Genomic DNA, 72089 nt, shown 5'->3' with positions numbered 1-72089 from the left:
CTTGACGTCAGCAATGCATGGCGCCAACACATGTATCTCCTTTCCGGGGCAGGAGCCAACTGTCTGCTAGCCATCACTGACCTTCTATGTCAGAGGGGGGCATGTCTGCCACATATTGTCAACAATGAGATGTGAATTTGAAGTCATTAACCATCAGTGTCACTGGGCCCCACCAGCCTCCCACCACGCAACTTACCCTACTGAGTGCTACTGGCACTCTACAACAGCGAATCCTGTCAGTGTTCAGAACACATGTGAATAACCTACTGCTCCTCTAAGCGTTTTGATATTAATGATTGTGTGCTGCAGGAGAAATACTTTAAACTGCCCTTTGTGTCATGGGTCTAGCATCTGTGGTGCACAGTAGTGTTTTAAATCACCTGGGAGTTTAAATTTTTGTCATTATTAGTGGTGACAACTTTTCTCTTCTGTCAGTATTAGCACACAGCAGGGCTGTCACTTCATTTCCATTTTTGCCTTATGATGCTTTCTCCTGAACAGTAGGCTTATGTTTTTGATATAAAAAAGCACAGTGCCATCAGCATTGAAAATGTTTCTAGGTTTTTATTTGTCATCAGAAGTGGCAAAATATATTTAGTCCAATGTTCAATACTTTTTGCATCTACTGCCTCACTTATATTTTGGTATGGGAGATTATGGAATTTTTCTTTCTTTTTCCTCCCACCTCCAAGTGATTGTGCCAGTCATTCAATGTGCTGAAATCTTCAGTACCGAACTTCAGGGTAATTTCTTGGAATTCATGAGCTGTCGAATTTTTGCTGGGGGTCTGAACACTGATGAAATGTTATATCTCTTCAGGAGCTGGCTAATCTTTCCTGACACTGTACCACAGAAAGGCAAAAACACAAGTTTCTTGCTTTCTTATTCGATGGTGTTCTCTTCTCTGTTGGTGTGTTTCTTGTGTGTCACATCAGATATAGCCTGTGACACCCGTTCGTGGCTGTACCCATTTTCGCAGAAGACTTTTCGGAGGTGGCTCAGTTCTAGTGGCAGACTTTCAGCGTCTGAGACGACTTTAGCACGATGGACGAGGGTATTCAGAACGCCACGTTCTTGTGCCGGGTGGTGGTGGCTGAGAGTGTGCAGATACCGATCTGTGTGCGTCAGTTTCCTGTAGCCACTGTGGCTGAGGTGCCCATTGGTTTTCCTCCGAACGAGGACGTCAAGGAAGGGCAATGCACCATCTCTCCCGACTTCCATCATAAACCTGATGTGGCCGTGAATAATGTTCACGTGTTTTAAGAATTCTCCCACTTAAAAGTGTCATCGACGTAATGATAAAAGCAACTCGTCTTAGCTGGAGCTGTGTCCAAGGCGATGTCTTCAAATATTTCCATAAAACGGTTGGCTATGGATGGAGCTAATGGGCTTCCCATAGCCACGCTGTCCAACTGGTCGAAATACTGGCCGCCATATAGGAAATATGATGATATCAACATGTGCTTAAACAGTCCCACAATTGTGCTATCAAATAACTGGAAGAGGAGATCTATACAGACTTTGACCAGAACACGTGTAAATAGGGAGACCACATTAAAACTAACCATTATATCTCCTTGACTGGTAAGTTTGCCTTTTTGTGGTACAGTATCGGGAAATATTAGCTGGCTCCTGAAGAGATATAACATTTCAAAAGTGTTCAGGCCACCAGCAAAAATTTGGCAACTCATGAGGCCTGTGAAGGACGATCTAGGGCTTAGAACGCCTGGAGTATACACGATACCATGTGGGTGTGGCTGTTGCTACTTCGGCCAAACAGTACGCACTGTGGAGCAACGCCGGACGGAACACGAGAGGTGCCTATGCCTACACTATCCAGAAAAATCAGCCGTGGCAGAACACGCCTTAGAAAATGGACACCGAATTCTACTCGACGAAACATCTGTTGTTATGAGGACGGAGGGATTTTGGGATAGCGTCATAAAAGAAGCTATTGAAATGAAAACCTCTGAAAACATCATCAACAACGACAGCGGTTTGCAGCTCAGCACAGCCTGGGACCTGGCCATCGCGAGGTTAAAACTGACGCAATGGACGCTGGATGAAAATATTACCATATATGGCGAGGAAGACAGCACTAGTGACGTCACAGCCAGCAGTGCGGCTATATAACGACTCGTAGAATTTGCTTGTAATCTAGTCATGGCAAAAAAGTGATCACATAGTATGTTTCAAATAAAAGTGAATCTTCCTGGGATCTGACACAACTATCGATGGAATACTGAAGAAATTAAACAACTTTCAATCAGATTTTTTGAAGGAATTAAAGAAGCAACATAGTTACAATCCAACAAAAAATTGTAGCTTTCACTTTCTCTAAGTCTTCAAAATTGCATGGAATGTTAGAACTGAAAGAGTGGGGGAAAAACGGAATATAGCCGATACACCTTTGGTACAATTAACTGTATGGATTCTGATTTAGAGGGATAACTATGAAGATACAGTGAAGATGTGTAGGCCACTTTAAACACTGAGGCTTGAGTATTCTTCTTTTTTAATGAAAAAGGCCCTCAGGTTTCAGCATTCTCGAATGCCTCCTTATTTTTCATGAAATAAACTTTCATAATTCGATTTAAGAAATAACTGCCCTGAAGATTGCAATCACGCCGAAATAAGCCTATGGTAATAAAAATATAATCGAACACAGCAGCGTCTTGGTCTCGTACCATAATATATAATGTCCTTGTATGACATATACGATTCAGTGATGAGAACAGATGAGAACAAAATGTGAAATATGAGCATAGAAACATTTACTCAGACAAAATTAATTTAAAATGTTATATAAAAAAACAAAATAAATATGCTTTCATTTAGATAAATAAGTTGGCTAAATAAGATTTATATGTGAGTGTCCCTGATTGTATTAAACAACAGATTACATATAAGAAGTTAAAATTAAAATAAGGAAATGGACTCACGCGTATTTTGATTGGGAAGGCGTAGTCTGGTTCAGAACTGTGGCCTGTCCTAAGCAGAGCCATAGTAAGGAAAGTATCACACACTAACACTTCACTTCTCACCACAATAACCACGTGGAGTCCTCCACAGCAGCCTGTTGTGCAGGGAATGTGGGATGGTGTAGGCGTGTTCTTGTCTGCTGAGAAAGGTTTGACCAGTGGCAAGGGCCACCAGTCTGATGTCCCTCAGTAGCGGGTGGATGAAACAGCATCAGTGAGCAGCTCCAGACATCCTTCAGGATGGGCAAGGTCATCGTGTATTGGACCAAGAGGCTTCTGATACTGAGTGAAAGCTTACTATGCAAGTAAAGCTTTGCTGGGCAGAATCGCGGGCATTATTCTTGGCTCTTAGTGTCTTTGAGGATCGCCATATTCAGATATTTTCCGCAGGACTAACTATGCGATGTCGGAAGACACTTAGAATGGTCTTTCTCAGACTGAGCACACGACAGTTTGTCAGTTTTGTTGGAGTGACCCCATAGATGACCGTCAAACGAAGAAGCACAGTAGATCGATCCACATGTGGGCAATTGATCCGTGCTACTGTGACTTGGAGAGCAGAAAATATATATAAAGCTGTGCAGTCCTCAAAAGCATAGTATGAATCTGCCTTGTGCATGCAGTCCACCCAACTGTGCGAGTTGCAAGAACTATAAAGGTACTAGAGCTAGTGCCCAACATTAGCATGGCATTATAAGCATTCGTTTCATCGCTTCATGCTGCCATTGCCCTGGATGAGTCTCTCTCACCTCACTGGAGCCTCCCCAGTCACATGTCTGCCCGCATGCCAGACTGTCCGCCACAATGGCCTAGGTGAGTAAGGCAGTTGCAGCTCCAGGGTGCTTCTCCTTGTCCTAGCTGAACTGGTGATGTGTGGCTCAGATAAGCTGCCCTGCCCACTCTCGCTTCCGCTCGGTTTCCAGGGGCCGCTAATCCCTCCAGGGGGAAAGTGGTGTGGTGAGTCGCCAGTCACCTGCTGGGCTGCCAGTCCTGCCTCTGTTCCCCAAGGCCCGTCTTTCGTAGCCGACGTGCTTCTGAAGGGACCCCGCAGACTACGCGGTTGCCTGCTGCTGTACTCTACCTGCTTAATAGTACAACGGTTCACCGTCGGTTTCTCTCCCCAACACTTTTACTGTACATTATATTCATACAAAATAACTTCATTAATACAAATAAAACAACACAGTACAAAATTATCGATAATTTAAAATGTTTACAATTAACATGTAATTGAACAAACGATTACAAAGATATTGCATCATCTATCTTAATTTCGTGATCGATCATGTCTCAATTTTGAATTGAAACTAACTGAACCTACTGGGCCTACTGATCCCTAATACACAAAATCTTATGCAATGACAAACAGAAAGCATGCTCAAGAAGACTAAATAGGAAATGATCCATAAGTCACCATTAAATAGTTAGATATTACCTCTAATTACATTTTATCTACCGTAAAAAGAGGTAATTTGCTACCATTAAACCAACTAACTACAGGTTGTGGTGGTAATTCTCTGATGTCACAGTCTTGGAGGTCTTCTGTTCCTGTGAAATGCTAGGAACATGGGCACACAAACACAATCAAAACAAGAATAAATGATAAATGGCGAAAACATTTGATATCGCAGTAGTAAAGCAAAATGAAACAAGAACCTTTGCTTAATCTATCTATACCCTAGTTACCAATAGGCCTACGGTTGTCCCCAATCCTGCCTTGGTGAGTTGAGCTGATAGGGCCCTGCTGCATCTTCCGTCTTCCCAAGGCACTCAGTCGATCCCTTTCGTTCAGTTCTTCGACAATACACTGGTTCCCCTGCAACTCATACAATCGACGTTAACTGGAAGCAGGTCTATAGGTTGTACATATTAAGATGTAACATTGCCATCACAATTCTACATACGCAGGTGAAATACTGTAAAATATGAACATGCTGTTCTGTGTGCCTGACATTCGACCAAATCCATAATCCTGAACTTGATGAGGAGTTGCTATCGTATTGCTTACCATTCCTCGCAATACGAGTTGAGCACTCAAGTGCATGGACTTGACATTCTCTGTCGTGAATAACTCGCTACGCCCTAAAGACGTACCCAACAATAATTGCATGGATGGGCATGGTGACCACCTTAACACCAAATGCCTGGAAGCCCAAAACTCTCAAAAGTATGGCGCTATGGCGTGTCTAAAATTCTAATAAATATGATGTAATGCAGCTATGGTGTGCCAAAAACACCAATGATAAAAACAAACAGTGGCGCAACACTCATACGACATGCCCAAAAACTCCTTCAGTACGCATACAGCAAGGTCCTCCCCAACATCGATACATTCGTAGACGTGGTCAAAAATCGAGATAGAGGAGGATATAGTTTGAGCCCCTATTGCCTAGGAAGGTTCGTGATTCTTCCACACGGCAGAAAGTTGGACACAACAATTGACGAGCGACACATTGACATTTCATCAATATAAGAATAGAGGAGGTTCTCCCATGATAATGTATTGTGCACGATTACTACATGAGTTACCCTAGTACACGTCAAAACATATACAGTATATAATTACACTTCTTCTTAGCTATTTCCAATGGACATACTTGGCGTAAGTTGCTAACTTAATTCTTCATTTCCTCTATCCGAGAGTAAGTGCGACTTTACCGCGAGCTGTATCAGATTGAGCCATGCGTCCATCTCTTACTGGACTCACATTTCACTATCGACAGTTAGGATTAGACGGACACACTTCGACCTGCTCATCCCCGTCATGATCTGGGTTTTTTTCTCTCTCCAATTCCTATCGCATTGACAGTCATTGTTCTGTCTTTGCCAGTTTCCCTGACGTCTCGAGTTTTGTCCTCTGTAATCTTGTCTACCAAAGGCCCATCGCAGTCATTCCTTTTGTCACTGTTGTTACTTTGCGCCCGGAAGTTGCTATTGAAGTAATAGTTCTGGCCCCTGTTTCGATCATGAACTGCTTGTTTTTAAAAAATGAGTTCCAGCTCACAGAGGAGGCTCTTGAACTCTTCTGTACTAGTGTCACATTTTACAATGCATGCATGTTTTAGTTGCTGGGCATCTTAGAGAAGCAAAATTTTATAAGTTCGCTCTCACTGTGTGATGCTTTTAGAAACTGATTTTCCTATTAGGCCCTCGAATAGCTTTGTAGGGCTTTTATATCCAGATGCTTTTAATGTCTGGACTCAAAATAATCTGTTAGTTAATGCCACCTCGCATTTCCCAAGACCAATGGGTCCTGAGAAACGTGTTTGCAAATTCCTTATACGATGGCACATCGCCGCTACCCAGTACATTTTTTCTGCCGTCGTGCCCTCTATACGTCCACAAATGAATTCCAGTTTCGTCTGTAAGCATGAGTGAATTGCGATAACCAAATTCTGAGGCAGGGCAAATCTCTATTTTCCCCTAAATTTTGATACGTCAGTACAGATAAGAAGTGTTTGAAGTCAAATTCCGGTCCCCTTGTCGTGTCTGTGTCACACATTCTTGTTTGTTCTATCTGCGTTGATATTTTGGGATGAGATGTGTGACCAGAGAGCCCTGCACTACAGTGATATTGGAGTCCTGTATTCGCCATCCTAAGTGGGCTGCAATTATGTGTGGCACTGATGTCTGTATTGGTGCACATGCCCTGCTCTCAGCTCCATCGCACTGATGCAGCACACAGTGAGTTCATTACATAATTCTGTGTTCCGTTTCCGTTACATCAGAATGTTATCTGCTCACAGGTACATGTTGTTCTTGTTCTGCTGTGTGTTGTTCTTGATTTCAATTCTTTGTGTAGCGTTTGCGACTGCGTTTTGTCGTTGAGCTCTAAGTGATGCAGTTGTTACTGTGAAGGAATAAGAGTCACTCTCTCACTATTCTCCATATTTAAGGATACAATTTAATATCGATTTTTCATCCAATACACCATGTTTGTGAGATGACAGTAAGTTATCAGCATGAGCAGGCGTTGATGGAAGTGTGTACATTGTTAATGCATCAGGATCTTTAGGGTGGCTCTCCTTCGAATAGTATTTTTCTGGAGTTGAGAACAAGCATGTAATTTGGCCATATAACAGTAAATCTTGCAGTGGACGTTTGGGGCTTGAAAGCCATGTGCAGCTGTTAGGGAAAGAAACATCTCAAAGCACGTACTGGGGACAGAATGCTCTGGGCTCAGGAATTTCTGCCATGGTGTGGAAAAACTGCGTTTGGTCGAAGAGGCGGAAAAACGGCCTACCTGGACCTACCCGTTAGCAGGGGTCTGGGGCCTGAGAGAAATTTAAGTCACCCAGTTAAGGCGTTGCGACAGCGTCGTAAACGCACTTTGTGAACGGGGATGGTGACCATAAAAGTTCGCGAGTTTCCATGTTCACCATGAACTGGGCACTATCGAGGGAGCCATCAGGTGGTGTCCCTTCAGCCTGCACAGTTTTTATTTTTTTGGGGGGGCGGGGGGGGGGGGGACCTCAGGCCTTCAAAACAACTTTAGAAGGAATGCATCAGTTATGATGGCTCTGAAATGATCTATGTTGGGACACAAAAGCACATCTCTTAGTTCAGTTGGGGCCTCTTGTCGGTCATGCAGTAACATTCAGATCATCCAGATAATGACCTCCATGGTAAATGTGTTGTTCACTTTAGAGCTATATAGAAACTGAAAATAACACGCTACCTAAAGTGGCCGTTGAAAAACATCGATTTAGGTTGACTGATGATTAGAGCAGACGAGTTAGAGGATAGACGTGGAGCTCTTGGAGTCTTGTGATTGGCACAAAACCCTTGTGGGAGTGATTGTGGGAGTGCTTTTGTGGAGTTTACTGCGGTTTGATGCGAAGGGAGGGGAGGAGAAACTTGGTCTTCTGATTGAGACCCAGATTGGAGTATTCTTGTGTATTCTTGACCAACTTTTAATCAATGAACTTGTGCCATAACTTTTATAATAGAACAATCCTGTGTTGATATGTTAATCACCTATCAACAACTGACAAAACTAATGATGGGGCCACCATTTCATTGATACTATTTCAGCAATCAAGTTCATTTAAATTCTTATAACAGAGTTAGCCCCTAATGCAGGCTATCAACAACGTCGACTAGTTAAAGTGATTGCTATCAGAGCGGTAACTCAGAGTCACCTGTCATCTTCCAAAACATACCACAAGTCCATTGTAGTCTTGCAGCTGAATTAAATGGAGAAGAGAGGCTACAAAAGGTTTGTAACCTGTCAAACAGCCATATGGTTCATGCTACCCTTGCTAATTATTTCCTTTCTTGTTCCATTCACAAACAGAGTGAGGACTGCTCATATACTTCCGTACGAGACCAGATTTCATTTTCTTGTCTTCATTGTCTTTACGCGAGATGTATGTTGGTGGCAATTGAATTGTTCTCCAGTCTGTCACAAATGCTGGTTCTCTAAACATTCTCAACACTGTTTTGCAAGAAGAACGCTGTCATTCCTCCAGAGATTCTCATTTGAGTTCATGAAATGTTTCTGTAGTATTCATGTGTTGATTGAAGTTACTGATAAAAAAATCGAGCACCACGCCCCTAAATAGATTTGATGTCTTTTTTGAATACGACCAGGTGGAGATCCCAAACAACCAAGCAGTATTCAAGAATGCATCATGTAAGTATTTCGCACAAGTATTCTGTACACGATCTCCTATATACATAGCTACACTTACCTAGACTTTCCCCAATAGACCAAAGCCTACATTTGTCTTCATTCCATTTCATATTGCTTTGCAACACTGCACCTACATACTTAATGAACGTTACTGTGCCATGCAGGACATCAGTAATACTGTATTCGAACATTACAACATTGTTTAGTCTACTCGTCGGCACTAAGTTACATTTTTCCATATTTAGAGCAATCTGTTATTCATCACATCAAGCAGAAAATCTGTTCGTCATTCTATATAATCCAGCAGTCACTCAGTGACGACATTTTCCCTTACATTACAGCATCATCCGCAAACAGTTGCAGACTGATGCTCACCGTGTCTATAAGATTTTATATATATACGAGGTGTGGCTAGAAAAAAACCGGACTAGTACTGGTGAAACAATAAAACGAATGCAATAAGGCTGAAAGTCGCGTGGCCTGTCACGTGACTCTCGCTCCGCCTACTGCTCGAGTTTCATCTGCCTCCTGCACTCAGTCTGCCCGTGGCGTCTGTTTTAAGTAGTTGACGTTTTGTCTGTGCGTCGGAAAATGTTGAGTGTACAGAAAGAACAGCGTGTTAACATCAAATTTTGTTTCAAACTAGGGAAATCTGCAAGTGAAACGTTTGTAATGTTACAACAAGTGTACGGCGATGATTGTTTATCGCGAACACAAGTGTTTGAGTGGTTTAAACGATTTAAAGATGGCCGCGAAGACACCAGTGATGACACTCGCACTGGCAGACCATTGTCAGCAAAAACTGATGCAAACATTGAAAAAATCGGTAAACTTGTTCGACACTTTCCTTGTCAACTCCTGTTAACTCAAGACACTGCTCTGATTGTTAAACGGCGATCTTGTCGAACAAGTTTACCGATTTTTTCAATGTTTGCATCAGTTTTTGCTGACAATGGTCTGCCAGTGCGAGTGTCATCACTGGTGTCTTCGCGGCCATCTTTAAATCGTTTAAACCACTCAAACACTTGTGTTCGCGATAAACAATCATCGCCGTACACTTGTTGTAACATTACAAACGTTTCACTTGCAGATTTCCCTAGTTTGAAACAAAATTTGATGTTAACACGCTGTTCTTTCTGTACACTCAACATTTTCCGACGCACAGACAAAACGTCAACTACTTAAAACAGATGCCACGGGCAGACTGAGTGCAGGAGGCAGATGAAACTCGAGCAGTAGGCGGAGCGAGAGTCACGTGACAGGCCACGCGACTTTCAGCCTTATTGCATTCGTTTTATTGTTTCACCAGTACTAGTCCGTTTTTTTTCTAGCCACACCTCGTATGTGGTGTAAAAGAGAGGACCTCTCATATTTCCCTGGGGCACTCCTGACGATACCCTTGCCCTGCTGAACACTTACCGTCGAGGACAATGAGCTGGATTCTAATACTTAGAAAGTTTTCGAGCCACTCAGATTAGATTAGATTAGATTAGTTTTTCGTTCCATAGATCCGTGCTGAGGAGATCCTCGTTGATGTGGAACATGTCTTTTTCTTTTTTTTTTTTTTTAAGCTGAAATAACAATACTAATAGTATGAATATATACAATACATCATTTGTCTCTATTAAAAAATTCGTCAATGGAGTAGAAGGAGTTGGCCACTAGTAAGTCTTTCAGGCTCCTTTTAAACTGATCTTTATTTGTAACTAAATTTTTCATGTTTGCTGGCAAATTATTGAAGATGAGTGTTCCTGAGTAGTGGACCCCTTTTTGAATTAAAGTAAGTGCTTTTAAGTCCTTGTGCAGATCATTTTTGTTCCTGGTATTGTATGTATGAACTGAGCTGTTTGTTGGAAAAAGAGATATATTATTTAGGACAAATTTCATTAAGGAGTAAATATACTGAGAGGCAGTAGTTAGTATACCCAGTTCTTTGAAGAGGTTTCTACAGGACGTCCGTGAATTTACTCCACAAATAATACGTATTACACGCTTTTGGACTCTGAAAACTTTTGTTTGACTTGAAGAGTTACCCCAAAATATTATACCATATGACATTATGGAATGAAAGTAGGCAAAGTATGCAAGCTTTTTCATTTTTATGTCACCTATGCCTGCTAACACTCGAATTGCAAATACAGATTTGTTAAGGCGTTTCTGCAGTTCTGTGGTGCGCTCTTCCCAACTGAAATATGTGGGAACCTATTCTGCATGTTCGCATCTTTATTGAGGGCATGCAAAGTGGCACTTTGTCGAATGGTGCAAAAGAATACAAATAGCTGAAGCGTTAAGCACTTCTCAGGGTGCCTCAGTTACGTTTTCAGACCTTTAATGCAATTACTGCTGCCTAATATATTTAACATATGTGTTTAATGGCTATTTCTGTTTTACTTTTCTATATTATGTATTTGCATTCATTTAGATTTTATATGCTATGTGCTGTTTTATATGCTATGTACTGTTGATACAGATTACCACGTGTCATAAAATTTAGCAGCTAGCAACCGTCACAGTAAGTAGTGACTCTACTACTACTGAGTCTCGCAAGTACGTTTAACAGTTGCGCTGATTATATTTGAAATAATAGTATTTACTTATTTTGTTCATCTTCTTGCTTTCATTTGACTGCCTCTTATACATGAAGAATTATGATGAAGCTTTGAGCAAGACGTTTGCGACGTTTGTTCAGCGCTGACCAACACGAAATGGGAAAATCATTGCAAAAAGCTTGGAACGTTAAAAAAAACTGATTTTGGGCGCCGAAGTATTTTTGAGGACACCAGGAACGGAAAAGCAACCGTAATAGAGGGCATAAGCAGTTTGTCCTCCTTTCTTAATACAGCTAGCTTGAAAGCCAACGAAGATCCATCAAGTCACAAATCTGGTACCTGGTCATGGTCCTCATGACATGTGTAAAGGAACTAACCACCCTATTATGAAACAGCTTCAAACTTCTGATTATTTTAAAATGAGTTAATGTGTTAAATGTTTGACCTTAAGCATACAAACGAGAAAAAATTTAGAAAAGGTTTGAAATTATGTTCAACGTTTCCAGAACGAGGTTTTCACTCTGTAGGGGAGTCTGCGCTGATATGAAACATCCTGGCAGATTAAAAATATGCTGGCTGTGCAATTTGAGGGTAAGAGCTCTATTAACTGAGCTACCACAACACAGCTCAGAACACTTCTTTAAAGCTGTAGTCCACCAGTACCTGATCTGCTACCGTCCTGCATTATTTACAGAACTAGCACCCCTGAAAAAAGAATACTGTGGAGGCGTGGCTTAGTCACAGTCTAGAGGATGTTTCAATAATGCATTTTTCTGTCGGTAGTGGAGTATGCACTGCTATGAAACTTGAACTTCATCGTCATTTGGCGTTGTTGCACCACGTAGATGCTGCCCTCTGTTGTAAAACATGCCTATGAAAACGGAACTCTACTATCTGGCTAGAAGCCAATGTGGTGTTAACTGGTCACCGAGTCATTTTTTGTCGCCAGAATAGCAGAGCTCGATGAGACAAATCCAGAGATATACTTTTTTGTGCATCTAGCAAGCAAGAACGGAGTGAAAATGCATTGAAAATTGGTATATTTTGTGCTGTTGTTGCGGCTTTTGGATGACCGTCTACCTGGGAGTTGACGCCATTCTCCAAAGAAACTTGCACTGCCGTATTAAAGTGCAATATCATGGTCGTGCATCACACTTTACTACGTTTTAAATATGTTTCTTATCTTAGAAAACGTTTCATCAGTAGAATGTCATTCAGCAGGCATTAGTTAGTTAGCTAGTTACGTATGCCATTGATCAATCTCACGGTAACCGTTATGATGTGGAACGTGTCAAGTGCTTGAGAAACGCACACTTGAATGAAGGTTTCTTTTTATTTTTTAAAATTTTTTAAAGGCTTCATATTTTTATTACTTATCCCATTCCCTTAAATGGCACAAAATGCATATATTATACCTAGAGATTTTTTAAATTCCTATTCAAGAATTCATCTATGGTATAGGAGTTGTCAAGGAGATATGATTTCAATTTATTTTTAAAACTATTACTGCTGTCTATCAAACATTTTATTTCATCTTTTAATTTACCGAAAAGTTGTTCAGCAACATATTTTACCCTTTTCTGTGCCAAAGGTAGGTTAAGTAGAGAATAACGTAAGTCTTCTAGTGTTATACTCATGAATGTGACTGTTGTGTTTAAACTGGTCCTTGTTGTTGATAACAAATTTCATTGCTGAGTAAATATACTTGAGGCTGCTGTAAGAATTCCTAAACTTTTAAAGAGATGCCAACAAGATGATCGAGTATGAGCCCCACACGTTATTCTAATCAATTTCTTTTGAGCAGTGAATTCTTTTTGCGTAAGTGTTGAGTTACCCCAAAATATTATTCCATTGAGATCAGAGAGTGAAAGTATGCAAAGTATGTTTGCTTGATAATTTCTATATCCTCAAAATTAGCAATTATTCTGGTTGCAAAAGTTGCTGAACCTCGTCGCTTTAGGAGATCCAAAATAGGAATTTTCCAATTAAGATTCTCATCTGTTTTTACACCCAAAAGCTTAGTATGCTCTACCCTGGATACTGACTTCTGTTAATGTGTTGTATTTATTGAAGGAACTGTACCTCCCACAGCAGAAAATTCAATGTACTGTGTTTTTTTCAAAGTTCAGCAAGCCTATTCGCAGGAAACCAGTCTATAGCTTTTCCAAAGGCGTTATTTGTATCATTTTCTATTGGAGTTTCTTTTACTCGATTAATAATGACGCTTGCATCATTAGAAAACAGTGTCAGTCTAGGTTCTTGTTTCAGCTAACAAGGGAAGCCGTTCACACATATCAAGAACAGAAGGGGACCCATGATCGAACCCTGTGGAATACCTAATGTAATTTATCCCCAGTCGGATGAAGTGGGAAACTTTCTTAAATCACTTAAACCGTGTAAAGAAACTTTTTACTTCCTGTTCTGTAGGTATGACTTAAACCACTCATATGCTGTTCAATTTATACCATAAAATTGTAATTTCTATAACATAGTGTCATGGTTCACACAATCAAACACTCTGGATAAGTCACAGAAAATTCCTACTGGTGACTTTTTACTATTTAAAGACTCTATTAGGATGAGACAGTTAAAAAAAAATTAACTCTCACAATCTTTAACAAATGCTCACATATTCATGAGAAAATCTGATACTCGCAAAGGAATATTTGTTTGTTTCAAATTATTAGAATTTGTAAGATAAAATTTATTATTTCAAAAGAAAATGAAATTGTTTTTTCTGTGTGTTTTACATTTGCTGTGCCATTTGCACACGGTCAAAAAATCGTACATTAAAATAATACGTGAAATAATTAAACCACAGATTATAAACAATAAAGAATTAAGACATTATTATGCGCTGTCATACAACTGTCTGTGAATTTGTTAAGGAGTTTGTTCAAAGTGGGAATCACTTGCATCACGACAATGTTTTTCATGTTGCATCACTGTTGAGTACTTAGTCAATATGTTTGGGGTAATCGCATTACAAACACCAGCAATTTGCTCTCTCGTGTCCTCCATAGTCGTTGGAACCATCTTGTAGATCACATGGATTACATGAGTCCAGAGGAAGAAGACAGGCGATTGTCGGGGTTAGCTCTGAAATGGAATAGGTTTGGAAGCAAGCGATTTAATGCAGCTCTTACTACTGCAAATAATGGTCACAATATCCACCGTGTCGGAACTACACCAAATCCATAGTGGGTTGGCAAGTTATACATATTTCTCAAAATTACATTCTCATAATTTGTGAACCTGGTCTCGTCAGTAAACAAAAATTTCTCCACAAAATCATTGTCTTGCTGGAGAACCCACTCCCAGTATTCAAAAAGATTTTGAAAATCACATACATCTAGCTTGTGATATAGTGAAATATGATATGGATGATGTCTATGAAGAATGTGCAGTACGCCTCTTTGGCTGGCACCTACCTCTCTTTGAATCAGACGAGAAAGGTCATGCGGATTCTTTGCAACAGCTATAAGAACGGCTACTTTTTTGATGGTATTGACGAAGGTGGAACGAGTTGAACCTGAGAACCGTTATGAAAGTGGTTCTGCTGCTCCTAATTCATTTTGGTGATTTTTGCCATAAGTAAAGAGCGAGTCAAAAAATTCTTCATTAGTAAATGATACTGTGCTCATGAAAATGATTTATGCATTACTAATGATTCGATTATGTTGACATTTTAAATCAACACAATTGCAGTATATCCTGTAACAAGCTGATCTACGGACAGAGCGGTTCTTCTGTATTACAGTTAACTCCTCCGAAGGGGCACACACATCTGACGATGTATCTATTGTCTCGAAAACACAGATTACCGTCGAGAATAGCTTAAAACATCGCGTACTTGGTGCCTTGGTACCTCACGATTCCTTGCAGAATGATACAAACTTCAGGATGGCGGGCCATTCAACAGCTGCAACAACAGCACAAAAACCTCTAAATTATTCCGAGATTTATTGTTAGATCTACAAAAAAGTTATATCACTGAGTTTGTCAGTTCGAGATCTGCTATTTTGGCGACACAGAATGGCATAGATCCACTTTAAAAAATGTTGCTGCCTATTTCTCGGTTGCTAATGACGTTGCCAGAACACATTACTGCTTGTTTCGTGAACTCCTGGTCACTGTTAGTGTAGGTGAAAACATGTTACAAGAGTGTAACTTCCCATGTGCTTCCCAAGTTTTCAGGCAGATGATCGTGCCTGAGTGGCACATGTCTTTAACGGATCAAAAATAATTTAAGTTGAAAAAGCTAGGTGACTGACCCTGACATATATCAAAAGTGTAAAGGAAATTGCTAACAGACTTGGTAGGATGATTGTCGAGGGTTATTATTAACTAGCAACTCTGAAACAGCTTAAAATATCCTGGTTGTTGCTAATGGTTTGAGTATGAGTCCAGGTAACATGGAAAACTTAAAAAAGTTTTTGTTCATTAAACTCATTGTTTCCTAAAACTACGCGGCCAGGAACGTTTCTGAGGGATATTTGGCAACGTAGTGAATCATTCCATTACACAGTATTACCTGACGCCTTGAAAGAAAGCTTCTTGAAGTATTTAATGATACTCGCATGATAGGAAAACAACATTGGCGCTGGTAAGCCAAACATCGTGCGCCCTAAAGCCAAGTCCATCTATCGACGAAAAATCCGAAAAAAAAACAGTTGTGCAGCCTCACACTCTGTGTTAGCTTCCGATACGACTATTTCCATTATATTCCTAATCTAGTTATTTTAATCGTTATGTGCGGACACGGAGAATTTTATTCCAAAGAGTGTCAGTGTTGTCATTTTCAGCAGGAAGTTTATAAATATTTCTTTTATAAAGAGACACCACCCAAAGTGTCGACGAAAGCCGCTCACAGTACTCGTAAGATAAATCTACAGTTCTTATCAGATCAGGAGTGAAGTGTTTCACTTAATTTAGCTTACGAGAAGTGGAGTATGTAAACCAAAAAAAAAAACAGAGGATCTCGACTTGAATTTGTGCCCTATAAAGTACACTGTCAGATCAGAAGAATCCGGGTACCTACTAGACGACAGAGGTATGGGGAGTGACAACAATTCGCTTTTATGACTGCTTGAACTTGTTGGAGACACATACAGTGAGGTGCCCGAATGTCCGTGGAAGAATGGCGGTCCATTCTTCCTCAACAGTTGAAACCAGAGTAGTGATGTTGGACGCTAGGGTACAGAGCGAAGTCGACGTTCTAACACATCATAGTGGTGTTCCATTGGGGTTCAGGTCGAGTCTCTGAGCAGGCCAGTCCAATTAAGAAATATTATTGTACACAAACCTTTGTCTCAGACATAATGCTTTATTGTAAGTTGGCTATAATTTCGCACCTTACAAGCACTCATCCACATACTTTGGTGTGATCAACAAACACAATTAGGTATCATGTGATAGGTTGTACATCGTATATATGAATATTTAAAGGAGACTGACACTGTCAGGTACGCCTTGTAAATAATTGTTAACGCTTATTGCATGAAAGGTGGCGGAGTGTTTTTATTATCAGAACGGCATAATGAATGATTGCCTATACTAGTAGAGGTTGGGACGACAGTGGAAATGAAACGGCAGGCGGAACTCAAGCCCTGGGTGGAAGGCCCACATAGCTGTGGTGGTCCAGCTTCACACGAGAAATGCCAAGACGGACAGTCTATACACTTGAACGCGAAGACACAACACAGGGGTGGCCGGCCGCTATCGGCCGCTATTGTAGCACGGTCAGAAGGATAACTGGATAATACTTCCGAACTCTGCAAATCTTGGACGCAGGTGAGAGGAACGAAGAAACGGCACCTCAGAAACCACGCAGGCTGGGTTATTTCCAAGGATTTTTATTCAGAAGCGTGCCATTGTACGAGTGTAGGTTTTACCTCGCAAACTTCCCGCGCTGGACGACAAAAGACTAAAATATGGTTGGTCGGCGTTCGGAAGAATCTGTAGAGAGGGAGAATATTCTGTGGTTTCGGGAATATGATTCGTTTTCGGAATTACGAGGGCGGGGAGCCAAGCCTTGGTGGCTGGTTCAAATGGCTCTGAGCACTATGGGACTTAACATCTGAGGTCATCAGTCCCCTAGAACTTAGAACTACTTAAACCTAACTAAGGACATCACACACATCCATGCCCGAGGCAGGATTCGAACCTGCGACCGTAGCGGTGGCCCGGTTCCAGACTGTAGCGGCTAGAACCGCTCGACCACCCCGGCCGGCCAAGCCTTGCTGGGAAGCCAGTGCTGGAGAGATGAGGTCTTCCGTTGTAAGCGCCCATGTGTGATGGTCGCTTGGTATCAGCTTTGTTGGTACAGACGGACTTGCTGTCTTTGCTCTCAGTAGAGTTTATATAAAAAAAAAAATGTTCAAATGTGTGTAAAATCTTATGGGACTTAACTGCTAAGGTCATCAGTCCCTAAGCTTACACACTACTTAACCTAAATTATACTAAGGACAAACACACACACCCATGCCCGAGGGAGGACTCGAACCTCCGCCGGGACCTGCCGCACAGTCCATGACTGCAGCGCCCTAGACCGCTCGGCTAATCCGCCAGAGTTAATAGTTAGAACAGTTAGGCACTGTACTGTTGCGAATCTATACGATTCTGGACTTCACCTCTGGATTGTAAGTCGTCGTTGAGTATGCACCGTTCAGTAATTGAGAGCACATCTTCTGCCTATACTTACGTTGAGACGTTATTTGAACTCCGTGGCTGGGAGTTCGCGTGTCTCGTCTGTAGAACACAGAGAGGCGAAAACAGTATTAGAGTATATTAGTCAGAGGACCGCCTTCTGCCGTCCTAGTGTTTGGAATATTTTATTTTGTGGCTGGAGTTCTTCCATTGAAGCAGACGTACGAGAACCAGCACGCTAACGCACCAGACGCAGTACATAGGGTGATATCGCAAATTGCTTCGGCTTATTAGGGCTATAAAGCTAAACAGCTGTGATCACGTTCGTTTATTTCCACTTTGAAAGTAATGTCTTCTAGTGTTTGGTACGTAGATAATACCAGTCATTTCGGTTTTTTATGTTAGATGGCGTGGCCATAAAAGGGGGCAGAATTGGGGAATTGATTAATAATTTTACTTAGGAAATATAGACATTTATAATAAAGGGTTTTTTTTAAACTACAATAAACGTATAATAAGAAACAACGCTTATCATTTAGTAGTATTGGTTGCCTTCATCATTCATTTCTGTTTAAATTGTAATTTATAGAATGAAGAGATCCTAAGATCTGCTTCAGAGGGTAGTCAGACAGGGCCAAATCGTCATTTTAGCGTTTATTATTTTCCATTGCGCACATTCATTTTACACCCGCCTGGAGTAAAATGGCTCTGAGCACTATGCGACTTAACTTCAGAGGTCATCAGTCGCCTAGAACTTAGAACTAATTAAACATAACTATCCTAAGGACATCACACACATCCATGCCCGAGGCAGGATTCGAACCTGCGACCGTAGAGGTCGCTCGGCTCCAGACTGTGCCACTCCGGCCGGCCCGCCTGGAGTAGCATATTGGATTATGATAGGATTTATTTTCATACTGATAGAATCATCGTCTCTGAACTGTTCCTCTACTGTACGTTGAACACAACGCTGTCAAATTTATTTGTATTCTTCCACATATAGCGTTTTTTTAAACCCAATGGTGGGACCACACTTTAAACCACGAAAAACAATCCTGTACAGAAACACCGCGTCCTCCGTACTTCGCTGTTGCACTATACGTGTCAACTGGTAACAGGTAACATTCTACAGTCATTCGTGAAACCCAAACCCTTTCCTCGGATTGCCCCAGGATATAGCGTGAATCATCATTCCAAATCACTAGGTACATTAATAACTGCCAGAATGTTGAACGCAAGAATGCAAACGTGCAACTATTGTGTTGTACAGGGGTCGTATATCAGTTTGTGGAATGGAGTTCCACGCCTATTGCACTTGGTCGGTCAATACAGGGACGGTTAATGCTGGCTGTGGATGATGCTGGAGTTGTCGTCTGATGATGTCCGATACGTACTCGATTGGAGACAGATCTGGAGATAGAGCAGGTCAAGGCAACACATCGAAACTCTGTAGAGCATGTTGGGTTACAACAGCGGTATGTGAGCAAGCGCTACCCTATTGGAAAAGACCTCCTGAAATGCGTTCATTAATGGCAGCACAATAAGTAGAATCAATAAACTGACGCCCAAACTTGCAATCAGAGAGCTTGGGATAACCACGAGAGTGCTCCTGCTGTACACAATATTGCACCCCAGACCATAACTCCAGATGTAGGTCCAGTGTGTCTAGCAGGTTGTAAGCCCTCAACTGGCCTCTTTCTAACCAACACATGACCGTCACTGGCACTGAGGCAGACCCGCTTTCATCACAGAACCGTCTTTGATTAGGAAGCACAACAGACCTCCACGCTACCATCCAATGTGCTCTCGCTTGACATCACTGAAGTTGCAGATGGCGGTCGTTTGGCTTCAGTGGAATGCACACTACAGGCCGTCTGGCTCGGAGCTGTCCTTGAAGTAACCGATTTGTAACAGTCCGTTGTGTCACAATGGTGCCAACTGCTGCTTAAATTGCTGCTGCAGATGCAGAGCGATGCGCATGACCCATATGCCAAACATGATGCAGTACGATGGGTCAGAGCCATTCGCCGAACACGTTGGTCTTCCTACTCGGTAGTGCCACATGGCCGTCCAGAGCACAGTCTTCTTGCGACTGCACACCTGCCATGTACAGTGGCTGCATTCATGCCAAACCTTTCTGCAAAGTCGAGGTTGGAACATCCAGCTTCTCGTAGCCCTATTACACGACCTCATTCAAACTCGATGAGGTGTTGATAATGGCGTCTTCACCATCTTAATGACATTCTTGACTAACATCAACTCACTATGTCAAGTCTCAAAGGTAACTAACGCTCATGACCGTTACACCACGTATTTGAAGCAAATCTGATGTGCATCCTCATAGTGGCACTACTACGCCACTCTTATACTGCTGGTGTGCAAACTCAATAGACATCATGTTTCAGATGTAGAAGCACGCGTACGAACTTTCGTTTGTATCACAAAACTCCTTCTTCGTGTTGCGATTGTTTTTTCCAGCAGTGTATGTAGCAAATTAGGAGCTGCTCGACTACTGCACACCAATCTCTTTAACTGGACTGCTGGTAGTACTCTGGAGGTCAGGAGTAATTCTTTCCCTTCACTTCACGTGACTTTTTACAACCACCCTCCGTAAAGTTCGTTCGGCGGTACCTATTCGTCAGTACATGAGGTCTGTCTGGTCTTGATTTAGCTGTGGTTGTTCCTTCGTGTTTCCCCATCACTAACAGTGGACCTGGACGCTTTAAAAGGAATTAAATGTCCCTGATGGATAATTATACTCAGCTGACATCTAGTGACTAGTCCACGTCCGAAGTCGTTGAGATCTCTTGACCAACCCATTCTGCTGTTCCTGCTTTTGTACTGACAACACGGTATTCTCCAACCGAGAGAGGTGGTGCAGTGGTTAGCACACTGGACTCGCATTCGGGAGGGCGACGGTACAAACCGGCGTCCGACCATCCTGAGACTTCTGAGACTTCAAGCAAATGCTGGGGCGGTTCCTTTGAAAGGGCATGGCCGAATTCCTTCCCTAATCAGAGCTTATGCTCCGTCTGTAATGAACTCGTTGTCGACGGGATGTGAAACACTAGTCTCCTCTCCTTCGATACTCTCCACCTCCATTCGTAATGGCGTGTTCGCCTCTCGTGATACGTGTGGCTCGACTAAAATTGAGTAACAGTTGACGTCTGTCACTTGCCGCTACAGTGTTGCCACATCCGTTGGCGGCTACCGCTAGGCTATAGGTGACACACAAAGACCTCACAAACGCTGTTAATGTGAAATGTTGAGCAATGTTGAAAGTGGCCGCCGTGAGGTATGACGGAAATGGGAGACGCTCTGTCGAGAGATGATTTTAAGTGACTAGTCACTGAACTGCGGCAGGCGACGGGTTTTGTAGCCCCGAATTTAAACTCGTGTCCTAACCTAACCACAACCTCGTGATGTGCAACGTATCCGAGAAAACGGCGATCAACAATCTGCGACGTACTAACACAAGGATCGCTTTGTCCATGGCATTTAAGGCTAACCACTACGAGCAAACTCAAGACGAAAAATTTCGTATGTTTGTTTGCCTGGTCATCTTCCGCTGCAAAACTTCACTTTTAGAGGTAAAAGCAAAGAGTGATTTCTCGCTGTCATTGGTCATCTGAACTTATCCTCACACTGGCTACAGGGAATGCCGCGTTAGCAAGCGATGAGCAGTCCTGGTTGGCACTTGGTTCCAGATTATAGGCGATACAAGCAGATTTCAAACGAAAAAAGAATGATAGTAAGGAAAATAGGAGCAAGTGAAAAGTCAATCGATAATGAAAATGACTTGGCTGAGCATTAGAAATAAAAGAATTACGTATGAGCCAAATAGTTGAATAAAAATCATAATCAAAGCCTTTTAATTAGATTTCGAAAAATAAAAAGATATTCTGTGTTTCATAACATTCGAACGTTTTGTCTCCTACACAGCCGCGTAGGGTAGCCGCGTGGTCTGACGAGCCCTGGCACGGTTCGCGTAGCTCCCCCCGACGGGGGTTCGAGTCGTCCCTCGGTCATGGCTGTGTCTGTTGTCCTTAGCGTTAGTTAGTTTAAGTTACATTAAGTAGTGTGTAAGCCTAGGGACCGATGACCTTAGCAGTTTGCTCCCATAGGAACTTACCACAAATTTCCAATTTCTCCTACACATGAAATTTATGAGCTAACCACTACGCCTTGCTATTACACTGCAGAAAGTTGGAAAGCTGTTGTGTTTCTGAGTTTGGTATCCCAGCCGTAACGATTAATTGTCAGCCTTAAAAAATTCGCCTTCACGCAATGTAGCGCGAAGCTTTTCTAATGTAAGGCGATCTCTGTGATTATAGTAACTGTATAAACGACGCTGAATCTCTTCTTGTGCGGATATGAGATTGTAGTGTGTATGTGTGTGTGTGTGTGTGTGTGTGTGTGTGTTGTGTTATTTTTGGTATGGTTGCTGTGCACGATGAAATGCGAAGTGAAAGGGCATACCCAAGGTTCAGGAAGCTGAGCAAGGAACTGGAAGTGAACAATTCGTTGTGGCAGTCTGGCAACGGCAAACTGTTCCGGCGTAATGCTGAGAGCTTTGGCTGAAGGAAACCAGCTCCATCGCGTGAAATGTCAAATATCAAGTAATTTTAATCGGACTATAGTGGTCAATTACGCATTACATGGAGGGGGGGGGGGGTGGGGGAGGGTTCAGGATACTTTTGATGAGATGGTTTATGATCAGATGAGAAGAAACGACTTTGCCAGGACAGACGAATGGCTGTAACATTTTATTTATGTAAATGTTATGGTGCGACTGTTTCGAATCTGTAAGCATCACATGTAAATGTGAAACTGTATTATTCCAGAAACAAAGCCACTGAAGATGCCTTTAGTAATACGGCGAAACGCGTCTGGAAAATAACGTATATTTCGTCTGATAAGACTACCTTCAGATAAGACGAGGTTTAAATTTTCGTCAAAGATACGTAGTTTTGCCGTATGCTTGTCTAATAAGAAGATCCCCAAACTACCAACGGCCTGTAAATTAGTTTAGAACAGTGATCATCTAGATAATAATAAGCGTACTGATTCGGGTAATGTCGGTTATTGTTTGCCTGTAGAAGCACTTGCCGAATAACGTACTCATATGTACGGCTAACAAGTATTGTTGTAGGTTCGGTTGTGTGTTTAAACAGTTTCTACAGTAAGTGTAATCGGCGTAAAATTTGTAAAGTGTGTGCCTAATGATGGAACAAAAAAAAAAAAAGGAAATATGAAGCATGATTCAAGTTAAAGGTCATAAAACAGGCTAAAGAATGGAACACCTGTGCTGCAGAAAGGGCTTTCGATGTAACAGAGAAGGTGGTAAGAGATTGGCGTAAGAATGAAGATGTTACTAAAACAACTGCCAATGAAAAAGTGTTCTGCGACGAGAGGAATACCTTGATGGCCAGATTTAGAAAATAACGTTGCAGAATGGCACAAGCGCAGAGGCAGAATTGGTAAGTTGTTACAAGAAATATGATTAGCGCGTATTACAAGAAATATGATTAGCACTTATGCACTGAAGTGGGCACGAGCCAATCCAAGAGTACAGCAAATAATTTAAAGCAACAGTAGGTTGGTGCAAACGTTTCACGAACAGAAAAAAAATTTGATAATGCTGCAAGAAACAAAAATTGCGCAGAAATTACCGAAAGATCTTGACCGTTAAGTTAAGAGTTTTCGTCAGTTTGTTATTTGTAAGAGGCAAAAATACAAGTTTCCCTTTTTGATTATTTTTCGACCGTGACTGTCTCAAGAAATATGTAAGGGTGTTTTTTTCTAATTACTGCTACCAGTCACAAAGTTTGTCAGCTATTGTATTACTTATATATTTAGAGACATGTTTCGAGGGTTATACCTCATCTTCAGGCTAAGTGGCATTACAAAAACAACTTTACAATAAGGTCCTACTGATGTTACATAGTCTTTTCGTAAATGTTGTGGTCATCTTTGTTCTTCTGGCTTGGCAGTCTCGTTGTGATGCGTTGCGGTTTTTCCATTTCCGTGGCTCTCTTGGTCACTATTCACAAATTGTCACTAACATAGCACTAACATGGAAACACGATCACAAACAGTTCTATAGTGCAGTGGCAAGATGGCGGTCGAAATACAGCTGGTTTCGATTTGACTATCGGTTTGTTTATCTATGTGGTGTCAGATGTTTACATGTCTTCTGCACGACTCGTTACCGTAATAATTTACACAACAGTATCCAGTTCAGCATAGAACATGAGAAAGATAACAAAATTAATGTTCTAGACATGACGATAAGTAACACAGACCAAACCCTAAAACCGAGCGAGGTGGCGCAGTGGTTAGACACTGGACTCGCATTCGGGAGGACGACGGTTCAATCCCGCGTCCGGCCATCCTGATTTAGGTTTTCCGTGATTTCCCTAAATCACTCCAGGCAAATGCCGCGATGGTTCCTCTGAAAGGGCACGGCCGACTTCCTTCCCCATCCTTCCCTAATCCGATGAGACCGATGACCACGCTGTCTGGTCTCCTTCCCCAAACCAACCAACCAACCAACCAAACCCTAAATATCAATGTGTACAGAAAACCAACATACACAGACACAGTCATTAATAAATCTTCCACAACGAGACTGCCACGCCAGAAGAATAAAGATGACCACAACATTTACGAAAAGACTATGTAACATCAGTAGGACCTTATTGTAGAGTTGTTTTTGTAATGCCATTTAGCCTGAAGATGAGGTATAACTCCCGAAACATGTCGCCATATAAATAAGTAATACAAGAGTTGACAAAGTTTGTGACTGATAGTAGTAATTAAAAAAATAACCTTTACATATACAAGTTTCCAGTGTCTCATATTGGAAATATGGATGAAACACCCATGAACTTCGAAATGATACACAACATAACTGTAGAAACAAAAGTCGTAAAAACCGTTCAAATCAGAAGTACACACTGTGAAAAGACCAGGTTTATAGTAGTATTAACATGCATGGCAGATGGATCAAAGTTGGCCAGAGTAGCCGAGCGGTTCTAGGCGCTTCAGTCTGGAACCGCGCGACCCTTACGGTCGCAGGTTCGAATCCTGCCTCGGGCATGGATGTGTGTGATGTCCTTAGGTTAGTTAGCTTTAAGTAGTTCTAGGGGACTGATGACCTCAGATGTTAAGTCCCATAGTGTTCAGAGCCATTTGAACCATTTGAACCAACGGGATCAAAGTTAAAACCTACGGTCATTTTCAAGCGGAAAACCATTCTTAAAATAAAATTTCCGCCATTTATTTTTGTACATTTTCACGAAAAGGAATGGATGTACGATATGGTGTAAAATTATGGATCTAAAATGTATGGCAGAGGCGAGCAGTTGCTCTTCGAAATCAACCAAATTTGTTGGTGTGGGATATGTTCCAGAGGGACCTAAATGAGAATACCAGAAGTCGTACAGCACGAAGCAATACTAATAATAATACCGGGTGGTTTGACTTTGATACTACAATCTTTAGACGTCTCTCTAAATAAGCCATTCAAAGACCACATGCGCTGAAAAATGGAACAATTGATGATGAGTGGCGGAAAATCGTATACGAAAGGTGGAGCTATGCGGGTTGCCTCATTTGATGTTTTTCTTGATTTCGTAATCAAATCTTGGGAAAAAGTGAAAAGTGGAAACAGTGATCAAGTTGTTCAAGAAGCGTGTGATTTCCAGTGCTACGGATGGCACTGAGGACGATTTGTTATGAATTACTGACGAAGAGGCGGAAATCGATTCACAAGGTTCATAATGGTATCCATATTACGGGCTTCTCTACAACGAAGGTGAGGATGTACTTGAGGCAATGCTTTCTTTAGATGAAGATTGTGAGGATTTTGCAGCGTTTTAAAATAGATTGGCGAGTGTGTTGTTTTATTTTATAATGGTTTTCATTTATACGAATTTCAATCTATATTTTATGTCTGTCGTACAAGACGACTCTGATTTTGAGTGCCTTTTTTATGCTTCAACTATCGTTTTTTCTGCCGAAATATACGATGTGTAAGTGTTACATTGCAGCAAGAAAAGGGCGTTTGAATGTATGGAAAGAAGTACAGTCTTGTATTTCTCCATCTGTTGCTGCAGCGCCGCTCAGCGCATATAAGCCAGTGTGTGTGACTTCGGTTTCCAGAGCTGCGCTGTGTGTGGTGGGCGGGGCGTGCGCCCTGGCGCCGCGACCCGACGTCCGCCGCTGCTCGGCTGTTTCTGGGCCGGATTTACGACCGCGGCCGCTGCAGAGTTCCGGTCGCCGAGGTGGCCGGACCGCCGAAATGTCTCCCGACGGGCCGGCGGCTTTCGCCGACCAACTCCCGATGCCCGAGCCACGTACTGCCTTATGTAGTAACTGGGCTGTGCAAAGCAGCGAAACCTCCAGACCGACCGTATATCGGCTTCTGCTTCCGACCTCCTTTCCATTTGTGGCGTCTGATACTGCTTTATGTAGTAGCAGTAGTAGTTTTGACGTGAAAACGTATATTCGCTCGCCGATCAAACTTTTTTGTGTGTCAAAATGTCTTCAGTCTTGAATCGCTAATAACTACGAGACTAATAATGCCTAAAGCCGTCAGCACACGGGCAACACCTTCTGATAAACACGCCTCACGGCGCAACTGTTTCGTCATCGCCGCTATGCTGTCGCCACAATCTACCCTCAGGGCAAGAGCGTGCACTTATTTCGTGAAAGCATAACAAAATCACACGACCTAGTTCTCGACTATCAATCCGTATATCATTCAGAAATAAATTTTGCCGCTCTTTACCATTTACAAAGAAATTGTGCCGTTCCTGTATGCTATGGCGCAAAATCTGCGTTACGTTGATTGCAGTACACTCTGATTTCCTTCTGTTGTGTTTTAGGTCATATGCAAAATTTTACTACTTGTTCAGAAAAACGTTGCAACAGAAACAAACATACACCACAGCCTGTAAATTTCACTGATAGACTTACTGTGACAGAGATATCAGGTGATTAAAAAGTCAGTATAAATTTGAAAACTGAATAAATCACGGAATAATGTAGATAGAGAGGTACAAATTGACACACATGCTTGGAATGACATGGGGTTTTATTAGAACCAAAAAAATACAAACGTTCAAAAAATTCCGACAGATGGTGCTTCATCTGATCAGAATAGCAATAATTAGCATAACAAAGTAAGACAAAGCAAAGATGATGTTCTTTACAGGAAATGCTCAATATGTCCACCATCATTCCTCAACAACAGCTGTAGTCGAGGAATAATGTTGTGAACAGCACTGTAAAGCATGTGCGGAGTTATGGTGAGGCATTGGCGTCGGATGTTGTCTTTCAGCATCCCTAGAGATGACGGACGATCACGATACACTTGCGACATCAGGTAACCCCAAAGCCAATAATCGCATGGACTGAGGTCTGGGGACCTGGGAGGCCAAGTATGACGAAAGTGGCGGCTGAGCACACGATCAGCACCAAACGACGCCCACAAGACATCTTTCACGCATCTAGCAATATGGGGTGTTTTTTTTCGGTTCTAATAAAAACCCCATGTCATTCCAAGTATGTGTGTCAATTTTTACCTCTCTATCTACATTATTCCGTGGTTTATTAAGTTTTCAAATTTATACTGACTTTTTGATCACCCGGTACTTAATAATAAAATGTAGCAGATAGGATGGCATAATTATTCTGGTGATCGTAAGCTCAATTACTTCGACAAAAATGTAATTCACTCATACATAAATAACTCACCAAAGATCGCATATATTTGTCGTTGGAAATAGTTTAATCATAAACCCTCATGTAACTAATTTTTAACCAACAAAGCAAAAAGAGAGATTTTATAAATCTGACACTTTTGTCCGTCTGTGTCATCAGAACTGTGAAGTATGTACCAGAACACTGCTGTTAATGAAATGAAATCTCTGTAAATAAAATGTAGGCCTAGTTATTTGCACATTCAGTGTTAACAATGCAGTTACATGTGTCGCGAAGCGAAAAGTAGGAACGAGGAGAAAATGACAAATGTAAATGTTTATTAGCCTGACACAAAATTGTGACAATTTTCTCTTTTAGCTGTTATTGCCGTTATGGCTATCGTTAATTTTTTTAACATAATTACACGTTACTTTTACTACACGTGAAGAAGTCTGTCGTCTGTGTGATCTATCTTACTACAAAAAAACTCCCTTAGGATGAAGTCTTCTCTTTTAATTACATCAACAACTAATCTTATAACTAAATTTCTCTGGGAAGAGCATGTAAAATGATCCTTGTAACACTACGCTACTGCGTACGATACTTATTAAATTCTGTACTATGGTAAGCTGACGGGCTTCACCTTATAAGAAAGGATTTTGGGGTAGATATTGACCGCGTGTACCTGAATGGAGGCAAAATCAGACTTTCACCCACTCAGTAACAACAGTGATGCGTGAAGCAAGTCTGAAGTGCAACTACACGTTAGGACGGACAAGAAACGACACAGCAGATGCTACCAAATTGTTAATAATACGGTCGCCAGGCTAATTAGGCATTAACTGAGTTTCTTCCCAGTATAAGTTGATGTACGTTCATACAAAACAACACGTAATGATACTGCATAATATGGTAAATTTTAGAACCCGAAAATCTACTGAACTAATGATTTCACTTTCTGTACTAATGTGAACAAGCCATAATTACACAACAACACACTATAATGTTTACTAAAAACTTCGTACTGTCTATGGATCCGATTAAAATCGGGCATAGGTTACCCTAGAAATAGTACTTTCGAAACATACATACAATATCAATTTTGAAAAAGGTAAAACACTAATAAATTTTGGTTTTATATTGACATTAACTTTGCTAGTCAAATCAGTTCAGTACACTTCAGAATTTAAATGAATAGAAAAGAAAAAGGGGGGGGGGGCTGAAACTGTTATGATCACTGTATTGAAACTATTAACTATTGAAAGCATTAAGCACTCAAGATTTCCAATAAATGAATTACTACTCTTTTTGTCTTATTTCCTGCTCATTTAACTACCATTATTTTTGTCTCAAATTAATTAACTTCATTGCCAAACCAATTTCAACATCATCTTCCAACTTTGTCAGACCTATATTATTTGCATATTTATTCATTAACAACACAGTACTTTAAATATCATTCTAACATAGATAGGTCTGCAGGAAAGTATTATTAACATAAACTTTAAATCTTCATTTTGGGACACTCGCATTGCACAACATGTGGAAAGGACCCTGTCTAGGTTAGTGATGAGGGTAATTAAATGATAGGACAGTTCTGGTAAAAGTTAAGTTGTTATTGAACAGTCAGGAACAAAAGTAACACTGGTCCACACGAATACAGAACTAAAAGTTTCAACCTGTTCGTGTCGATGCGGCGGTTGGCGGGCGGCGAGATGGCGAGGCGCAAAGCACACATACAATCACAGCTATATGGCTCTTGATGTATCGGCACTTTGCTTCTTCTTAGCGTCGCAATACTTTTCCCTTTAGTGCCTATGGAATATAGCCATGCTGTATAGTCGTCGGAAACGGCACATCCGAGGCTCAATGAAATCACGTTTTCCAGGAGAGCCTCTTCGATCCAGAGCGTGTTTCTCAGACCGATGCCCAACTCCGACTATTACTGCTGAGCCCTTTTTGCCGTGCCGCGCCCGTGTGCATTTTCCCGCGCTCGCCTGCCATCCACCTTTTACCGCTCCCCTACAGACAGGGTATTCACCAAAGGTTTTGCATTCCACATATCCTAATACATTGCCTACGTATGGACCAGGCGCATAAATACAACTTTAACATCTTACAACAGTTTCAACATTCCTTACATTCCCATTTTGTTATAATATTGCTTGCAATTTGACATAAACATTAATATTCACATCGAAAATTGGTTACAGTTCCTTTAACATCATGGCATGAAAAGAAAAAGAAATGAAATCAGAACATCGATTACACTAATTTAACGAAAATCAGAAGAAAAAAATTATTATATGTACAGTTGTTGTTGTTACACATGCCCTGTTTCCATTAAATTTCACTAAGTGCAAATTTGATGGGAACACTAATTTTTATATTTATACAGTAGTTCTGAATCTTTGTGTGAATTTCCCATCCAAAAAAAAATTATACCACAAGCTTCCTTTCACTCACATTATATAGGTCTACACTTTTTAACATATCAAGAACATTTACTTATCATTTACTTAAGTGCCTTTGGCACAGTCCAATCTCCTATCACAACATTATTTAAATAGCAAATTACTTATTTTTACTAAATTTCTCAAATAAATAATTTCAAAATCTGGAACACAAACATTTAACTACAAAAGCAAATGCAAATATCTATATACACTATAAGACAATTTGTTGCTGCTGGCATTGAATGGCAGTTCATTTCCTTACTTACTAATAAACACACAATAATATTTAGAAAAATCACTACATATATTTGCTGCCTATTATTCAGATTTGGGCAGTCTATTTCGCATCATTTTACCACATCACCTGTACCACACTTACAATTCACCATTGACTATTTATCTGCCCTCTTTGGTGTTTGGCAGTCCTTTATATTATGACTCATATACTGCCCACTTTGATTTTTGACAGTCCCATCTTTTATTTGGCTTGCAGCATTTACCCTTTCTTTTCATCCCTTTTCTCCATACATCTTTACATTTACAGTACATTTGGTAATCTGAAACTCAAATAAGTACATTAGCACACTGATATTGGTACACGTATATTTACAAAGATTAGGTACATTTGGAATAAAATAGTTTGAGTATAAAATATAGCATATTTATTGCAAATTGCTCTCTGAGTGTACTTAGGTCACTCACTCCTAGGAACATACAGTTTCAGGTCCACAACATTTCTTACACCTAAAGGTTTTTTTGGATTTTGGGTAGATCAGGTAGTAAGCATTATCATGTGGAATGTTCTGTATTATATACGGCCCATTATAAATATATTTAAATTTGGAAATTTCATGGTTCAGTTCACTAGACTTTTCGTGGGTTTTTAAAAGAACATAATCCCCAATTTTAAATTTTGAAACTTTCAGATTTTTATCATGTCTTTTAGATCTAGATTCAGCTTTTGCTTTGCCCTTTTTCTGACTAATTCTTTCTTTTGACTCATCCCCAGGCTTGTACAAGGTGGAAACTCTAGTTTTTCCTCAATTAAACTTTTACTTCTGCTGCCTAACAAAATTTCTTCCGGTAGGAATCCAGTAGATTCATGATGTAAGGTGTTCATGACATTCTCAAAATCCGATATAAATCTACCCCAGGCTCTATGGTTATGACTGCAGTACGTTCTACACAATCACCCGACTTCTCGCATATACCTTTCAACCAGGTTGCTAGCAGGACGATAGGCTGCGATATATTTAACCTCCACTTCATTTTGCTCCATTCCTTCTTTCCAAATTTTGGATATGAACTGGGGACCATTGTCAGATAGTACTGCCTTGGGTTTCCCAATGGTTCTGAAGTATTCAACCATCCTACTAAATACAGCTTTTGCTGTTGCTTTTTTCAAGGGGTATAATTTCACAAACTTTGAGAATACTTCCAAAATTACTAAAATATATGCACAATTTCCCGAAGTCTTTGGGAGGGGACCATACAAATCTACAGATAATAATTCTAGGGTGTCTTCAGGTAATGTACTTTGCATTGGACCTCTACTAGTTCTGTTCGGTGTGTTGACAGACATCACACGACTTAATCCGTTCCTTTACCTTCTTACTGACACTACCAGCAATCACTACTACATTATTCAATTTATCCAAACATTTCTTTGGCCCACTATGCCCCAATGCTAAATGAAAATAATCTACATCAGTATCAAACTGGTGTGGCCAACATTCTCTCCATTCCTCAGTGACTAAATCTTTCCTCCTATATAAAATGCCTTTAAAAATTTTGTAATATTTCTTAATTTGAGGATACTGCACACTGTCAAAATTTACCTTCACAGATTTCCATGTCGGATCCTCATTCTGATGGTATCTCATATTTTTACATATTTGCTCAATTTTCCTTTTTCCTGAAACCTCTTTCATATACCTGATCTGAAAAGTACCCTCTTCACAATTTTCATTGGGCACTTCACTCATACCATTAGGCAATCGAGATAAAGCATCTGCCACACAATTCTCAGTACCCTTAACATAGCAAATCTCGTAATCAAATTGTTGCAGGTACATAGCCCAACGAGTTAGTCTACCATTAAGTAAACGACAATCTTTAAGAAAAGTTAAAGCTTTGTGGTCAGTATGTATGATGAGCTTATGGCCCCACAGATAATTTATGAATTTCTTTAACCCCCATATAATGGCTAAAGCTTCCTTTTCCGATATAGTGTGGTTTCTCTCGTATTTTGTTAGAGTTCTACTTGCAAACGCGATAGTCCTGTGTTCGATTTCTTTGCCATCACAGATTTCTTGGAAAACTTCTATACCAATTCCATAAGCACTGCTGTCAGTACTCATGTGGAAAGGTTTTGACAGTATGGGGTGATGCAAAATATTGTCATTCAAAAGTTCACTTTTTAAATTTTCGAAATCTCTCATACACCCTTCAGTCCACACAAAAGCACTATTTTTCTTAAGTAGATTATTCAAATGAGGACTATTAAAAACTTGCCCCTTGACGAATTTTCTATAGAACCCACATAAACCTAAAAAGGCTTTCAACTGTTTTCTATTTCTAGGAGTTGGACACCCTGCTATTGCACTTAAGTTTTCCGGGTCCTTGCCAACACCGGTCGTAGTAATAATGTGCCCCAGAAACTTTATATCTGACTTCACAAATTCACATTTCTTCCACTTAAGTGTCATGCCCCCTGCTTGTAGAGCAACAAAAACTTTCTGCAATAATTCACAATGCTCTTGCCATTCTTCTGTAGCAATCAGTAAATCATCTACATAAATGGTTAGCCAGGAACTCAATTCTCTCCCTAATACAAATTCCAGAGCCCTAATAAATACCGCCACAGAAGTGCTAAGCCCAAATGACACTACTTTATACTGATAGCATTTCCCGGCGAATAGAAAAGCGGTATATTTATGGGATTCTTTACTCAATGGGATTTGCCAGTATCTGGCGGTCATGTCCAGACTGGTTAAATACTTCACGTTATAAAATTTTTGGAGCATTTCGTCCAGATTTTCAAGTCTGTCTATTTCCTTCTTTACAATTTTGTTCAAAGTCCTGGCGTCAATAACTACTCTCACTCCCCCATCCCTTTTGTTCACGATGATAAGGGGACTATTATATTCGCTGCTACTCCGTTCGATTACACCCCATTCTATCATTTTATCTATTTCCACTTGCACAGCCTGCCTGTTTGATATGGGTACCGAAAACGGTCTTACAAAGAAAGGTTTATGCTCTATGGTCTCAATCTGGTATTCGAAGTTCTTAACTAGGCCAGGTTTGTCCGAAAATACGGTGTTATTACTTTCTAAAATATCAAGCAATTCTGTTTTCTGATCAGGAGATATCTCCTTCAAATTTTCTACAATTTCTTTAAAATTATGCCCCTGCTTGTCACTCTCATCTATTAACCTCTGGACATGGTACACTCATACATGTTTGTCAAACCATCATTCCCTTGGTCGATCTCCAACAATAAAGAATCAATTTCTGAATCGAACACCTTCCCATTTTCCTCAAATTTTAATTCCAAATTTCTAGATACATTATTAATTTTGATCACTTCCTGGCTACAATCAATAATAACCTTTTCTTTATCTAACCAATCTATTCCCAGAATCATTTCAGTACTCAAGTCTGACACAACCAAAAAATCGTGTTCAAATTTTTGTCTTTTTATACTAAATTCAACCAAAATCTGGTTCTTTACCGGCTTGCTAGTTTTGCCAGTAGCACCAACAATTTTTACACCCGTCACTGACATAATTACTAGTCCAGGCTTATCACAAATGTGTTCGAGAAACGACTGGGAGATTGCGCTTATCTGAGATCCAGTATCAAGAAGTACTTGCAATTTCACATTATAAATTTCAACTGGTATTACAGTTTGTTTAACCGTCGAATGTTTTTCATTATTGTGGTCTTCCCTAAGCAAATCCGGGTCGACGATAACATCGTCCCAAGATATGCTTTTAACATTCACCTCACCTATATCTGGCGGTTTCTTTGGTTCCGGGAGTTCAAAGTCATTAATTACTTGAACTCTTTGTAAAATAGACCCTGAGTCGTCAGGTGGCTCTTTCTTTCTTTGTTCAGTCTCAGCATCTGGGGTTTGTTTTGAAACTTCATCATCAATATATACAATATCGCAATTAACTGTATTTCCATTATTTCCACTATTACCGAAATATTCGTCATCTGAACTATCGTCAGAATCCGACCATTCTGGATTGCTTTCAGGTTCTAACATAAAAGCTTTTCTGAGACAGGCATTAAGTTCTCCCTCTGCATTTTCGTCAGGCTTTGATTTTAATTTAATATCCTCTTTTGGCAAAACGGCCTCATTATCAGCTTTACCCACATCCACTGTTACTTCATATTTAATGTAATCCTCGTGGACTTCAATTATTTTCATGTAATCACCTGCCTCTTCCCCACGGTGCCTTTCGGTAGCATCTTGTACTGTTGGCGGATCATTAACGGAAGTTACTTCCTCGTCTATGCTGAGGATTTCACTCTCCAATTCCTTTCTATCTTTAACCTTCGACCTATCGGCAGCACGCGTACTTTGCGCGGCGCTATTTACTCTCTCCTCTTTAAACTCGGGCCACGTCACCTTATCGACGTCCCTACTATCTCCTTTTTCACTAATTAACTTCCTTGCTTCATACTCATTCTTAAAATCGTCCCACTCACATTGCTTGAGGCCCTTGTACAGATCGTCGATCTGCACACGCCAATTACTTACTTCCGCTAATTCATTCTCGCCTTTTACTTTATTGCTAACACTGCTAACCGCATCTCTCTGTGTATCCACAGTTTCATCAATTATTTCCTTCGCCACGGAATTACCACTCGTAATGTATTCACCAGCTCTTACGGCAATGTTCGTATCTAATGCTGTCTCATCGCTAGTGGCTTCTCTCTGAACAGCTGTTCCGCTAGGCTGGGCCGTTGCCCTCTGATGCTCCACTCGCCTGTTAACAAGCATTGCTCTGCGCGGCAAAGATGACTCATTCGCGCTCGCACCTGACGCTTGTTTCGCAACAACACGTTGCGCCGTTCCACTCCTGTCTCTAACCTGTCTCATAACTTTACTGTCGGTCCGGTAACATTTCTTAAATCGGGGCCGGTATATACTGTCCGCTTCCGTTTGGCCCGCAACGTTCGCGGAAATCAGTTTCCCGCGTCGTTATTATTTTGCGCGGTGTACCCTCTACCGCGACCTGGATAACTTCCTCTTCCTCTTCCTCTACCTCTACCTCTCTGTATCATATTGACGCGAAACCCATCGCCGTCATTCCTCTCGTCATTATTACGGTTATTCCTGTTACTAAAATTTTGATGATTGGCACGACTTTCGCGCCAATGGTCTTGGAAGCTGCGATGATTGCTTCCCACGTATCTCTTCGAATCTTCTGGAAGCTTTTATATAGCTCCCATATGATTTCCGAATCTGATCTTCTCCCTCTTAAATGCGTCAACTTCCGGTACCAATATTTGCAGAAATCTTTCAAAGAATTCCTGCCCCTGTTATCATGAAGCTTGGCCATGGTAAACTCGCGCCATAAATGATCCTGTGTTTGTTCGGACCAATATTCTTCTGTAAACTTTTGCTTAAATTCGTTCGGTATTCAAATTAATTCCCCAGCGCTTAGCATCACCTGCTAAGGCGCTAATTACTACGTTTATCTTTTCCTGATCAGACAAGTGTTCAGGAAATATCCTCTCGCAGTTTTTGATGAAATCTAACGGATGCCATCCGTTAGGTTTCTTGGCGGGATCGAAGCGTTCCTCACCTTCTAACAGCTTCGTAAGTGGTGTGCCACTACAGACAACACCAGGTCTATCTTTAATTTTACTCTCAAGATCGAAAATTTTGCCTTGAATTTTCGAAGTATTTTGTTCACATTTTTGTACACATCCGGTAACTTTCTCACCTAAATCTCTTTCAGTGTCTGAAACTGCCTTTTTCAATTGTGAGATTCCGTGTTGACATTCGTTTACGATCTCAGTTTTAAGACCGAAAACTTTTTCGTCTACTTTTGTTTCAACCAGAGGCTCTACTTTCTCTTGGATGTTGAGGATTTCAACATCGAATCTACTGTTAATGTTGTCAATTTACCCCTGCATAGTATCCATATTCTTGTTAATTGAGTCAATTTCAAATTTCATAGTATTTACTACAGACCTTAAATTACCCACTTTTTGTTCTACCTGTTCTATTTGTTTACTAATTTTAATTCCCTGTTCTTCGACCTGTGCTTTAAGTTGCCCAACGTGTGTTTTAAGCTGCTCGTTCTGTGTTTTGAACTGATTACTTTGTGTTTTAAGCTGCTCGTCAACGTGTGTTTTAAGCTGCTCGTTCTGTGTTTTGAGCTGCTCTGCAACGTGTGTTTTAAGCTGATTATTCTGTCCCGCAATTTGTTTGGTTAATTGTTCAAATAAATCGTTCATGCTTAAAATTTTCACACTGTTTTGTTCTACGGAATCTGTGTGTTCCGATCCTACTTCAAAAGTTTCTTTCGGTTCTTTCTTTATCTGTGGAGAATCAAATATGTCAGTGGATTCATTCACATACCCACTATCATCTACAAAGTCACCCTCTACTTCTTGTTTTATCCCTTGTTGTGTTCGAGGCACTCTCAACATTTCAATCTGTTCGTTAACGTGTTCGTGATATTGTATGTACGCCAATTGTCTTCCGCTAACGCCATCTGTTATCTGGCTGCGTACACTCCTGTCATTGCCATGCGCATCTTCCATTATGCTCGGCACATCTACCGTGTCTACGCTCCTGTCCATACTGAATGCAAATTACACCCCACTCCACCGTACTTGACGTTCACTGCTATTTACTTTACTGAATTTGATTGCAATTCGTGCCACTGAACATCCACTATTCGGTATTCACGTTAATTTGTGACCGACAACAACTGGATGTCCTGTCACCGGGAAGCCACTTGTAACGCTACGCTACTGCGTACGATACTTATTAAAGCCTGTACTATGGTAAGCTGACGGGCTTCACCTTATATGAAAGGATTTTGGGGTAGATATTGACTGCGTGTACCTGAATGGAGGCAAAATCAGACTTTCACCCACTCAGTAACAACAGTGATGCGTGAAGCAAGTCTGAAGTGCAACTACACGTTAGGACGGACAAGAAACGACACAGCAGATGCTACCAAATTGTTAATAATACGGTCGCCAGGCTAATTAGGCATTAACTGAGTTTCTTCCCAGTATAAGTTGATGTACGTTCATACAAAACAACACGTAATGATACTGCATAATATGGTAAATTTTAGAACCCGAAAATCTACTGAACTAATGATTTCACTTTCTGTACTAATGTGAACAAGCCATAATTACACAACAACACACTATAATGTTTACTAAAAACTTCGTACTGTCTATGGATCCGATTAAAATCGGGCATAGGTTACCCTAGAAATAGTACTTTCGAAACATACATACAATATCAATTTTGAAAAAGGTAAAACACTAATAAATTTTGGTTTTATATTGACTTTAACTTTGCTAGTCAAATCAGTTCAGTACACTTCAGAATTTAAAGGAATAGAAAAGAAAAAGGGGGGGGGACCCTGAAACTGTTATGATCACTGTATTGAAACTATTAACTATTGAAAGCATTAAGCACTCAAGATTTCCAATAAATGAATTACTACTCTTTTTGTCTTATTTCCTGCTCATTTAACTACCATTATTTTTGTCTCAAATTAATTAACTTCATTGCCAAACCAATTTCAACATCATCTTCCAACTTTGTCAGACCTATATTATTTGCATATTTATTCATTAACAACACAGTACTTTAAACATCATTCTAACATAGATAGGTCTGCAGGAAAGTATTATTAACATAAACTTTAAATCTTCATTTTGGGACACTCGCATTGCACAACATGTGGAAAGGACCCTGTCTAGGTTAGTGATGAGGGTAATTAAATGATAGGACAGTTCTGGTAAAAGTTAAGTTGTTATTGAACAGTCAGGAACAAAAGTAACACTGGTCCACACGAATACAGAACTAAAAGTTTCAACCTGTTCGTGTCGATGCGGCGGTTGGCGGGCGGCGAGATGGCGAGGCGCAAAGCACACATACAATCACAGCTATATGGCTCTTGATGTATCGGCACTTTGCTTCTTCTTAGCGTCGCAATACTTTTCCCTTTAGTGCCTATGGAATATAGCCATGCTGTATAGTCGTCGGAAACGGCACATCCGAGGCTCAATGAAATCACGTTTTCCAGGAGAGCCTCTTCGATCCAGAGCGTGTTCCTCAGACCGATGCCCAACTCCGACTATTACTGCTGAGCCCTTTTTGCCGTGCCGCGCCCGTGTGCATTTTCCCGCGCTCGCCTGCCATCCACCTTTTACGGCTCCCCTACAGACAGGGTATTCACCAAAGGTTTTGCATTCCACATATCCTAATACATTGCCTACGTATGGACCAGGCGCATAAATACAACTTTAACATCTTACAACAGTTTCAACATTCCTTACATTCCCATTTTGTTATAATATTGCTTGCAATTTGACATAAACATTAATATTCACATCGAAAATTGGTTACAGTTCCTTTAACATCATGGCATGAAAAGAAAAAGAAATGAAATCAGAACATCGATTACACTAATTTAACGAAAATCAGAAGAAAAAAATTATTATATGTACAGTTGTTGTTGTTACAACCTCCGTCCGCCTTTCTTATAAGTACACAGGCTTCATCATTTGCTATTACTCATAATGTTTTGCGTAGCACTAAATATGTTTTACATGTTTCACGTCTCAACTTCTTAAGAAAAGCTCTGGCACAGTATCCTGACAAGTACAGTATGTGAAAACAGGCAAGTATTCCTGAACAGACTGAAATTGTTTCTCACTGAAATTCATTACACTGTCAAAGTTTGGTGGTGCTGATGGTAAGGTGACATCATCTACAAAGTTTCAAAAAAATCAAAATCTATGCCAACTCCTCCAAGAGCAGATGATGAAATTGTGAAGGATAGCGGGGTCTGAATTCATAGCATGGGTTCAATTTCAAATACTTGCTACATATTGAGATTCTGCCATTGTTCGGTATTTTCCATATCTTGCTTCTAGAGCACCTGTCTCAGCATTTCCTGGCAAAAGATATTTAAAATTCAAATACTCAGTACGATTCATTTCTCGAAGAGTATGAGTGGTATGCGATACGACCAAATGTGTGTCATTGGATAATCCAAATGTACAATCAGGACAATGTTTCGATGTATCCAGCCATGATAAAAATGGTTCTAAGTATCTGATATTTTCGTCAAATAGCTCTGAGCACTATGGAACTTAACATCTATGGTCATCAGTCCCCTAGAACTTAGAACTTCTTAAACCTAACTAACCTAAGGACAGCACACAACACCCAGTCATCACGAGGCAGAGAAAATCCCTGATCCCGCCGGGAATCGAACCCGGGAACCCGGGCGTGGGAAGCGAGAACGCTACCGCACGACCACGAGCTGTGGACGATATTTTCGACACTTGGGCTGGAGAGTGTGTACCGACACACGGTACAAAATATTAAATCGTGCGACGAAAAGTCAGACACAAAAACAAAGTATGACAAAAATTGTAAAAGACACTGAAAACATGTGTGTGCGATTAGCTACCATAATAGTAATTTATAATAAAGTGAAATATTAATGGTACGAAGAGAATCTATAAAATAATTGTATATGTTCTCTGTGTAAATTAATTTTACTCGCTGGCGAAAGAAACGAGAAAGGCCAGCGGTATTATCCACTCTCTGTTCTAGTCTCGAAGCTAACACACGCTATAGCGGCCATTTCAATTGTAAGTGTACATTTTTAAATATTATATGTTAGTTTATGCTGATTCTGCATTTTTTCTTTCGTATGCATAGTGACCTTCATGCAGAAGTGAAAATATCATTTGTAAGATTTTCAGCAGATAAACGAGAAGAACGGTCGAACAATCGCCCATTCTTGGCAGACATATTGCATAGAAAGAATTTCCTTAGAATTTCATTGCGTTCCATCATCAACGGACTCCTTTAAAATACTTGCACTTTAAATTATCAAGAGAAAGAAAGTGAATATTCAAATTTATGTTGTACGTAAAGCAAAAACTAGGAACATTGCGTTCAGATCAGATATTGGCCGCTTCTAGGCAAGACGAAGAATATTGCGTTAAGAAAAAAAAAGGGAATAAAATGAAGGAAAACGGCATACTGGTGGTTAAACAATTTTCGTGTTTAGTTATTTTCGCGTTTCAATTCGCGTGTTATGAGAGTAAACTGCTTTGAGGCAACGACCCATTGAAGAATTATGAATCTTGTTATGATTTGTTAACATTAAATGTCAATAACATTTCTGCGATAAAAGCCTTCAGAAGATTGTAACATAAAAACGTGGCTCCCAGAAGTTCACTTTAAGTATAGCGTAGTTGGTTGAGGTGTTGTGATTTATGAGTGTGCACTCTGTCAGGAGTGAGTTTGTTCTATTTGGTGAACTTCTATAAGCTCATGTCCTTCCTGAGTGGACATGTATCTTTCCTGTTTGTCTTATTACACGTTCACAGGTACTGAAGTTTTTATTTGTGTATACCACAGTGATAACAACATGACTTAACATATGGTCAAGAAGGGAAATCTGCGTTTTAATAGGGATAACGTATGAATTCTAAGCGTGTCCGTTTTCGTGAACAAAAACTGCCGCTTGAAAGCGCTGAGAGCAAAACGTTAACGTTACCCAACTCGTATGCCAACGCCGCTGCCTCTCGTGAGCTGTGATACCCCGTCTGCGTACACGTCAACGTTACCTGTCTCGTTCCATGTGCCAACATCATACGCAATGAGAGATGAGCTCACAAAGAATGGATCATGTCTGTAAGTGTTTGCCATGCAATATTTGTTTTGCCTGTGTCGTCATCGTACTGGTGCAGAGACATGTGCGTGGGTATTACGAATTAAGTTCATGTAAAGTTACAAAGTGGTTGTAACCTCCCCGTGGTATTATGAAAATGAAAAGAATTAAATAGAATAACTAATTAACTTTTACAATCACAGAATATTCAGATGTAGAACATGAATTAAATGTGGTGCACATGCACCGAGTACAAAACATTTCAGACAATGACAAAAAATATATACAATGAGTACAGAACATATTAGCAAATCAGAAAAATGTATATACAAATCATATTGATAAATGACAAAAGTGCACACGCACTGAAAAACTCTTTAGCATTTTCACAACAAATAAACGTAATGGCAAAAAAATCATGTTGACAAGTGACATAAGTGCACATGCACTATAGTTCAGAACATATCAGCAAATCACAAAATGAATATACTATAAGTAGAAATCATGTTAGAAAAACGACAAAAGTGCACACGCACTGAAATTCAGAATATATCAGCAAATCACAAAATGTATATACAATAAGTAGAAATCATGTTAGAAAAATGACAAAAGTGCACACGCACTGTAGTTCAGAATATATCAGCAAATCGAAAAAAAATGTATAGGCCATGAATACAAATGATGTTAGCAAAAAATGATTTCACTATGTTACAAGAATTAGGATAGGAAAGGGAAGGATTGCATCATGGTTGTAGCACTTTAGGTTGCACGCAGCTGCACTGAAAGTTCATATCTTTCCACAGAAGTACAACACCAAGTGAGACAATCTGAAGTTTTTTTCCCAGAAGTATTTATCAGCGTAGCCCAGACACTGAAATGTCGTAGTAATATTCCATGTTATCGTTTTGGCAGTACATCAGGTACACCAAACAGTGGGACCATAATAACGTCTCCATCGCTCACGGTGGTGGACAGCATGTCGTGTCAACACCACGCTCTTACAAGGCACACCAACGTAGAATTAGTGCAAAAACCAAATATAGTGCTCCATGATCAAGAGGATATATAGGACAAATGGATATTGCAGTAATTCAGGGTAGTTAGGTCAGAAGGTGAAGGACATTAAGTCACATACTAGTCTTCATTGGGAATTACATTAGTAGTTTGCGGCATTCATAGCCCAGTTATTGAACATTTCTGTACCATGTATGTAGTATTACAGAAAAATGTTCATTAATTAGCGTTTTATAGAGAACATTGGCACTTATTTCCTAATTATAAATCATCAGAAGTCATAGTATTCATATGGTGTTTTACAGAGAACATTGGCACTCATTTCCTAATTACAAGTCATCAGAAGTATTAATGCGGTGTTTTATAGAAAACATTGGTACTCATTTCCTAATTACAAATCATCAGAAGTCATTATATTCATGTGGTGCTTTACAGAGAACACTGGCACTCATTTCCTAATTATAAATCATCAGAAGTAATTATATTCATGTGGTGCTTTACAGAGAACATTGGTACTCATTTCCTAATTATAAGTCATCAGAAGTCATAATATTTATGTGGTGTTTTACAGAGAACATTGGTACTCATTTCCTAATTACAAATCATCAGAAGTCATTTACACAGAACATTGGCACTCTTTGCCTAATTACCATCAGAAATCATTTACAGAGAACATTGGCATTCATTGCCTAATTACAAACCATTTACAAAGAACATTAGCATTCATAGACTAATTACAAATCATCAAAAGTCATTTACAGAGAACATTGGCATTCATTGCCCAATTACAGTCATCAGAAGTCATTTACACAGAACATAGGCACTCTTTACCTAATTACCATCAGAAATCATTTACAGAGAACATTGGTTAATAAATGGCATAATTAATCTAATTATAGTAAACATTGTCTTCATAGTTCATCTTATTACATTAATCAGTGGCATTCATTTGCCATTTACAAAGCATAAAACAGGAGGTAGTCAATAACATAGTATTACAGAATAATGTTCATAATTAATCATTGCTCAATTCAATACAGTAATCAGTAGCATTCATTTCCCAGTTACAAAGCATTATTATTCATTATTCAGGTGACATACTATTCAGAGCTGAGCAGTATTACTCAGAACTTTCTTAAACTGGTATCATTATTTGGGACTGGTAATACATTTTTTGTTAGCAATGCATTGCTTTGGGTAATTATAGGGGAAAGCAAGAAGAGAAAAAGAAAAAAATTTGCTTCTGGGTTGTTGCTGTAAATGAAAATGTGTAACGTCATTCGTCATGAGTCAGCTGTAGCAAGATTATGAAACAAATAGAGTATATGTAATCACATTCATAAATGACATAGATTTAATGAACAACTGCTTATAGCACATTAATTTCATAAATAATTTCTCCTGCAAAAAAATGGATTATTAAGCTGAAAGAAGAAACGCATTTTATGCTGAAAAGTAATGAACTTCGAATTAACAGGTAGTGAAATGTGTATAAAATGTGTTCCTTAGCTGTCCTTTCCAAAATCTTCAATCATTATACTATGCAATACAACACATACTGTCAAAACGAACTGCAACAAATACTTAAATAACTACATAGCATAAATACATAACTTCAACATTATCCTCATCTGTAAAGAAAAAACTTCATTATCCATCACTTCATTATCCATATTATCATAACTCCATTATTATCACCACCTGTAAAGAAAAAAACTTCATTATTCATAGTAGCATATTCTTCATCATTATTCATCATCATTCATTATCATCTGCAAAAAATAATCACTTCATTATTCATTACACAACTATTCCTTATTTCTAGCATATTTCCTCACTAAAACTAAGATGTGTAGTTCTGTCTGACAGCCTGCATCAATCGCCTTGTATTCTGAAAGAAAAAAATTAGTTACGACTGCTATTCTACGATGTGTATAGTATATTCTTGTTAATGCTTGTTAATCCTGATCCATTTATTCTTCCTCATAAGGTTTTTGCATCTTCTTTCGTTTATTCCGTAGGTGAAATTCCCATTTCTGTTTAATTTATTTCCTTTACACGTTATTTATTTCTGAAAATGATGAACAAAGATTAATGTCTTGCATTTAATTCATGTACCCATTAAATAAAAACTGGTTTATAGTAACATAATTGAGCATACAGCATAGCATGACAGAAAACGCAATATGTCAAAAAACATAGACAGTGTTCTGATGCAAAAATGTACACAGAATATCATACAGCAGCAGCAAAAAATGTAAAACAGTCACGGTGTTGAGATATCATAGGGCAAAAATGTCAAAGTCAACTGGTGTGTGTTATATCTTAACTATTTCATAGTGCATACAAACAAAACCTTCCCCCATGAACCATGGACCTTGCCGTTGGTGGGGAGGCTTTCGTGCCTCAGCGATACAGATGGCTGTACCGTAGGTGCAACCACAACGGAGGGGTATCTGTTGAGAGGCCAGACAAACATGTGGTTCCTGAAGAGGGGCAGCAGCCTTTTCAGTAGTTGCAGGGGCAACAGTCTGGATGATTGACTGATCTGGCCTTGTAACATTAACCAAAACGGCCTTGCTGTGCTGGTACTGCGAACGGCTGAAAGCAAGGGGAAACTACAGCCGTAATTTTTCCCGAGGACATGCAGCTTTACTGTATGATTAAATGATGATGGCGTCCTCTTGGGTAAAATATTCCGGAGGTAAAATAGTCCCCCATTCGGATCTCCGGGCAGGGACTACTCAAGAGGACGTCGTTATCAGGAGAAAGAAAACTGGCATTCTACGGATCGGAGCGTGGAATGTCAGATCCCTTAATCGGGCAGGTAGGTTAGAAAATTTAAAAAGGGAAATGGATAGGTTAAAGTTAGATATAGTGGGAATTAGTGAAGTTCGGTGGCAGGAGGAACAAGACTTTTGGTCAGGTGATTACAGGGTTATAAATACAAAATCAAATAGGGGTAATGCAGGAGTAGGTTTAATAATGAATAAAAAAATAGGAGTGCGGGTTAGCTACTACAAACAGCATAGTGAACGCATTATTGTGGCCAAGATAGACACAAAGCCCATGCCTACTACAGTAGTACAAGTTTATATGTCAACTAGCTCTGCAGATGATGAAGAAATTGATGAAATGTATGATGAGATAAAAGAAATTATTCAGGTAGTGAAGGGAGACGAAAATTTAATACTCATGGGTGACTGGAATTCGTCAGTAGGAAAAGGGAGAGAAGGAAACATAGTAGGTGAATATGGATTGGGGGGAAGAAATGAAAGAGGAAGCCGCCTTGTAGAATTTTGCACAGAGCATAACTTAATCATAGCTAACACTTGGTTCAAGAATCATAAAAGAAGGTTGTATACCTGGAAGAATCCTGGAGATACTAATAGGTATCAGATAGATTATATAATGGTAAGACAGAGATTTAGGAACCAGGTTTTAAATTGTAAGACATTTCCAGGGGCAGATGTGGATTCTGACCACAATCTATTGGTTATGAACTGCAGATTGAAACTGAAGAAACTGCAAAAAGGTGGGAATTTAAGGAGATGGGACCTGGATAAACTGAAAGAACCAGAGGTTGTAGAGAGTTTCAGGGAGAGCATAAGGGCACAATTGACAGGAATGGGGGAAAGAAATACAGTAGAAGAAGAATGGGTAGCTCTGAGGGATGAAGTAGTGAAGGCAGCAGAGGATCAAGTAGGTAAAAAGACGTGGGCTAATAGAAATCCTTGGGTAACAGAAGAAATATTGAATTTAATTGATGAAAGGAGAAAATATAAAAATGCAGTAAATGAAGCAGGCAAAAGGGAATACAAACGTCTCAAAAATGAGATCGACAGAAAGTGCAAAATGGCTAAGCAGGGATGGCTAGAGGACAAATGTAAGGATGTAGAGGCTTGTCTCACTAGGGGTAAGATAGATACTGCCTACAGGAAAATTAAAGAGACCTTTGGAGAGAAGAGAACCACTTGTATGAATATCAAGAGCTCAGATGGCAACCCAGTTCTAAGCAAAGAAGGGAAGGCAGAAAGGTGGAAGGAGTATATAGAGGGTTTATACAAAGGCGGTGTGCTTGAGGACAATATTATGGAAATGGAAGAGGATGTAGATGAAGATGAAATGGGAGATAAGATACTGCGTGAAGAGTTTGACAGAGCACTGAAAGACTTGAGTCGAAACAAGGCCCCGGGAGTAGACAACATTCCATTAGAACTACTGATGGCCTTGGGAGAGCCAGTCGTGACAAAACTCTACCATCTGGTGAGCAAGATGTATGAGACAGGCGAAATACCCACAGACTTCAAGAAGAATATAATAGTTCCAATACCAAAGAAAGCAGGTGTTGACAGATGTGAAAATTACCGAACTATCAGTTTAATAAGTCACAGCTGCAAAATACTAACGCGAGTTCTTTACAGACGAATGGAAAAACTGGTAGAAGCGGACCTCGGGGAAGATCAGTTTGGATTCCGTAGAAATGTTGGAACACGTGAGGCAATACTAACCTTACGACTTACCTTAGAAGAAAGATTAAGAAAAGGCAAACCAACGTTTCTAGCATTTGTAGACTTAGAGAATCTTTTGACAACGTTAACTGGAATACTCTCTTTCAAATTCTGAAGATGGCAGGGGTAAAATACAGGGAGCGAAAGGCTATTTACAATTTGTACAGAAACCAGATGGCAGTTATAAGAGTCGAGGGGCATGAAAGGGAAGCAGTGGTTGGGAAAGGAGTGAGACAGGGTTGTAGCCTCTCCCCGATGTTATTCAATCTGTATATTGAGCCAGCAGTAAAGGAAACAAAAGAAAAATTCGGAGTAGGTATTAAAATTCATGGAGAAGAAGTAAAAACTTTGAGGTTCGCCGATGACATTGTAATTCTGTCAGAGACAGCAAAGGACTTGGAAGAACAGTTGAACGGAATGGACAGTGCCTTGAAAGGAGGATATAAGATGAACATCAACAAAAGCAAAACGAGGATAATGGAATGTAGTCAAATTAAATCGGGTGATGCTGAGGGGATTAGATTAGGAAATGAGACACTTAAAGTAGTAAAGGAGTTTTGCTATTTAGGGAGTAAAATAACTGATGATGGTCGAAGTAGAGAGGATATAAAATGTAGACTGACAATGGCAAGGAAATCGTTTCTGAAGAAGAGAAATTTGTTAACATCGAGTATAGATTTAAGTGTCAGGAAGTCGTTTCTGAAAGTATTTGTATGGAGTGTAGCCATGTATGGAAGTGAAACATGGACGATAACCAGTTTGGACAAGAAGAGAATAGTAGCTTTCGAAATGTGGTGCTACAGAAGAATGCTGAAGATAAGGTGGGTAGATCACGTAACTAATGAGGAGGTATTGAATAGGATTGGGGAGAAGAGGAGTTTGTGGCACAACTTGACTAGAAGAAGGGATCGATTGGTAGGACATGTTTTGAGGCATCAAGGGATCACCAATTTAGCATTGGAGGGCAGCGTGGAGGGTAAAAATCGTAGAGGGAGACCAAGAGATCAATACACTAAGCAAATTCAGAAGGATGTAGGTTGCAGTAGGTACTGGGAGATGAAGAAGCTTGCACAGGATAGAGTAGCATGGAGAGCTGCATCAAACCAGTCTCAGGACTGAAGACCACAACAACAACAACAAACAAGACATGAAGCAATCGTATATACCTAAGAAAGACAAAAAATGTGACTTTCGTTGTGTTCAGCTTGTATGTTGTGTAGTTAATAGAGGCGAGAATTAAAGACTTTAATGGAGAGAAAATTTGATAAAATTAATATATCACTAGATTGAATTGCATAATTATTCGTAACATACGTAATTTTTTATCTGGAAAATGTGCACTGTCTAATGTGTAACGACAAGAAAAGCGACCTGCTAACCTTACCTTGCCGGGCACTTGCCAAGAAAAAATACGATAATCATCAATAAGTAGTCATGTGAATATAATTGCATAAGTGATCATAAAATGTGTAAATTCATCTGGAAAAATATGCACGGTCTGATGCGTAACGACAAGAAGAGCGACCTGCTAACCTTACCTTGCCGGGCACTGGCCAAGAAAAAATACGATAATCATCAATAAGTAGTCATGTGAATATAATTGCATAAGTGATCATAAAAGTAGCAAAATGGCATTATAGCATGTTAAATCATAAAGTGTCTTCATTCAATAAAAGGTTTGATGTTTGACCAATGGTGGTTGCCTTTAGATTTTCTGGTTCTCAAAGTTTCGACGTGTACAACATTGGGGTGAGGAATGCTGCGAATCCGATATGGACCTGCGTATAGAAGTTCAAATTTACTGCGCCTACCTTTTCCTTTGTTGGATAAATAGTGTGTACGTACTAATATTTTCTGTGCAATGTGAAACTCACGGCGTGTACAAACCTGTTTTTGCTGTCTTCTCCGGCGCTCTGCGGCACGTTTGATGTTGTTCAGCGCAATGTCGATTATTTCGTGGTGTCGTAGTCGACGAGATGTAGGAAAGTTTACTAATTCTTTAATTTTGTTAGGTGGTTCAGCATTTTTCAGTATAACAAACGGAGATAGCATAGTAGATTCATTTGGAATGGAATTAATTACATCTTGGAATGAGAATATGTGTGTCCCAATCAGTATGTATTTTGTGGCAGTGTATTCTACACAGTTTACCAATTTCTTTCATTAATCGTTCACAAGGGTTCGAAGAAGCATGGTACCTGGATATATATATCGGAGAAATGTTTCTAGCTCGTAACATGCGTGTCCATATAGCAGAACGCAATTGTGATCCATTATCGGAAATTACTTTCAACACATGCCCTACATGAAATAGAAAATGTTTTACAAATGCTTTCGAAACGGTTTTAGCAGTAGCTTTGCGTAACGGAGTGAAGGTAACAAATTTTGAAGTGAGTTCAACAGCGACAAAAATGTAGCAAAAACCTCTATTAGTTCTCGGAATTGGACCAAAAATGTCTACAGCGGCCATGTGTCTTAATTTAACAGGTACAATGGGATATAATGGAGGAATATGTGAAGTTGTGTCTGACTTAGCTTTCTGGCAGATTTTACATGACGCTAAAACTCGTCGTATACGTTTCTCCATGTTGCCAAAATAACAGTTCTGTCTCAGTATAACAAAACATTTTCTAGCTCCGTAATGTGCGTAACTTAAATGAGTATACCAGATTAATTTGTTAACAAGCTCATCAGGAATGCATAATAACCAATTGTTGCTGTCAGGATGAGAGCGGCGAAACAGAATGTTATTGCGTACAGTGTAATGGTTTCTAATCGTAACATTATTCTTATCTTGCCAAAGGTGTTTAATTTCTTTCCACACGTTGTCTTTATTTTGCTCTTTTGCTATGTCCTGTAACGACGACGAAATAAAATTTTCAAATGCAACTTGCTGAATGTACATAACGCTGAAACTTGCTTTGCAGAAGTTGGTTGCGATGTCTTGCTGATTGTTGCTGAGAGAACGAGATAGTGCGTCTGCTACAACATTTTGTGTGCCGGGAATGTGAACAATTGTAAAATTAAATTCCTGTAAATATAGCTTCCATCTGCTTAATCTGTCATGAGTAAATTTAGCTGAAAGTAAAAATTGTATCGCTCTGTGATCTGTGTAAACGGTGGTATGTATTCCATAGAGAAAGTGCCTAAATCTCGTAAATGCCCATACAACACATAATGTTTCCAGTTCTGTAACGGAATAATTTCGTTCAGCAGGTAACAAAATGTGACTTGCAAATGCGATGTTTTTAATTACTGTAGAGCCATCTTCTTCAATTTCCTGGAAAATATGTACGCCTAAAGCGGTGTTGGAACTGTCGGTGGCAATGGAAAAATTTCTGGTAAGATCTGGGTGCGATAAAAGTGGTGCATTCAACAGAGCATGTTTCAGGTTCATAAATTCAGAATGTGCTTGCTTATCCCAGGACCAGATAGTGTTTTTACCTGTCAATTGACATAATCTAGGTGTGTCTAAAGCAGAGTGATGAATAAATTTACGAAAAAAGTTAATTAAACCCAAAAAGCTGCGTAGTTGCTTCTTCGTTGTAGGAACAGTAATGTCACGTAAAGCTTGAAGTTTTTCCGGATCAGGCGCAATGCCTTCTGCTGAAATTATATGTCCAAGAAATTTTATAGAAATTTTGCCAAAGTGCGATTTACTGAGATTAACGGTGAGTCCTTGTGCATGAAAAGTTTGCAACAGTCGTTCAAGAATCATATTGTGTTCAGACCAGTTAGCTTCTGCAATAAGAATATCGTCTACGTACGTCGTGATCCTGTCTTTAAGTTCTGTCGGAAGTATTGCGTTCAAACCGCGAATAAAAGCTGCAGAAGAAATAGTTAAACCGAATGGTAATTTACAAAATTGATAACAGTCGCCAAAACAGAGAAACGCTGTGTACTTTCTGCAGTTCGGATGGAGCTGAATTTGCCAAAATCCCGATTTCAAATCTAATGTAGAATAAATAGCAGTACCGTGAAATTTCTGTAGTAGCTCTTCTAGTGTCTGTGGTCGATCTGTTTCATTAATAATGATGTCATTAATGTGACGCGAATCAAGTACGAGGCGAAGTGAGCCATCCTTTTTCTTAACAATATGTAGCGGGTTTATGTACGGACTAACTGCCGGTTCTATAATTCCTTGGTCGAGCATATCTTGCAATTCTTTTTTAACTTGTTCTCTGTGGATATATGGAATGGGATAATGGTTGGTTGGTTTGGGGAAGGAGACCAGACAGCGTGGTCATCGGTCAATGGGATAATGCTTTGCTTTAAATGTGTCGTGCTGTTTGACTTGAAATTCATACATAAAACCGGACATAGTACCAGGAATGTTGTCGAAAACTGGAGCTTGCTGTAAAAGAATTTTGTGTAGTTGCGTGCGTTCGTCGTCTGTATTTGCACTGCTTTGTTTAACTTTATCAGAAATCATCTGCATTACGTCGTAGTCAGCTTCGTCTGGAGTATTATAGTTATGTACGTACGTATCTGTGAACAATGTGGAATTACAGTCTATGCCACGTGATACGGAAATGACCTCTGTACAATTAATTGTTTGTTCTTCCGCAGATAAAGAGTGCTGAAATTCTAAAGCCAATTGTACATTTTCATCCTTTAGCATTACATAGGAATTTTGAAAGTCAATAATTGCGTCGTGTTGTACCAGAAAATTAGTACCTAAAATGACGTCTGTTGTCAATAAAGGAACAATCCAAAAATTTGAGTGAAATGTGTGACCTGCAATACAAAATGATAAATGTGTCTGTAATTTAATATCTACTCCTTTGCTCGATACTGCTCCTTTCACCTTCGTTTTGCCTAATGGTAATGTAGGAAGGTATTCTCTTTGATACACTCGTTAAAAGTTTCTTCATTTATTACTGACATAGGTGATCCGGAATCGATTACTGCTGAAAATTTCGATGATCCAATTTTAATTTCGATGACAGGGTGTGAAATGGATTTCTGAACAACTGGTCTTTCCTGCAAAAGAGTGTCTCGTATGTCGTCAAAAGTAATAACATTTTCGTGAATAACATTCTGCGTGTCTAAAGTAGTGCTTGTGTTACTGGAAGATGCGATCTGTACAGTATCTAGTCAAATTCTATCTGACGTGTTATTATTGTCAGGACGATTCTGTGGCATTTCGACTATTTGAACTGTTCTATTATTTCTTCCAGACGTATTACGCTCTGGATGATACCTACTGTCTGGTTCATGCATCAGAATATGTTGTTGCTGATCATTTTGCTGCTGGTACGACCGACTGTTATTAAACGTATGTTGGTAATTATGCTCATTGTTTTTACGTCTGTCGTGATAGTCATTCCTACACGGTGCATTGCGATAGGAATTGAAATACTGTCTTTTCTGTACGTAGTTATTTCCTTGCTGCCGTTGTAACAACAACAACTGTACATATAAAAATTTTTCTTCTGATTTTCGATAAATTACTGTAATCAATATTCTGAATCCATTTCTTTTCTTGTTACGTCATTATGTTAAAGAAACTGTAAACACATTTCGATGTAAATTTTAATATTTATGTTGAATGTCAAGTAATGTTATAATAGAAGTGAAGTTTAAATAATGTTGGGAATACTGTAAGAGGTGAAAGTTGTAATTGTACGCCTGGTCCATACGTAGGCAATGTATTAGGATATGTGGAATGTAAAACCTTTGGTGAATACCCTATCTGTAGGGGAGCGGTAAAAGGTGGATGGCAGGCGAGCGCGGGAAAATGCACACGGCGCGGCACGGCAGAACGGGCTCAGCTAGTCAGTCGGAGTTGGGCACCGGTCTGAGGAACACGTTCCGGATCGAGGAGGCTATCCTGGAAAAAGTGGTTTCATTTGAGCCTCGGATGTGTCGTTTCCGACGATTATACAGCATGGCTATATCCAATAGGCACTGAATTGAAAAGGATTTCAAAGCCAAGAAGAAGCAAAGTGCCGATACAGCAAGAGCTATAGCTGTGATTGTATGTGTGCTGTGCGCCTCGCCATCTCGCTGCCCGCCAACCGCCGCATCGACTTGCACAGGTCAATTCTTTACAAGTGTATCCGTATGGACCAGTGTTAAATTTGTTCCTAACTGTTCAATAATACTTGACTTTTACCAGAATTGCCCTATTAATTAATGATCCTAATCACTAACCTGGACAGCGTCCTTTCCGCATGTTGTGCAATCCGAGTGTCCCGAAATGAAGATTTAAAATTCATGTTAATAAGAATTACGTGCAGAACTATCTATGCTAGAAAGATATTTAAAGAACTTTGTTGTTAATGAATATTTTGGTAAATAATAGACCTGACAAATTTTGAAGATAATGTTGAAAGTGGTTTAGTAATAAAGCTTAATTAATCAGAGACAGAAACAATGGTAGTTAAATGAGGTATTAATAAGACAAAAAGAATAGTAACTCCTATTTTGTAAATCTTGAATGCTTCATGTTTCCAATATTTAATAGTTTCAACACAGTGACCATAACAGTTTCAGGGTCCCCCCCCTTTTTTTTTCATTCTTTTCATTTCTATTCATTTAAATGCTGAAGTGCACTGAACTGATTTGGTCTGCAAAGTGAAAGCCAATATAAAACCTAAATTTATCAGTTTTTTTTCTTATTAAGATTGACATTGTATGTGTGTTTCAAAAGTGCTATTTCTAGGGCAACCTATGCCCGATTTCAGTTGGATCAATAGACAAAATGCAGTGTGTAGTAATCATTGTAGTGTAATGTTGTGTATTTGTAGCTTGTTCAAATCAGTACAGAAAGGGAAAATACTAGTTTAGTAGATTTTTCTGGTTCTAAAGTTTTCCATATAATGCAGTATTACTACGTGTGGTTATGTTTGTACGTACATCCACTTGTACAAGGAAAAAAAAAAACTCACGTAATGCCTAATTAGGCTGGCGACCGTAATATTAATAATTGGTAGCATCTGCTGCGTAGGTTTCTTGTCCGTATTAACGTGTGGTTGCACTTGATACTAGCTTGACGTATCATTGTTGTTACTGACTGGGTATAAGTCCGATTTTGCTTCCATTCAGGTACACGCGGTCATCATATTTAATAAAATCCTTTTCTTATAAGGTGAAACCAGTCAACTTATCATAGTACAGGCTTTAAAGAGTTAACGTACGCAAGAGCGGAGACGTTACAAGTGGCTTTTTCGTGACAGGACTATTTGTTCTGTTGGGACAAACTACGTAAACGTAAACGCTGCTGCAATGTTACAAGTGGCTTCCCGGTGACAGGACATCCAGTTGTTGTCGGTCACAAATTGAAGTGAATACCGAACAGTGGATGTGCAGTGACTCGAATTGCAATAATAATTAGTAAAATAAATTGCAGTGAACGTCAAGTACAGTGGAGAGGTGTAATTGGCATTCAGTATGGACAAGAACGTAGAAACTGTAGATGTGCCGAGCGTAATGGAAAATGCGGCTGGCAGTAGCAGGAGTTTACGCAGCCAGATAACAGATGGCGTTAGCGGAAGACAATTGGCGTGCATACAATACCACGAACACGTTAACGAACAGATTGAAATGTCGAGATCGCCTCGAACACAGCAAGGAATAAAACAGGAAGTAGAGGGTGACTTTGTAGATGATAGTGGGTATGTGAATGAATCCACTGACATGTTTGATTCACCACAGGTAAAGAAAGAACCGAAAGAAACTTCTGAAGTAGGATCAGAACACACAGATTCCGTAGAACAAAACAGTGTGAAAATTTTAAGCATGAACGATTTACTTGAACAATTAACTAAACAAATTGCAGGACAGAATGATCAGCTTCAAAAACAAGTCGGTAGTCAGGTTAGTCAGCTTAAAACACACGTTGACGAGCAGCTTAAAACACAGAGCCATCAGCTCAAAACATAGAATGATCAGCTTCAAAAACAAGTCGGTAGGTTAGTCAGCTTAAAACACACGTTGACGAGCAGCTGAAAACACAAAGTAATCAGCTCAAAACACACGCTGATCAAATTAAAGCACAGGTCGAAGATCAAGGAATTAAAATTAGTAAACAAATAGAACAAGTAGAACAAAAAGTGGGTAATTTAAGTTCTGTGGTAAATACTATGAGATTTGAAATTGATACCATTAACAAAAATATGGATACTATGCAGGGAGAAATTGGTAACATTAACAGTAGGTTCGATGTTGAAATTCTCAACATCCAAGTGAAAGTAGAACCTCTAGTCGAAACAAAGGTAGACGAAAAAGTTTTCGGTCTTAAAACTGAGATCGTAAACGAATGTCGACACGGAATCTCGCAATTGAAAAGGGCAGTTTCAGACACTGAAAGAGACTTAGGTGAGAAAGTTACCGAATGTGTACAAAAGTGTGAACAAAACACTTCGAAAATTCAAGGCAAAATTTTCGATCTTGAGAGTAAAATTAAAGATAGGCCTGGTGTTGTCTATAATGGCACACCAATTACGAAACTGTTAGAAGGTGAGGAACGCTTCGATCCCGCCAAGAAACATAATGGATGGCCTCCGTTAGATTTCATCAAAAATTGCGAGAGGATATTTCCTGAACACTTGTCTGATCAGGAAAAGATAAACGTTGTAATTAGCGCCTTAGCAGGTGATGCTAAGCGCTGGGGAATTAATTTGAACACCGAACGAATGACGTTCGAAGAATTCAAGCAAAGATTTACGGAAGAATATTGGTCCGAACAAAAACAAGATCATTTATGGCGCGAGTTTATCATGGCCAAGCTTCATGATAACAGGGGCAGGAACTCTTTGAGAGATTTCTGCGAATATTGGTACCGAAAATTGACACATTTAAGAGGAAGAAGATCAGATTCAGAAATTATCTGGGAGCTATATAAAAAGCTTCCAGAAGATTCAAAGAGATACGTGGGAAGCAATCATCGTAGCTTCCAAGCATTTCTCGAAAGGGTGGAAGACGAAGACCACTGGCGCGAAAGTCGTGCCCATTATCAAAATTTTGGTAACCGAAATAACCGTAATAATGACAAAAGAAATGACGGCGAAGGGTTTCACGTCAATATGATACAGAGAGGTAGAGGTAGAGGCAGAGGAAGAGGAAGTTATCCCGGTCGCGGTAGAGGGTACACCGCGCAAAATGATAACGACGCGGGAAACTAATTTCCGTGAACGTTGCGGGCCAAACGGAAGCGGACAGTACATACCGGCCCCGATTCAAGAAAAATTACCAAACTGACAGTAAAGTAATGAGACAGGTTAGAGACAGGCGTGGAACGCCGCAACGTGTTGTTGCGAAACAAGCGTCAGGTGCGAGCCAGAATGAGTCATCTCGGCCGCACAGAGCGCTACTTGTTAACAGGCGAGTGGAGCATCAGAGGGCAACGGCCCAGCCTAACAGAACAGCTGTTCAGAGAGAAGCCGCTAGCAATACGGCAGCATTAGGTACGAACGTAGCCGTAAGATCTGATGAATATATTACGAGTGATAATTCCGTGGCGAAGGAAATAATAGATGAAACTGTGGATACACAGAGAGGTGCGGATAGTAGTGTTTGCAATGAAGTAAAAGGCGAGAATGAATTAGCAGAAGTAACTGATTGGCGTGTGCAGATCGATGATCTGTACAAGGGCCTAAAGCAATGTGAGTGGGAGGATTTTAAGAAGTAATATGAAGCAAGGAAGTTAATTAGTAAAGAAGGAGATAAAAGGGACGTCGATAAGGTGGCGGGGCCCGAGTTTAAAGAGGAGAGAGTAAATAGCGCGGCGCAAAGTACACGTGCTGCCGATAGGACAAAGGTGAAAAATAGGAAGAAATTGGAGGACGAAATCCTTAGCATTGACGAGGAAGTAACTTCTGTTAATGATCCGCCTACAGTACTAGCTGCTACCGAAAGGCACCGTGAGGAAGGGGCAGGTGATTGCATGAAGGTAATTGAAGTCCACGAGGATTACCCGAAATATGAATTAGCAGTAGATGTGAGTAAAGCTGATGATGAGGCTGATTTACCAAAAGAGGATACTGAGTTAAAATTAAAGCCTGATGAAAAGGCAGAGGAAGAACTTAGTGCCTGTCTCAGAAAAGCTTTTATGTTAGAACCTGAAAGCTATCCAGAATGGTACGCAACAAGTTACAAGTGGCTTTTTCGTGACAGGACTATTTGTTCTGTTGGGACAAGCTACGTAAACGTAAACGCTGCTGCAACGTTACACCGTGCGTTACTATTTGTTGTACCTTGGACTATACGTGCACGCGGTGAAACATTAAAGCCTGGTTGACCTTGTGCATTACATTGTTGGTTAGGTATTCTAACCGGCTGACTTTCATGCTCTTGTGGTGAAAAACATCTATTGTTACCAAAATGGGGTTCCTGTTGCTGATAATTTTGACGATACTGATAATTAAAATTTTGCCTGTTATTAAAGTTCTGGTGGTTGTCGTTCCTAAAGCGTCTATTACCTTTGCCATTGAAATTGTGTGGTTGATCGTAATTACTGTAAGTTTGTTGGCCTTGGTTATTATTTGAAAAATTTTTGTTTACAAAGGAATAGTCCGATTGCTGTACTTCCAAAAGCTGTAACAGATCTCTGAATGCCGAAATATTTTCTTTTTGCTGACCCGTTAAAAGTGACACTCTTAATGATCGTGGCAATTTAGAAATACATAATTGAATAAGTGCTGATTCACTGTAAGGTTCACTTAAGTACTGGTTTTGTTGTACCATATGCTCAAAAAATTGCGGGACACTGGGAAAATTTGAGTTCTCATAATTTGGTAAACTAATTAACTGATTTTTAATTCCGCGCTGTGTCGTCTTCGGCCAGTACGCTGACAGAAAGGCATTCTGAAATTCTTCTACCGAGTAGCACTGCCTCGTGATCGGTCTCATACGAGTTGCCGGTTCGCCTTCCAAAAAACTGCAAATAAATTCAAGTTTGTGCGTTACAGGCCAAGTCGGTGGAAAAGCAAAACTAAACTGTTGTATCCAATCCAGTGGGTGAATCTGTGTTCTGTCATTTTTAAACACTTTAAATTTTCTCACTGATAGAAAATGTTTGTAATCGAAATTATCGTCTCTGTATGACGGAACAGGTTCAGTATTGTAAGAGAATCTATTTGTCTGTGTCTGTTCGGAATCTAAGTCCCGTACTCTCTGTAGATTACCCAAATAATACGCGCCGCGTGAGTCTGACAAATGTTCACAAAGTGGCGTCTGCTGTGATGTGTTAAACGCTGAAACATTTTTTATCTCTATTACCTCTTGCTGTAAACTTGACAATTTTCTACGTAATGTGTTATTAGATGAATCGATCTCATTGATTGTCTGTTGTAGATTTTGAAATTCCGGTGTTTGATTAAATGAAACCGGTGAAGTATCGTCTGATTTGCTGTCATTATTACTTTCAATAACGTCAATACGACTGGCCAATTCATCATATTTTTCAGTCAGTATTTTTACCTGATCATCGTTTTTACTGTCAGAAGCATTAATCTGTTTTTGTGATTTACGTGTGGTTTCGCTCAATTTTTTAACGTCAGCTTTCACGACATCGGAATCCTGTGTTAGTTCTAATTGTTCGAATCTGTCTGTCACTGTCTGACTATCTTCTGTGTGTGTATCTGTTTTTGATTTAAGATCAGAAATTTGATCACGTAATTCTATGTTCAACTGTTTAATGGTATTAATTTCGTCGGACACTGTAGCAATATTGTTGTCTACGTATGTTTTTGCTTTCGCGAACAATTTACGTTTGTCTTCTTGTCTCTGTGCTGTGATTGTTTCCATTACTTGTCGTTTTACTTTATTTTGATCCTGTATAAATTTGCGGAAACGCGTATCACTGTTTTGTAGGTGAAGATTAAAGCGCTCGTCAATTTGAGTGTTCTGTTGTTCGAATTTCGCGTCTATCTTTGCGTCCATTGTGTGCGAAAGTTCTGCTGTCATTAGTTTAAACTTGTCGCGTAATTGTGTAGCTTTTTCAGAGCATTGTTTACCGACTGCATTAATTTCCTCTCTAAGTGTTTCTGTTGTAGCTGTTTGCGTTTCCCTTAATTCGTGAGCAACAGATTTAATTTCTTCGCTAGTTTTCCTTGAACAAGCCTCAATTTCCTCGCGTAACTGTTCCTTAGTGTCATGACACTGCGCGGCAATGGCTCTAATTTGTTCACTAAGCTGTCTGGAATTGTTGTCTAATTTTTCATTAATGTATTGTTTGAGTTTTTTGTTATCTTGTTTGTTATGTTCACTCTGTTGTCTGACCTGTTCACTAAGTTGTTTGAAATTTTCTTTAAATTGTTTGTTATCTTCACTCTGTTGTCTGACCTGTTCACTAAGTTGTTTGAAATTTTCTTTAAATTGTTTGTTATTTTCACTAAATTGTTGTTGTAGCAATCTTGCCATAATTTGTTCCAAGTCAGAATTAGCATTTCTATTCTCTGTGCTGTTTAGTGGTGTACCTGCAATTGTCACGTTTTGTGTGACCATTTGGTCATTCTGTAATTCACAAAAAGGTTTGCCTGTCGGATGTACACTGTCAAACACTATTTCGAAATTAAATAAATCCGTCCTACTTTGAGTATCCTGTTCATTTTCATTAGAAAAATTCGTCTGTTCGTTACGTGAATTTTGCAAACCGGTTGTGTTAAGCTGGGCAGCGCTCATTGCAACAGAACGCCCCGTGTCATCAATTGTCGTCAAATTAACAGAGGACACAATTGAATTCGTCTGTTCATCACTAAGATCAAAATCAACATTGGTGGTCGGGACACAGTGATTGTTACTAAATGGAGGATTGTCATCATTACATTGCATGTCACAATTACTATCAGTGAAGTTATTTAAGTCGGTTATTTCACTCATTATACCTCGCGATGTACTATTAATAGTCTTTCGCGGCATTTTTACACTAGTCACAATTATTCACAAATGAGACAAAGAAAATGCAAAATTCAACAAATACAAGTACAACAAAGAGCAACGAATTGCCGATGACCTGTGAAAGAAATTGACAAAATTAGTGAAAGCGTTGCGCCAAATCCTAATTATATTTAAGTATACAAGAGCAGATATCTGACTGTTTCTTAGAAGATTCACAAAGAAATACGATCCTGGACCGGATGTCGCCAAGTATAACCTCCCCGTGGTATTATGAAAATGAAAAGAATTAAATAGAATTGCAAATAATGCCAAATGTTAACTTCCCACAGTAATAAAAGTCAATGATAATAAAAATGTGCAAAAATGTTCAGTCCCCACAAGATTAACGTTAAGATCAACCTGATAAATTTTATAAGCACAGTTGCGCTGACCTTAGGACCTGTGCAATAATTAACCTGATAAATTGATTCTGGGAGAAAAAGCATAGGAAATATTGTTTCAATTGGAATGATTCCTTTTTTTTTAAAAAAACGATTGCTTTGAAAACAGAATTATTATTGGGGCATTTCTTGAACAAATTAATTACAATTAACATACATTACATTATCAGATGTGCGCAATGCTGCTTCATTACCTTATTTAACAATATACCTCGTTCGGAATCGTGACCAGAGACCCATGTCGACGCCCGCCGACTCCTCACACACGACTACTGTCTCGCGCGCGCTACTAGCACTGACTGACTGCCACTAGCAACAGAACTCTCGCGCGGTCAAGCGCAGACTAGCAACGATAAATAACTCTCTGGTCAGAGATTCTGCCATGCCTCGCCATCGCTGGTACATATGAGACGTACGCGTTTCATGGTGTAGCGTAGAGTGTGGGCCTCACCAGCACTAAATTATTGGGCGGGACGGCTCAATAGACAGGGTATAGATCACAAGGGGGGTCTAAACAAGAGTTGTTGTTGTTGTGGTCTTCAGTCCGCTGACTGCTTTGACTCGCCGCTCCATGCTACTCTATCTTTTCCGAGCCTTTTCATGTCCGAATAACTACTGCAACCTACATCCTTCTGAATCTACTTACTGTATTCATCTCTTGGTCTCCCTCTACGACTTTTATCTCCACACTTCCCACCAATACGAAACTGATGATTCATTATGTCTCAGAATGTATTCTTCAGGTGGCAACAATTGGGAGGCGTGGCAGATGAATGGCGTGTCAGGAGGCCCTCTCCCAGTTCGCCACTTGCCGGTTCCTCAGGAAAGAGGAAGTGGTTGTAACCTGTGTACGCCGTTAGGCACAGTAAAAGAAGAATGACTTTTAACCATTTATTTCTGCAAATACATCTTTCCTTTAGAGATGCTACGGCGGTCCTCTGCCGCTGCTTGACCGGGTGCGCCGCGAGTGCCCGGCACCTACTCAGGAAGTGGATGTTGCGTCTTCACGCTCGGCACTCGAAGAAGGTGGCGCGTGCGTATGTGGGTTACACACGCTGACCTAGGTAGTCCCCGATCCCCTCCCGTAACGGTGGCTCATATCTACTCCCCGAACCGCGATGATGGATGTCATGTGGTCGAGAAGCCCAAGTCGACACGGAAGACCCCCAGGCCTTCGTATCTTCGTCAGAAGCTGTCAGCAGCGCCGAACTCGTGACCGGTGCTTATGGAGAGGAAAACATCTCTCCGGTGACTGTTGGCGCCGTTGAGTACGAGCAGGAAATCTACAACGGACTTACACGCAGCGTTAATACCGTGTCAGGGAATCGAGTACTCGCGTCCTGTACACCATCGATCCTTCTGACCAACTCCTTTCTGAACTCAAATGCGGGAGTATTTACAGTGTGAAATATCGGCTGGTGTTGACCCAACGTCACTTGTATTGACCACATAGGCTTTTCTAATGCGAATGTATCAGCGATTCATATCGCGCCCTATTTGCGTAACACATTTGTTATACTAACAGACTGGTCCGTAACAGTATTCACTGCGCCTTCTTGCGTTGGCGATGCGGCTTCTTACTCCACGTAACAGGGTAATGTGATAGTTCTCGGTCGTATTGCTTTACTAAGATTCTGCTGATGGTAGCTACCCAGTTCGCACAAGGCGCTGATTTCCTGCTTTCCGCCTGACCTGCTACCTTGATGAAACGCTGTCGTTTCGTGTCGCGCTTGTTGACACTCCCGCAAGGAACACTAAGTGAACAAGGTCCCGCAATTATGAAATTCAGCAACCAGCTGCCTGATACAGGGTTGGTACGTAACAATTCTATCAACCGGTCCCTTCTTTTGGTCAACTTGTGCCATAAATTTCTTGTCTCCCACTTGTATTCAGTACCTCGTTATCGTTTATGTGATAAACCTATCTAATCTTCAACATTCTTCTGTAGCACCACATTTCGAAAGCTTCTATTCTCTTTTTGTCTAAACTGTTTATCGTCCGTGTTTCACTTCCATACATTGCTATGCTTCAGACAAAAATCTTGAGGTGGGACTTCTTAACACTTGAATCTATATTCGATGTTAACTAATTTCTCGTCTTCAGAAATGGTTTCTTGCCGTTGTCAGTGTACGTATTACATCCTCTCTACTTCGGCCGTCATCAGTTATTTTGGTGCCCTGATAACAAAACTCATCAACTAGTTTAAGAGTCTCATTTCCTAATCTAATTCCCTCAGCATCACCTGATTTAATTCGAGTATATTCCATTATCCTCGTTCAGCTTTTGTTGATGTTCATTTTATATCTTCCCTTCAAGACACTGTCCATTCCGTTCAACTGCTCCTCCAAGTTCTTTATTGTCTCTGAGAGAATTGGATTGTCATCAGCAGACCTCAAACTTTTTATTTCTTCTACCTGAACTTTAATTGATTTTCCAAATTTCTTTTGGTTTCGTTTACTGCTTGTTCAATGTGCAGATTGATTATCATCGGGGATAGGCTACAACCCTGTCTCACTCCGTCTCCATCAGTGCTTCTCTTTCATGTCCCTCAACTCTTATAACTGCTGTTTGGTTTCTGGAAAAGCTGTAAATAGCCTTTTGCCCCCTGTATTTTATCCCTGCTACCTTCAGAATTTCACAGAGAGTATTCTAGTCAACATTGTCAAAAGCTTTCTCTGAGTCTACAGATGCTACAAACGTAGGATGCCTTTCCGTATCCTATCTTCTAAGATAAGTTGTATCGTCAGTGTTGCCTCATGTTTGTCCACATCTCTCTGGAATTCAAACTGATCTTCCCGCGGTCGGGTTCTGCCTATTTTTCCATTCTTCAGTAAATAAATCGTATTAGTATTTTGCAAATATGACTTATTAAACTGATGATTCGGTATTTTTCACAGCTGTCAGCAACTGCTTTCTTTGGAACTGGAATTACTACATTCTTCTTGAAGCCTGAGGCTATCCGCCTGTCTCATACACCTTGCACGCAAGATGGAAAGGTTTTGTTATGTCTGGCTCCTCAAGGCTCTACCCCCAGGGTCTTGTTTCGGCTCAGATCCTTCAGAGCTCTGTCAAATTCTTCTGGCAGCATCAGATCTACCATCTCATTTTCATCTACACCCTCTTCCAGTTCTAAAATATTGCCCTGAAATTCATCACCCTTCTGTAGACCCTATATACTTCTTCCACCTTTCAGCTTTTCCTTGTTTGCTTAGAACTGGTTTTACAACTGAGCTCTTCATGTTCATACAAAAAAATGGCTCTGAGCACTATGGGACTCAACAGCTGTGGTCATAAGTCCCCTAGAACTTAGAACTACTTAAACCTAACTAACCTAAGGACATCACACACATCCATGCCCGAGGCAGGATTCGAACCTGCGACCGTAGCAGTCGCGCGGTTCCTGACTGAGCGCCTAGAACCGCTACACCACCGCGGCCGGCGATGTTCATACAGCTGCTTTTTTCCACAAAGGTTTCTTTAATTTTCCTGTAGGCGGTATCTACTTCCCCTAGTGAAATACGCTTCTAAATCCTTACATTTGTCCTCTAGCCATTCCTGCTTAGTCATTTTGCACCTCCTGTCAATCTCATTTTTTGAAAATTTGCCTGCTTCCCCTTTCTCCTTTCATCAATCAAATTCAATCCATCTTGTGTTACCCAAGGATTTCTACTAGGCTTTATCTTTCTACCTATTAGGTCCTCTGCTACCTTCACTATTTCATCTATTAAAGCTATTCGTTCGTCTTCTACCGTATTCGTTTCCCCTGTTGGTTGGTTGGTTGGTTGATTTGGGGGAGGGGCTCAAACAGCGAGGTCGTCAATCCCAACGGATGAGGGAAGGATGGGGGAGGACGACGGAATCATCCTGGCATTTGCCTGAAGTGGTTTAGGGAAATTACTGGAAACCTAAATAGGAGAGCTGGACGCGGGTTTGAACCGTCTTCCTCCCGAATGCGCGTTCAGTGTGCTAACCACTGCTCAACCTTGCTCGGTCCTTCCCTTGTTCTAGTCAACTGTTGCCTAATGCCTGAAACTCTCAACAACCGCTGGTTCTTTCAACTTATCTAGTTCCCATCTCCTTTATTTCCTACGTCTTTGCAATTTATTCAGTTTTAGACTCTAGTCAGAGTTCCCATTTGCCCCTGGGAATGTCTTACAATTAAAAATATGGTCCCTAAATCTCTGTCTAACTGATATATAATCAATCTGAAACCTTTGGGTATCTCCAGGTCTCTTCCATGTATACAGCCTTCTTTTATGGTTCTTAAAAAAACCAAATGTTAGCGATGGTTAAATTATACTTTGTGCAAAAAGTTTCCCATTACACTTAAATTTTCGTCTCCATTAACTATCTGAATAATGTCCATTATTTCCTCATACATTTTTTTCAGTCTCTTCACCATCTGCTGAGCTAGTGGCTACATAAACTGATAGTACAGTTTTAGGCGTGGGCTTAGTGTCTATCTTGGCTACGATAATACGTTCACTAAGCTGTTCATGGAAGCTTACCTGCATCCCTACTTTCTTATTCATTATTAAACCCACTCCTGCATTATCCCTGTTTCACTTCATATTTATAACCCTGTATTCACCTTACCAAAAGTCTTGTTGCTCTTAGCAAAGAACTTCACTAATTCGCACTGTATCTAACTTCAACCCACCTATTTCCCTTTTTCAATTTTGGAACCTACCTGCCTGATTAAGGGATCCAACATTTCATGCTCCTTTCAGTAGAACGCCAGTTTTGTTTCTCCTGATGATGACATCCTCCTGAGTAGTCCCCACCCAAAGATCCAAATGGGGGACTATTTTACCTCTGGAATATTTTACCCAAGAGGACACAATCATCCTTTAACCATACTGTAAAGTTGCATGCCTTCGGGCAAAATTACGGACCGAGTTTCCCGTTGCTTTCAACCGTTCGTAGTACTGTTGATGTTAAAAGGCGGGATTAATCAGTCACCCAGACTGTTGCTCCTGCAACTACTGAAAAGGTTGCTGCCCCTCATTTGTCTGGTCTCTCAACAGACACCTCCCCATTGTGGCTGCATCTGCATTATGGCTACCTATATTGCTGGTGGCAAAGTCATTGTTTCATGGGGGGCTAACCGGGAGAACCCCTTGAAAACAGTTGAAAAATTATAACATAAAACTGTTAGACCGTCAGTGAGAGAGCACTTCGATTTCCTGCTGCTAATAAGGCGAGTACACCGTTCGCTTGTTACACATTTTTACGAGCTTCAAACAGGTACAACTCATTCTCAGTTATCTGGGTAGTTACTATTTTATTTTTGTAATTTCTTGCGTGTTTGAGTGCCTACTAGACACAACCTTTTATTTTAATAACAGTGTAGTGTACAGTATCGCCGTTGCTATCGACCCTCGTATCGTACAGGCTTTTGTTTGTTTGGTTAGAACAGCTCAGTGTCGGTTAGACCGTCAGTGAGAGAGCACTTCGATTTCCTGCTGCTAATAAGGCGAGTACACCGTTCGCTTGTAGGGTAAACATAGTCATGTGTAGGGACTGTGGTTGTTGTGAGCGGACGCAAGGAGAATTGGCCACTCTTCGGGGGCAGGTGGAGGCTTTGTCTGTTAGGCTCATCGAGCTCGAGGCGCAGGCCTCGGCTCGTAGTGGCGTTGGGGCAACTGTGGTGAGACCTATGCCTACTTCGGTGGCCTTGGAATCGCATGGAACCCCTGATGTCGCTGCGTCTTCCGGCAGTGAGCATCTTACCGGTCAGCCATCACTCCAGGGTGAATGGCGGACAGTGGTGGGCTCGCGCGTGCCTGGCCGAAAGGCGAAGGTGGGATCTGGCCGCGTGGCAGCTGTCTTACCCCTTTCCAACAGGTACGGGGTACTTCCTAGTGGTGATGACATCGTTTCCGAGCCACCACAGGATGCCTCGCCTGTTGGGCCAGTGGCCGATTCTCCGGCAAGGTCCCGACAGTCACAGAGGGCGGGCCTATTAGTTATAGGGAGCTCCAACGTTAGGCGGGTTATGGAGCCCCTTAGGAAAATAGCGGGTAGGTCGGGGAAGAATGCCAGTGTGCACTCGGTGTGCTTGCCGGGGGGTCTCGTCCGTAATGTGGAGGAGGCCCTTCCGGCAGCTATTGAACGCACTGGGTGTGACCGGCTGCAGATAGTAGCACATGTCGGAACGAATGACGCCTGCCGCTTGGGTTCTGAGGCCATCCTTGGTTCCTTCCGGCGACTGGCTGATTTGGTGAAGACAACCAGCATCGCACGCGGAGTGCAAGCTGAGCTTAATATCTGCAGCATAGTGCCCAGAGTCGATCGCGGTCCTCTGGTTTGGAGCCGTGTGGAGGGTCTAAACCAGAGGCTCAGACGACTCTGCGACTATAATGGTTGCAAATTCATCGACCTCCGTTATTGGGTGGAGAACTGTAGGGCCCCCCTAGACAGGTCAGGCGTGCACTACACACCGGAAGCAGCTACTAGGGTAGCAGAGTACGTGTGGCGTGCACACGGGGGTTTTTTAGGTTAGAGGGACCCCCCCTTGGGCGAAACGATAAAATACCTGACGGCTTACCAGAGAGGACATTATCGTTGATAAAGAACGTCCGTCCTCAGAGACCAAAAACAGGAAAAGTCAACGTAATATTGGTAAACTGCAGGAGTATCCAGGGCAAGGTTCCTGAATTAGTATCTCTTATTGAAGGAAATAGTGCGCATATAGTATTAGGAACGGAAAGTTGGTTAAAACCGGAAGTGAACAGTAACGAAATCCTAGACACAGAATGGAATATATACCGCAAGGATAGGATAAACGCCAATGGTGGAGGAGTATTTATAGCAGTAAAGAATTCAATAATATCCAGTGAAGTTATTAGCGAATGCGAATGTGAAATAATCTGGGTTAAGTTAAGTATCAAAGGTGGGTCAGATATGATAGTCGGATGCTTCTATAGACCACCTGCATCAGCAACCGTAGTAGTTGAGCGCCTCAGAGAGAACCTGCAGAACGTCGTGAAGAAGTTTCGTGATCATACTATTGTAATAGGGGGAGACTTCAATCTACCAGGTATAGAATGGTATAGTCACACAATCAGAACTGGAGCCAGGGACAGAGACTCTTGTGACATTATCCTGACTGCCTTGTCCGAGAATTACTTCGAGCAGATAGTTAGAGAACCAACTCGTGAAGCTAACGTTTTAGACCTCATAGCAACAAATAGACCGGAACTTTTCGACTCCGTGAATGTAGAAGAGGGTATCAGTGATCATAAGTCAGTGGTTGCATCAATGACTACAAGTGTAATAAGAAATGCCAAGAAAGGAAGGAAAATATATTTGCTTAACAAGAGTGATAGGGCACAAATCGCAGAATATCTGAGTGACCACCATCAAACGTTCATTTCTGAGGAAGAGGATGTGGAACAAAAATGGAAAAAATTCAGAAACATCGTCCAGTACGCCTTAGATAAGTTCGTACCGACTAAGGTCCAAAGCGAGGGGAAAGATCCACCGTGGTATAACAATCATGTACGAAAGGTACTACGGAAACAAAGAAAGCTTCATCATAGGTTTAAGAGTAGTCGAATCATAGCTGATAAGGAAAAGCTGAACGAAGCGAAAAAGAGCGTAAAGAGAGCAATGAGAGAAGCATTCAACGAATTCGAACATAAAACATTGGCAAACAATCTAAACAAGAACCCTAAAAAGTTTTGGTCATATGTAAAATCGGTAAGCGGATCTAAATCCCCTATTCAGTCACTCGTTGACCACGATGGCACCGAAACAGAGGACGACCGAAGAAAGGCAGAAATACTGAATTCAGTGTTCCGAAACTGTTTCACTGCGGAAAATCGTAACACGGTCCCTGACTTCAGCCGTCGCACGGACGCCAAAATGGAAAATATTGAAATAAACGATATCGGAATTGAAAAACAACTGCTATCACTTAGTAGCGGAAAAGCATCCGGACCAGACGAGATACCCTTAAGATTCTACAGTGATTATGCTAAAGAACTTGCCCCCTTTCTATCAGCAATTTATCGTAGATCTCTGGAAGAACGTAAAGTACCTAGCGACTGGAAGAAAGCGCAGGTCGTTCCCATTTTCAAGAAGGGTCATAAATCAGATGCGAATAATTATAGGCCTATTTCGCTTACGTCAATCTGTTGTAGAATAATGGAACATGTTTTGTGTTCTCGTATTATGACGTTCTTAGATAATACAAATCTCCTTCATCATAACCAACATGGATTCCGCAAACAGAGATCATGTGAAACTCAGCTCGCCCTATTTGCCCAAGAAATTCACAGTGCCGTAGACACTGGCGAGCAGATTGATGCCGTATTCCTGGACTTCAGGAAGGCATTTGATACGGTTCCGCACTTACGTTTAGTGAAAAAAATACGAGCTTACGGAATATCGGACCAGGTTTGTGATTGGATTCAGGATTTCCTAGAAGAAAGAACACAACATGTCATTCTTAACGGTTCAAAATCTGCAGATGTAGAGGTAATTTCGGGAGTACCGCAGGGAAGCGTGATAGGACCCTTATTGTTTACAATTTACATAAATGACTTAGTTGACAACATCGGTAGCTCCGTGAGGCTATTTGCAGATGACACGGTTGTCTACAAGTAAGTAGCAACATCAGAAGACTCGTACGTACTCCAGGAGGACCTGCAGAGGATTAATGCATGGTGCGACAACTGGCAGCTTTCCCTAAACGTAGATAAATGTAATATAATGCGCATACATAGGGGCAGAAATCCATTCCAGTACGATTATGCCATAGGTGGTAAATCATTGGAAGCGGTAACGACCGTAAAATACTTAGGAGTTACTATCCGGAGCGATCTGAAGCGGAATGATCACATAAAACAAATAGTGGGAAAAGCAGGCGCCAGGTTGAGATTCATAGGAAGAATTCTAAGAAAATGTGACTCATCGACGAAAGAAGTAGCTTACAAAACGCTTGTTCGTCCGATTCTTGAGTATTGCTCATCAGTATGGGACCCTTACCAGGTTGGATTAATAGAAGAGATAGACATGATCCAGCGAAAAGCAGCGCGATTCGTCATGGGGACATTTAGTCAGCGCGAGAGCGTTACGGAGATGCTGAACAAGCTCCAGTGGCGGACACTTCAAGAAAGGCGTTACGCAATACGGAGAGGTTTATTATCGAAATTACGAGAGAGCACATTCCGGGAAGAGATGGGCAACATATTACTACCGCCCACATATATCTCACGTAATGATCACAACGAAAAGATCCGAGAAATTAGAGCAAATACGGAGACTTACAAGCAGTCGTTCTTCCCACGCACAATTCGTGAATGGAACAGGGAAGGGGGGATCAGATAGTGGTACAATAAGTACCCTCCGCCACACACCGTAAGGTGGCTCGCGGAGTATAGATGTAGATGTAGATGTAGATGTAAAACCGCTTTCTGCAGCATTCTGGGTGCCTCAGACCATAAATTTCAATAGAACTTTAAACTCCTACAGCATGCCGATTCAAGCCTGGACTAAAACATATTTTGCAGTAACCAAGTATAAAAAAGCTACATAATATTAACACTTTATCGACAGCATGTGTGTGATTATTACGATTAACGCCCTAAACAACCATGTATGAAACTGAATGATTTTTCATACTAAATTCCACTTGATTTGATTGATACTATATTTAGTGGTAAAACTCAGTGAGCTGGAATAAATTTTGTGATAAATATTTATTCAGCATATTCGATATGCCTTTAAAAAGAAGGCAGTATTGATGAATTGCTTTGAACTCTCTTCATAGCAGTTTCTGTTGAACAATACATTGATTGTAACGTTATTACTATACCAAAATCTTACTGTACGTGATTCTTACGTGGCATTCAATTGTTAGCTGTCTGCCTCTTAAGCACCTTTCTTACAAACTTAACAGCAAATTCAAAAAGATTCGTGAATATATACACCACTCCTTCGTTGGTCGTACCAACACAATTCACTGGAATATCTTTTTAGTGAAACATATAAGTGATTTGGTTTACTGGCACATTAGTGAATTCTGCCAACCAATAATGCTTTCCGCAGAAGAGCTTTTCATATGTGTAATTAGTTAAGCTTGGATGTATTCGTTCAATGGTGTTATTTTTGTCCATTAAGACTCAAAAATTGAAATTGCACTTCAAAACATATTGGGGGGGACACGTCTCACTGTCCCAGCCCGTTTCGCTCACTCCTGAGCAAGCAGACAGTGTCATAATGGGATACATGGCTTAGTGACGAAAAGTCATTGTAGCGAGACTGAATACCCTTACATATAAATCCACCCAAATTAAATGCAGGTTATATCTATTTTAAAAAGCAGATACAAATTTACTTGACTCCTGCCTAAGACACAGCCTCCATTTCTCCCAAACTAACTATCTAAACGTAGACGACATGTGACTTAGATCCAAAGGAATAGTATTGACGGCGGTTGATAGTTCCGTACCAAGGGTAATAGTAAGAGACAGAACAGATTTCCCACGGTACAAAAAACAGGTCAAGACTCTGTTGCGGAAGTAGCGCAGAAAGCATGCCAAGTTTAAAAGATTGCAAAATCTTCAAGAGTGTCAATGTTTTGCAGAAGCTCGAACCTTAGTACTGACTTCAATGCGAGATGCTGTTAATGGTTCCCACAACGAAACTGCTTCCAAATTTCGCAGCAAATCCAGAGAGATCCTGGTCGTATGTAAAGCATACCAGCGGAAAATCACAATGGCTTCACTGTGCGATAGCAATGGTAATCTTATCGACGACAATGGCACTAAAGCGAAGTTACTAAACACGGTTTTCGGAAATTCCTTCACCAAACGAAATGCAGTAAATATTTCAGAATTCGATTTAAGAATAGCTGCCAACACGAGTAACTTACAAGTAGTACAATGTAGCTACTGACGTCACTTAAAGTAAGTTTAAAATCTAATCTAAAGTCTGTTCTCCTGGACGACTCCTTCTAAATTCTTCCTGACAACTCCTTCTATTCCATGCACAAATTATTATTTAAAAACCACTAGTCTCTAAAGACAATTACTAGTTCTTAAGAGTAGGTGCATGAGTGTGTGAGTAGGACGGAAAATAATTGTTCATAATGTTAACAATAATGATGAATACAAATCCTGTAAACTGATTCGTTCCACAAAATTTCGATAAAAGAATCGTTCAAATGGTTTATGGAACATGCAATAGTTAACTAATTAACTAATTTCGCATGTCTTCGGGTCCAGACTGTTCACCGATCAGGTTTCCTTCAGATTCTGCTGGTGAAATAACTCCAGTTTTAACAATCGTATACAACCGCTCGAAGAGAATGGAAAGTTGCACGGGCCACACCAATAAACAAGAAAGTAAATAAAAATAATCTTCTGAATTATAGAGCCATATAACTGACATCGATTTGCAACGTTATTTTAGGAGATACACAGTTTTCGAACGTTATGAAGTGCCTTGAAGAAAACACATAGCCAAAATGTATTCAGAAATATCGTTTTTATTAAACACAACTGGCTCTTTATTCGCACGAAGTAATGAGTGCTATCGGTAAGGTATCTCAAGTTGATTGCATATTTCTATATTCCTCGAAGGCTTCTGATGGCATTCCTCACAAGTGGCTTCTAATCAAATTGTGTGCCTAGGGAGTATGGTCTCTTTTGTACCACTGGATTCGTGGTTTCCTGTCAGAAACGTCATAGTTGATAGTAAATGAGGAAAAGTCAGTCACTGAGTGAAGCAGAAGTGATAAATGGCGTTCGCCAAGGAAGTGCTAAAGGACGCCTGCTGTTCCTGATCTATCGTAAACGCGGGCTACTTGAGCCCTGGAGGCTAACTTGAGCCCAAAACAGAAAAATGTTGTTTGGTTCTCTACGCACTCTCAACATCAGTATAACGACGTAGTTTACTGCTTCGCTGGTTGGTGGCAGCGCTAAGCAGACCATAGCGTGGGTCTAGGAGGTTTGGGAAGTCGCCACTAGTAGCAGCACTGGTTATGCTACCTAGACACGTGTTTGTTGTTTATTTCACTCTGCAAACTTTCGTCTGTAGAGATATCAGGAATAGCCGAAAACTGGAGGTAAGTGCATATATTTCATATTTAGTTTATCATCAAAGTCAACTGAGGGCAGTTCATGTCCAGAACAACTCATTAATTGTACAATATGTGGTTAAGTACAACTGGTACACGTTACCTGCAAATACAGGTTACTTTCGTCTGTAGAGACATCAGGAATAGCCTAAAACTGGAGGTAAGTGCATATATTTCATACGTATTTAGTTTATCATCAAAGCCAACTGAGGGCAGTTCATGTCCAGAACAACTCATTAATTGTACAATATGTGGTTAAGTACAACTGGTACGCGTTACCTGCAAATACAGGTTACTTGAGCC

This window comes from Schistocerca nitens, chromosome 5 (assembly GCF_023898315.1).
Source record: "Schistocerca nitens isolate TAMUIC-IGC-003100 chromosome 5, iqSchNite1.1, whole genome shotgun sequence".
Classification (NCBI taxonomy): Eukaryota; Metazoa; Arthropoda; class Insecta; order Orthoptera; family Acrididae; genus Schistocerca; species Schistocerca nitens.
This window is presented reverse-complemented; position numbering follows the sequence as displayed.